Below are 60,948 nucleotides of genomic sequence, written 5' to 3' on the forward strand. Positions count from 1 at the left end.
TGATGGTGGTAAAGCAGGAATTGGCAAGCTGAAAGTTGTGAGGAAGACTTTGGGCATGGTTTTTTTTTTGGTCCATCTTCTGTTGAGAATTGATGCATTTTTAGATGTTGAGGTGATGTTACAGAGATTAAAAGAAAGATGATCCCTTCTCTAAAGTGTGTAATACCTGTCTTTGGGAGAAAGAAGTCTGTGGATGGTAGGAATACATTTAAACCAGCACAGAACCCTCGAGTTAGAAATCTTCAATGTCAAGTTCTACGTAAGAGCTGTGATGAAGTGGGGCTACGTTGTGGCAACTGTCGCAGTCCATGTAAATACACTTTTGTTGGCGGGGAAAGGACAGGAAGAGTGTTGAAAACATTAAAAAGTTAGAGGCTTCATGTTTCATATTTCAGTGTTTGGCAGGTATTAATTTAGCCTCAAGAAAGTCTCTTTTCTCTCTGTGCCTTTTTTGTTACCATAATGCATCCTTTCCGTTTCGTCGCTTCTTCCCAAACTTCCTTCCCTCATGCCCGTTCTCTGTTCAGTACGCTTGCACTTGGGAAATATTGTAAATTTTCCTTCTGTAAATGTGCAAGGGTATACAAGGCTCAAACTGTTTGCCAGTTGTGACTGAAACCAAACAAACTCGAATTCAGAGCAAACCGAAATAGGACTTGAGCTATAACATCAAGGCTGTGAACACCTCAAGGTCTGAGACCTTTAGAGCTAGGTCATAGCTTGGGCGCACATCTGATGGTTAACAGCAATTCTGAAAGGATACATCTGAAAGGATTTCAGATAGGAATGGTTGAACCCAATGATACAAGAGGTCTTTTCCAACCTGGTGATTCTATGATTCTATGATCTGTCAATATTAAGTAGCTGACTTTGCTGTTCAGAAACTTCTCTCCTTTGGTGTCCCAGCCCCTCTTGGCATAATGAGAGCACAACAGGGTATTTTGATTCGCTCTCTAAGCATCTCATCCACAGCAGTGTTTCATCTGAAGCTTTCCTTGGAAGACCACACTGTTGTGGTACCAAGTGCGTTGCAGTTTCTGGAGAAGAGAATAATAAACAGCTTGTTGAGGTAAATGGAAAGGTTTCACTTGAGCTATGTGCGGTTTTGATCAGAGAAGGTTAATCAGGAAGGCATTCAGTCATACGCCTAAGGAATAGAAATTGGCTTTAAAAGGAAGTGCATACTATATTAGAATAAATTACAAGGTAATGTGATTTGGTAAAGTGAGGTTTCTAACAGTTGAAACTGGATTGGTCTTTTAATCTGTGATGCCTGTTCATTTATTTTAATAGCGAGTTTACAAAACCTACGATAAAGCAGACTATAAAAGATGTAACTTATTTAAATTATGCTTTAAAACCAAAGAATGTCTCTGTACCCAGTTTAAAAGGAAGCATGGCATTACGCTAAAATCATATGCCCTTACAGACTGTTCCTCAGGGTGGCAAATCTCAGTGATGTCGTTTTTCAGATGTGTTTGATTATAAGTCATGCTTGTACCTAGAATTATAGGAAATTGAGTGTTCAGCTTTATGCTTGTAAGAGATCTTTGAATTTTAATTCGACTTACAACATGTGTAATATTTTCTTTAGTCCTAACACGTCGTTGTCAACTCTGCAGAGTATATTTCAGTACAATTTTGAAACATTTCTTTGCTAGTAAGCATTTCTGTCTTGGCAACACCCGAAGTGCTTTTCCATATCAGCAACAGTGCATGAATGCTGAAAACTCACTAGAGAATTGTGCTGTGCGTTGAGAGATTCTAACTCAAAAAATCAAATGCATAACTGGTAACTGCATTTAGAAAGTTACTGTAGCAAAAATTAAGAATTAGTCATCTTTGATACAGAATCTTACACACAGAAATTTTCACATCCAAAAATTTCTGAATAGAAGGACATACGAGAAGAAATCATTACAGAATACAGCCCTTCCATGACACTTGGGAGCATTCCTGGAACCTTTGAATCCATTTCTGTTTCTACAACCTGTAGTCAGGAAGTTAGTAGGGAAGAATTTGCCAGTTTTAAAATGTGATTTCTGAAATGGCTTAAATAAATAATAGAAATGTAGGTATATGTGGCAGCATACAGTGGGCTATCTGTAGCCAAAAGCACCGTTGCACTGAGGGCATCGAGTGACTGCAAAAGTTCAAGAACTGCTAGAGGGGTCAGAGAGGAGTATTTGCCTGGAAACCACACAAATTCTCTTCCATTTCTAGGAGTGGATTTACATTTCTGTGGTGTTCTTATACTAACGTCTTTGCAATGTGTCTGAGACTAGAGTTCCTGCTTCTACAGACCCCAAGAGTGGTGAACACAGGCTGCCCAGGCAAGTGGTGGAGTCTCCATCCCTGGAGTGGTTCAGAAGGCACATAGACGTGGTATTTTGGAACAGGGTTTAGCCCGCACAGTGGTGTTGGGTTGATGATTGGACTGGATGAGCTTAGAGGTCTTTTCCAACCTTAACGATTGTATCATTTTTCACCAATGTGCGAGTGAGTGGTTGAAAGCTGATGTGTTTTTTCCCTAGACTGTTGGAGATGTGCCAGCGTAGCTGCTGTAGGATGTAAACACAGTCACAAACTGGAGTGACATTTTATTATCTTTATCAGAAAAACTTCTACTCTGGAAAGCCAAGGCTGTTTTTTATGTTGATAGTCATCATTTAGCATTTAGCAGCTGTAATAAAGTTTTGGGAAGCAACCAATGTTCTCTCTGAAGCGTTAGTGCAAATCTCCCTGGAACCTTAGTGCCACGATGGTTAAATCTGTGGGAGGAGGTGGGCAAAAACCTCTGGGAGGGCTGCATTGAATACTGTATTTAACAGGAGAGGGTGAAAAAAACCCAACCTGGTAAAGTTTTTAGTAATCTTGGCTTGAAGGGTAATTTTCTTGTCAACTATATAATTAATGCACCATACATTACAGTAGCCCATTGTTATTCTAGAATGCCAGGATACATTTCAAACTGAATAGCTGTTTAACAAAACACTTGGCAGATTTATTACCCTTAGGTGATTCTGTCAGTCAGCATTTTCACATGTTTAGCCTCAAGTAGGCAGAATCAATTTTGGTATCTATTTTGTGAAGTGCCGAGCTGTTGAAATTAAAGCACGTGCACATGTGCACATCCCCCTAGAAAATCAGGACCTGTATTTGATCTTCATCTATTAGCAGTGAAACAAGAATTACCCTTGCAAGCTCATTGTTTTTTCTCTCCGCAGTCAAGGCATCGGCTGCCACTTCCAATATCTACGAAGAGGTGTTTTGTGGTCGTTTTCAGATAATGTCTTCAACGTTACGTTTATCTTTCCGTTACTTTACAGAACACTTACTAGGCAGCTTTCTAAACCAATGTTCAGCAATAACTGTGTATGTAATGGAAATCCTTAAACAAGGAGACATCATGTGGAATTTGCTGTTGCCAGGTCTGCATCCAAGGTGCAGTTGAATATTGGAGGGAAGTGAATTTAATAATGCCTCTTATCAAAGAACTGTAGAATGGTTTGGGTTAGAAGAGAACTTAAAGCCCATCCCTCCCACTGGATCAGGGGCTCCAAGCCCCATCCAGCCTGACCTTGAACACTCTCAGGGATGGGGCAGCCACCACTGCTCTGGGCAACCTGGGCCAGGGCCTCCCCACCCTCACAGAAAAACATATTTTTTCCCAAGATTTCATCCCATTTGCCCCTCTTTCAGCTGAAAATGGTTCCCCCTTGTCCTGACCCCGCAGCCCCAGATCCAGGGCCCCTCCCCAGCTTTCCTGGAGCCCCTTTCAGCCCTGGAAGCTGCTCTAGGGTCTCCCTGGAGCCTTCTCTTCTCCAGGCTGAACAACCCCAGCTCTCAGCCTGCCCTTGTCTGATAGGCTTAGAAATTTTTCCACAAAGAGATTGGTTTAAGTTTCTTGTTACAAATTATTAGGATTTCAAGGATGGAAATGTATTCTGTTTTTTACTCAGATGGAGGAGGTACAGGATGCAAGTAGGAGCGGTGTGTAGCCCTGGTATGGAGATGCAGATAAGCGGTAGTAGGTGGAAATAAAAAATGTATGTTGCAAGACTGAAGCAGCAAAATATCACCTAATCATATTCTCACATTTTTGTTGTTGAGACAGTGTAGTTTTCCACCTATTTTAAATACTCTGTGAAATATTATTGGATTTTTTTTTACTTAAAATGAATAAGGAATACATTCCCTATCTCCAGTTTTTTCTCACTGCTGCTTTTCTATTATGTTTCTTCTTTTGCTACTATGCTTTCTGATTTATTTTTTTTAGTTTTGAAGTTTATGAACTGCCAGAGCTGTAATTTCTTTCCCATTTCACAATAGGTATCTTAGCTAGAGGCTGAAAAGTCAGCAAAGAGTAAAGGCAAGAAGGCTCAGTTCCCACACCTGACAATAAAAATATATAAAACCTATTAATAGTGATCTGCTATTAATAGGTTTAAAGGGAGGCAATTATAATAAAAAATATTAACGTGTATTTCCACCACCAAACATTGAAATAGTTGCTTGTTTTTCACTTATAACTTCAAGAAGAAAAGCGAAAAGGCATGTTGTTGCATGGCATAGCCTTGCAAGGAGGAACAGCATCTGAAAGAAAAAGATTGTAGATGAGAAACTGCAGTGAGCTTAAAGAAAAAAATCCCCACCAGTTGGGCACCTGGGTACTGCACCTGCTGAACTGCCTGTAAGATCAAATTTACTTGTCGGAGAGACGAAGGTGCATTAAGTAAGCCAGGTTTGTCATGGGGAGATTGTTCTGATGTCAATCACTGTCACCTCTAACCCCAGCCGGTGGCAATCCATCTGCGCTTGTCAGCCTGGATGTGGCTATATTCACTCGTGCATTAAGCTGGCACACGAGTCCACCATGAATCTGACAGTACGGACCTTCCCACGGGGAGAGGCTTCTCAAATATGCCTAATTTAGATAGCTTTAATTAAAGACCAGCACATACATTTGCATATGAAGCACTAGCTGCTGGACAGCTTCCTTGGGAGTTGGTGAGAGGGTAGCAGGGAGGGGCCAGGGGCTTGATCTTCCCCCTCTCCCCTAACATGGGGCTCACCCTTGGGTAAGTCCCCCTGTTTTAGCTCCAGGCTGCATCTTCCCCGGGGCCACGTGCTGGGCTCATGGGGGTTTGTGACACAGCGAGCCAGATAACATCAGCTGGTTTACAGCAATAGGAGATAGGGAGGTGTGGGGATCAGCAAGACCTCCAAGTGTTATCTTTTTCTAATTGATGTCAGACTTTGCCATGCTGACGTTAACAAAGGTTCCCTGGGAAATAATTATAATAACTCCCCAGAAAACACTGGCTGACTCTCAAGTTACACTGAGCACTGTGTTATCCTTTTTAACTTGTAGAAAGGCAAGACAACCAGCAGTGCTGCCTGTGAAGTGGTTGGGCTGATCTTTTCATAGAATCATAGAATCATTTTGTTACATGCAGTGTACTCCAAGTCTACTTAGGCATGTCAGCTGCACCTCTCATCTCAGGGTCATCTGCAAATGTGCTGAGGGTACCCTCAATTCCACTGTCAATGTCATTGATAAAGCTATTAAACATCACTGGTCCCCATACAGATCCTGAGGGACACCACGTGTCACTGAACTCCATTGAGACATTAACCATTGGCCACTGCCCTCTGGATGTGACCATCCAACCAATTCCTCATCCACCAAATCCATAGCTCTCCAGTTTAGAGAGAAGGCTGTTGTAGAGGATCACGTCGAAAGTCCAGACAGACAACATCCATAGCCTGTCCCTTGTCCACTGATGCAGCTGCTCCATCACAGGAGAAACATGAAGTTGGTCAGGCAATACTTGCCCTTGGTGAAGCCACCCTGGCTGTCTGGAATCACCTCCCAGTCCTCTCTATGCCTTAGTGTAGCTTCTAGGAGAACGTGTTCTGTGATCCACCTAGGCACAGGGATGAGGCTGACAGGTGGAAGTTCCCAGAGGCCTTTTTACCCTTTCTAAAAATGAGTGCAACGCTTCCTTTTTTTTAGTCACCTTGAACTTCTGACTGCCATGACTTTTCAGATATCACCAGCAAATTCAGGGAATTGTTGCATCACCTGTACGATTTAAAAATCTCTTAATTGTGGTTTTTTTAAAAGATCCTGAAGGAGGCAATGGGAAGTTTATTCTCTTCAGCCATTTGATTGTTTGTATGCACTGTGTTTACTCCCCAGCCTTCTGCCAGCAGTTGACTCTAGCTGCATGCTGGGCACATGTAAAAATGCTCTGCAGTCCATAACTGTAATGCTGACAGCTCGGCTAGTATGTCATAAATTGGTTTTATTTCGTGAATTTTTAAGAAAGCAGCCATTTTCACTGACTTTGAATAATTCAAATTTTTTTTTTTTTTTTTAGTTCTGCTGATATTTGATAAAACCAAATCATCTTGGGAAAATACAGTGCTCACACTTTATTTGACCTTTTTATGGAGTCCATTTCAATTTCTGGTAGAAATAGGAATAAACAGAAGGTATAGAATTCCTACCCTGATAGTTCAAGACCTTTTCCTGCCTCATCTAACTTTGAGAGAGGGATAATAGATCTCTCTTGATACTCTGCTTTTAAAAAAACCTTTTAAAGAATTCTCCTTCTCCTTATTCTCCTTCTCCTTCTTCTCCTTCTCCTTCTCCTTCTCCTTCTCCTTCTCCTTCTCCTTCTCCTTCTCCTTCTCCTTCTCCTTCTCCTTCTCCTTCTCCTTCTCCTTCTCCTTCCTTTAACAAGTGGTTTCCAGAGACTCCACTGCTTTTCTGGCTGAGTTGTGTTAGCAGCCCTGTGCACCATAGGTTGCATCCAATAGAACGGAGTCACACTTTACAACGATCAGATAAATTAATTGAGTGCTGGCTTAAAATTCTTGCAGATGGAGATGATTTCATGGGAGCAGTCCCTCCCTGGAGTAGAACTGACTTGATTGGAGTCACTTTCAAAATGACTTGACCTGCGGTGCTGACACTGCAGAAAATGTGTGCAAGCACCAGCTGAGAGTCAGAAGGGAGTGAGCCTTCCCCACAAACACCCCTGCAGCTCCCAGCAAGGAGAGGAGTGTGGCTTTCCTGAGCCAGAAGCTGCATCTGCACTGTTCTGTGTTACAGCGATTTATTCTCCATGATGTGTGTCCAATCCCTCTTTGACTCTATTTTTCCACACCCACAGCATCTTGTGGCAGTGAGTTCCAAAATTTGAGCTGTTCTGACAGAAAATGTCACTGATGTCCCAGAGCTGTTGTAGGAGGGAATAGACTTTTCTTCCTTATTCACTTTTTTTGTGTCATTCATCATTTCATAGGCTTCTCGTGTGGCAGATTCTCTTTGCAGTCCTCTTGGCAAAACAAGCCGAAGTAGGGCAAACCTGTAAATGTTCCTACATAATCCACAACAAAATATAGCTCAAAGCATTCAGTGTGCAATGAATACACAGTTGACTCCAGCGTGCTGCATACTTACAGAAAGGTTTTTGAAGTCTTAGGCCTAATTTGTCTTCCAAGGGAGAGAGACGTCCAGCTCTCCTTTGAAAACTTCCCTCTTCCACCCCTTGTCCATCAATATTTCCTATGTTTGATTTGACACTCGCCTACAAATGATTGTTGCCAACCACACTGCCACCCTGCCTTGTCCAAGAGTTTTCCTGATCTCTCAACGCTGATTGTGCTTTGGCGTATTCTTAGTAAGACGTATGGTCCTAAAGATGTCACAGATGGAATTCCAACCATACCCTTCAGGTACCTTGCTCTGGTGGTTGATTATCCCCAAACTGCATGCCTTATTTTCCATTTAACTGTGCTTAGTTTCAGCTGCCAGGCTTTGAGTCATATTAGACTTTTACCCTCTCACTAAAACATACTATACCGTAAAGGTCTCTCCGTACTTGGTGTCTTCTCACCATTGATGAATTGACCTCTTGAAGCTCTTTTTGACAAGCTAAGTAGATTGAGCTTCCTTCAGGGTGTTCCACACTTCAGTGCAGTGCCAGTACAGACACCTTGGGCAGGATGGATGCGGGTGCTCAGCAGAAGGAGGGGTTTATTGTGTGTTTGGTGACTGCTTCTGTCCCTTCCTCTGTTACCCCTTCCTTAACAGGAGGCTGTGTTCCTAGGAGAGGTAGCAGAAGAAAATGTGTGCTTCATCCATTATAGTTTCTGCTTTGAGTAAGAGTTAAGCCCTGATGCCAGACTGTGAAGGAACAGCTGTGTGTTACCTTCTGCCATCTCTCTTCAGGGAGCGGGGAATCTCAGGGCTGGCTAACCCCATGCAGGCAGATTTTCCAGAACTCTAAGTATCCTTTGAGGAGTCCCACACTAAAGCAGCTGTAGTGATCGTATAAGCTTTAGTGTCACATAATACTTGTGAAGCAGTGTCGACCTGTCTGTAAAAGTATCGTGAGGTAGAGGTTTTCTAGACTTTCATAATTCTTGTAGCCTTGTTCACATGTTCTGGTGTGTCAGAAGCCTTTTCTAGGTGTGGAAATAAGTACTGGGTGAAGTACTCCAGCACCGTGTGTACTGACAATACTACCCAACAGCACAAGGCCAAGAGCAAACTGTTCCATGTTGTCTCTCTTTTGAGCAGGGGACTGGTCAAGAGACCTCCAGAGGTCCTTGTTACCTTGAAATTATCCTGTGACACCACTGATTTACAAGACTATAGATGGACAAAAGAGCCAGTCCAGTGTCCTGGCAATTTTTTCAGTGGAAAAAAAAAACAACCTGATATTTTGTATGTATTTTGGTTTATACCAAGATTTTCATTATTTGCTATGGTACTTATATAATGATAATCTGCACCTGTTCTGTTTCACTTTTTCCTTCACACAAAGGTTTCCTCAAGACTTCTCAGAAAGACAACAAAGGTATGGTTGTGTTTGCCAGTCTTCTTTTAAAAGGAATGTATGTATTGATCTGAATCTATTCAGCTTTACCCATGAGAAACGAACCCATTTTGTGTTACTCAGTTGACATTGCATACATGGCTGAGCATTATGCTTGTTTTCCAGATTGAAGGTAACTCACATAGAGAACTAAGGTGGCAAATGTATTTTTATGTTACCATGTAGGTGAATGTGAAGTAGAAAGAACTTCTATTGCTTTCAGTAAAGAGGATAAATCCTCAAGACATTCGTGAACCATCCTAAAGTATAAAATGATGTCTAGAAGTAAGGAAACAAATTATCAGGCCCGCATTTGCTCTATGATTATTCCTGTGCAGGTGTTGGAATTAAGTCTTCTTGGTTCCTTAAACATCTTTTTCTTATTCCACAAACTCTCTTTGCTGTGGCATTATCTGAGTTATTTTCATAATTCATAATTATCTTGGTTCTGAAAAAATTTAGACATACATTTAGAAGCATGATCCAATCTTGCCTGATTGCCACCACATTGTGTTTGAAGTAATTACCATTCATTTGGCTTTTGAGGCTGTTGAATGAATTTTCCACATGAGATTCCTTAATTTGTACATATTTTATTGCTATAAAATAGGTATTGGCAAGCTGCCTAAACTGTAGTGAAGGCCTTTAATTCTTATCCCTATGTGATGAAACAAATTAAGTGCGAACGGGGAAGCATAAGATAGACTCCTTAAAATGTATTTTGTTGACTTTTCAAAATTGTCCTTGCACAGATGCAAGTGTACAGGTAAAATTAAGGTGGCTCAGTTCTGCGCTGAAGAGCCGACATGGTTAGTTTGCATACTAGAAAGATAATATTCCTATATAGTATAAGAGCACTCTCTCTATATCCTTGAGCTATTATCCCCATGAGAAGATGTACTCTGCTTGAAGAGGTTATTAGTGCTTTTGTGTCCTGCATACTAAGGAAAACCTCCAAGGATATTGGTCCTTTCTGTCCCGTACATCTATTCTCTTAGGGCTGAACAAGCCTGCTCTGCTAGATTTTAGAAGCGTGGAGGTACCCAACTGTTTTAGAACAGCCATAATTAGGTGGAGGTGGAATAAGAAGGAGACATGTGCTCTGTTTCCTGCTCTCCCAGGGAGGGACTTGGGGGCTTCCTTGAGTATGAAGCTACTTTCTCCCACCATTAAATTGACACTGTGTTTTCTGAGTGTCTTTATAAAGAATCTACTGATAGACAGTGACCTTCCAATACCTGAAGGGGGCTACAAGAAGGCTGGGAAGGGATTGTTTACAAAGGCTTGGAGTCGTAGGACGAGGGGCAATGGTTATAAACTGGAGAGGGGCAGATTTAGACTAGGTGTAAGGAGGAATTTCTTCACAATGACAGTGATGAGGCCCTGGCACGAGTTTCTCAGGAAAGTTGTGGCTGCCCCATCCCTGGAGGGGTTCAAGGCAAGGTTGGAGGGGGCTTGAAGCCCCTGATCCAGTGGGAGGTGTCCCTGGCCATGGCAGGTGTTGGAACTGGACGGGCTTTAAGATCCCTTCCAACCCAAACTATTCTATGATTCTGTGATTCTATGATTTAAATATCTCAGAATGTTGTAAGTAGACAGCCAATTGTATAGCTGCTCTTAGAGACTGCCGGTTTCATACCTGTGTTTTGCTAAACAATATAACAAAATTTTAGGAGAAGATCTGATGTTAACAAAGAAAAAGGGGAGAAAATGTTGTTGTTTTTGTTATTATTTGCTTTAAGGAAATGTGGGAAAGCTGACAGTTTTCCCTGTTTCCCTATTGAGGCACTTCAGGTATGGCCTTTAAGGAAAAAAAAAAACCAAACAAAATAACAGTTCTTGGCATCTGCTCTTACATAGGCATAATTGGTAGAAAATTCTTCCCAGCCCAAACTAACGAAACCATCCCTAGTGATCTAGCATCTCATATTTATCGTAATCACAAGGCTCTCATAAATTAAACAACTAGACTGTGGAGGCTTTGGATCTGGCTAATGAGCACTTGTTGACGATCAGCTGTTCTGTGTGAAATCAAGGCTTGTTTCATGCTTCTAATGGGAAAGTACGGGAGTTCCCGGAATGCAGAGCTTGTTAAGAATCCTGGCTAATTGTACTCCTCTGAAGCAAAAGGTTTACAAATTGAGGAATGTGCTATGCAGGAACACCAGGGCTTCCACAGAGGCAATTTTAGGGATTGGTGTAAACATGGAGTGTTGTGGTGAGTGGTCAGAAAGTTGGCTTCAAACCCGTAGCTTACTCTGACTTCAGTGGGACCTCAGAGCAATAGAGTAAAGGCAGGTGCTCTTAGGCTTTGTTGAACTTTTCAACTTCAAACATAAGAAATACATACAGAATAAGAAATAGGGAACAGCACATCTTCCTTCCCTCCACCCTTATCTCTTCAGCATAACCCAGCTGCCAAAGAAACTTTTATTTTAGTCATAGAATCATAGAATGGTTTAGGTTGGAAGGGACCATCTAGTTAGAGGTCATCTGGTCCAGCCTCCCCTGCAGTGAGCAGGGACATCTTCAGCCAGATCAGGTTCCTCACAGCCCCAGCCTCACCCTGAGTGTTTCCAGGGATGGGGCATCTACCACTTCTCTGGGCAACTTGTGCCTGTGTTCCACCACTCTCATTGTAAAAAAAATCTTCCTTTTAATTCATCTAAATGTATTCTCTTTTAGTTTAAAGCCATTACCCCTTATCCTATTGCAACAGGCCTTGCTGAAATGTTTGTCCCCATCACTCTTAAGCACTGAAAGGCCACAATAATGTCTCTGCACAGCCTTCTCTTCTGCAGGCTGAATAACCCCAGCTCTCTCAGGCTTTCCTCACAAGAGAGCTGTTCCATCCCTCTAATCATTTTTGTGGCCTCTTCTGGACCTGCTGCACCAGGTCGATGTCTTTCCTGTGCTGAGGACTCCAGAGCTGGATGCAGGGCTCCAGGTGGGGTATCACCAGAGCCAAGCAGAGGGGCAGAATCACCTCCCTAAACCTTACAGTTTGAGTCATACTAATCCTTTCTTTATGTGCTTGAAAATCTCATGCCTTGTCCTTCTGAGCTCATTTTCACTGTGCTGAGTCTCTGCTGGCCTGGGATGAACGTTGTGGACACATTTGGCGTACTCTGGCTTGCTCAGTGCTGAATCGGTCTAACTGTTCATGGAGATATCTAAATTTAAGAGCAGCGCTTCATGGGCTGTTGCGCAGAGGAGACTCAAGGATGCGGTTTCTTTCAGGGTTGGAGTTTCAGTGCTAGCTATTTCTGTGTCAGTTCCAAGAAGCCTGCGGTGTTTCTGCTTGCAAACAGCAGATACCAGCACCCTGAAAACAACATGGGCTGCATCTCACCTATGATTTTGCTTTTTTTGTCTCTGTTAATGGCAGGCAGAGTTCAGAAATTGGTGCCTCTCTATCAGTTCTGGCCCCAGAGTGAGCTTCACAGAGGCTGGTTCCTCTGTTGCTTTGCTGTGTGCACAGTCGTGCACTGAGACATGAACCTTCTCGTACCCACACACCAGAGGAAATCAAAAGACAAGGTCATGCCGTGTAGAAGGAAACGCTGCCGTTGGATCGTCAAGCTAATCATCATACTCTTAGGGCCCTCGTTCTCTGTGATCTCCTCATCTGGGGATATTCACAGCCCCTTTGAAGATTCTTTACTGAGACGGAGAATCCCAGAGAGGACAAATGCTCTGTTTTATTATGGCAATACATAACTTAATTTTGAGGCAGATCACAGATTTCTGTCTGACATTTCTACCTTTCAGCTGTTGCAAGTTTTTCAGCAAACGGTGAGGGAAAGGGAAGAAGACAAAGCCCCCATGTTAAATGCTAATGTGCTTTTCTTCTCCCTCTGGAGGCAGATCTCAATAAACTGTATAACAGTTTTTAAATCTTGTTTCAATACATTTTTATGTGAAAATATATGAAGAATAGTCTGAAAGGACAAAAGAAAATTCTCGTTTGTCCTTTAGGCAAAGCTTTTTAAGTGTTCATACATAAAATATGATTGAGAATAGCAGTGGCATTTCAGCTAAAGACAAAGGAAAACAAGGTTAAAAATAGTCTGGATTATCCTGAAAGTGGAAGTTTCATTCCTAGATTCTTTGTGAAAACCTTATAAATGAAGTTGTGCAGGATCCAAGTGAACTGCTGAATTCAAACTTACTTAGTTGAAGAGAGAGTGGCTATGGACATGCATTTGTTTGTGGTGTCAGCGGGACCGTGTCCTGGCTTGTTGGTGGCCTTTGTCCTCTGGGGAGGGGTTCTTTCTCAGAGAGTGCAGGGATAGGAGGAGAAATGGTTTGAAGCTGAAAGAGGGGAGATTGAGATGCGATTGTAGGAAGAAATATTTTGCTTTGAGGGTGGGGAGGCCCTGGTTGCCCAGGGAAGTTGGGCTGCCCCATCTCTGGAGGTGTTCAAGGCCAGGTTGGATGGGACTTGGATCAACCTGATCCAGTGGGAAGTGTCCCTGCCCATGGCAGGGGGTTAGGACTTCATGATCTTTAAGGTCCTTTCCAGCCCAAACCATTTCATGATTTACAAATCAGGTGAGATTCCACCTTAACTGTAACCTTTGCAGTTTAATTTCATCACATAAAGAGTAAAGTAGCAGCCCTGGATTCAGGCTATAGTGAACCAAAATGTAAATGTATGACTTTCTGTCCTCTTGCTTGTAAAAATATTTCTAGAAGCAGCAACACTTCATTGGAGGGGGCTGTAGTTAAGAAAACAGTGTAGGTAAACTTTGGAACGTTCATTTACAAAGAGAAAAGTATTTGAGCTTCAGGTTCTTCCCAACTCTGTGGATGAGATTTTGTTCTGTGTGAGGAGCACCTCTTGGTGTTCCATTGCTGCTCTCTAGATGTGGCCAGTCACGAAATTGTGAAGTGCAGAAGTGAGTAATCCTTGATTTGTGCCTTTTCCTGGGTGGAGGAGGAAGAATGTGCTTGTGTCTCATCCTCTCTACATAAAGGGGCTTGCGTTCTGTCTCACACAATCTCTAACCTAGCTGCGGCTGCAGTGCTTCGAGTTGGCTGTAGCCTGCAGCAGAAGTCAAGGGAAAAGTTCAGACAGGTTGATTTATTGAGGAATCACAAAAAAAATGTTTCCTTCTATTTATCTGCTACGCTGCTTTCCTCTGATCGATCCAGCTGCACAAATGACTGAGCCCCTGAAGTTGCTAGCACAGGCAGGAGATGCATATGAGCAAAGGGGATGGGAATACCGGAATGTTTTCAGATAATGCAAAATATCTTGGCTTGGAGTCTCTGTCTTTTTTCTCTGCACACCTTCCTTTCACCTCATTGGGTGAAACTGTGCCAGCATGGGGCCGTGTTGGTTAGCAGTGTGTAGAAGTCTTGTGTGTGCACTCGTCAACACTGCTATTGGCACGATGCATTTGCAGTGAGCTTATTTCGTTTGAGAAACCAACATAATGACTTTGCAGGCATTAGAGGGGTTTGGAAGAGCACCTGTAGCTATCTAGGAAACCAGCTCTCTGGAAAGTGGGATTATAACATAGCAGTGCTGACTACAGTTTACTGACAGGTTGGATGAGATAATAATTTGCTGGGTAAAGAGCCCCTCTTTAAGAGTCCCCCCTGACTTTACATTTCAGTGTGGTTAACGCCATGTATGCCTGGGTTCCTTCCTTGATTTTTATTTTGAACTACTTTTTTTCCTCTTGTCATTGAGGTGTCATGGGCAACAAGGCTGGTGAAGGGTCTGGAGCACAAGTCTTATGAGGAGCACCTGAGCGACCTGGAGCTGCTTAGCTTGGAGAAGAGGTGGCTGAGGAGAGACCTTATTGCTCTCTAAAACTATCTAAAAGGAGGTTGTAGTATGGTGGGTGCTGGTCTCTTCAACCAAGTAACAAGTGATAGGGTGAGATTAAATGGCCTCAAGTTGCGCCGGGGGGGGTTAGATTGGGTATTAGGAAAAACTTAACGGGTAAAGTGGTGGAGCACTGTCACAGGCTTCCCAGGGTGTGGTGGTGTTCAAAAAATGTGTAGGTGTGATGCTTCAGGACGTGGGTTAGTAGGCACGGTGGGGTTGTGTTGATGGTTGGAGTTGATGATCGTAGAGGTTTTTCCTGACCTTAACAATTGTGTGATCATAATTTCTGCTGTGTAGCAGTTGCTGTGTATTTTGATGTTTGTTATCTTCTTTTCTATTTGCAATCCAAACTGACCTTTTGGCTACAGAACCGCTTGAAATATAGAAGTCCTACTTACCCAAGGAATGCCTCAAGAGAAGGGCAGTCCTGCATAATTTTCTATCCTCTCACAGAAACCTTCATATTGGAAAACTGGGGAATATTACTTTCTGGCCCTGCACACTCTCCTGGGTAGAAAGGTCCTGAAACACAATTTATTGTAAAACACACAGTGGTTACAGAGCTAGCACAGTCAATGATATTCCTTTTATTACCACTCAGATGAGAACACAAAATGACATTGGAAAGCAGTGAACTCACCAGAAGGGCAGAGAAAGCCATTAAATTCAACACGCATCATATTTCATAATCAGAATCCTGCAGTCAGAGCTGACACCACTGAATGAGTTTGTTGCAGTCATGATAATATAAAACCTGCTGCATCTGCTTCCCTTGGCACTTTTCTTTGTAGACCCTTGCAGTGTATGGGCTATTAATCATCAGTAGCCAGGGACACTGCAGACCAATGCACTTTGTATTGCATAAATTGAAAATGCATCACTATTAGAGAGAAAACTGCCTTCTGTACATCTCTATTTAGATAAGCAGTTTCCTAAAGGGCTGCCATGCTATTATGGCTAACCACTTAATTGGAGTTCTTTCCACAGCCTAGTAATTGGGGCTGGGGGAGGGTAATGCAGTCCTTTTTGTAGCGAGTATGAAAACAAGGCAGGGAGAGCATTCTTTTTCTTACCTTGGAAACCTGACAGTGCTGGAGCTGGAGGTGAGAAAATACAGTCAAACACACTGTATCATTTAACCTCACTAAATTCACTTCATAAATGAGACGGGTGAGCGTACCTGTGCGTGGGAGAGGGATGTGATGTAACCTGCGCATTCATGAATTTTCAGTGGCTATCTGGAGCAATGGATCACCAGAGGAGGGGTGTTGCCTTTCCTTCATTAGCTCTGCTCACTGAAGAGGGTAAGCCAATGTACAGGAAGATAAAAAAGTTTTAGTGGCAACCTGAGAAAAGGCAATTGCAAATTCCGTGCTCAAAATTGCTCTTTTTAAAGAGAACCCATTTTACTCTACCGTCATTTGCCCAAGTTTTATATGTAAAGAGGAGAGATCAGTGACTAATGAAAATGGGAGATCTAGAGTAATTTGACAATGAAAGTATAGCTTTTAAACTGTGCGTGTGTAACTGTAAATTGGTGCGTGGTTTAAGTGTCTCTTGAAGGGCTGCGGTCAGTCGTTGGAACTTTATTGATCTTTGGTTATAGCTGCCCAGGCTTAATTCACATTACATTTATTGTACCATACTCTGTGGGTCTTATTTCCTAGTGCGTGCAGCGAATGTGTCAGAAACATGTGAGTCTGATTGAGCTGAAATGATGGGAACTTGTGTTGAATCCCATGTCTTCTGATTCTTGCTGGCTCAAGCACAGGTATATCAGCTAAAGTGCTCAGGCCAGATCCAAATCAGAACTGAATGTAAATTAGGACCCATGCACATAGCTTGTTCAGAACTGTGATCATCAGCCTCTCCCAGCTGCCACAGAACTTGGATGTATTTATGTTTCAACTACATTTTTTCGTTTTATTTTTTTGGACAAAGTTCTCTAGAAAGTTTCAACCAAAATATTCCTGTCATGATTTATCCAAACAGCCAAGTTTGTCACTCAGGTACTCCTATATCCCAAAGTAATATGAACTGGGGAGGGGATTCTTGAGCATGTCTGTCAGTGAGGCTGTCTAGGTAGAACTGGAGGATCTGGAGAGAGATCTTGGATAAAGGATGCCAATACATTGACTGAGAGACGGAGAAGGGAGTGTGAGGCACAGACTCTTGTTTGACTCTTCATTACCAGCAGGGTATAGGAGTAATGCCCTGCATCTGAATCAAGCAGGGCTGGCTGATTTAGCTGATTGGCACTGACTTGCTTCTCAGTAAGGCACTAATTCCAAAGCCCTGACAAAGAAGGAATAGGGATATGAGACCCCCCCTTCATGCAGTAAGGAGAAAGGGGTATGTTAAAGTCATTCCCAGAATGCACAAAGTGTCATTGACTTTTAAGTCATACCAGTTTAGTGAGGTGCATGCTGGTCTCTTTTCCTAAGTAACAAGTGGTAGGATGAGAGGAAAGGGCCTCAGTTTGCACCAGGAAAGGTTCAGACTGGATATTAGGAAAAATGTCTTTACTGGAGGAGTGGTGAAGCCCTGGCAGAGACTTCCCAGGGCAGTAGGGGAGTCTCCATGCCTGGAGGGGTTCAAAAAGCATATGGACATGGCACTTCAGTAAATGGTTTAGTAGGCACTGTGGGGCTGGACTGGTGGTTGGACTGGATGAGTTTAGAGTCCTTTTCCAACCTTAATGATTCTGTGATTCTATTCCGTGACTCCAGGCTGCTGTTGTCCTGCCCTACCCTCCCAGATTGCCTCTGTGTGCTTTGGTTCTTCTCTGTGTGGCAGAAATTAAAGCCATTTTTGCTATATTCGGTTTCAGTGGAATTAGCTCTCAGAACTGGCTCAGGCAGTATTTGTGTGTGTGGTAGTGGTGCTCAAAAGGGAACCAGGAATAAGGGCTGGAATTTAATTTTAAACTCTAATCACTGGATCAGTAGCAGGTAACGGGGACAGAGAGGTCGCTTGGTACAGGAGTTATGAAGGAGGACAGTATCTTTACAAAGGAAAACAGTTTAGTCTTGTGAACAGAGCATTAAGGGCTGAGCTTTGAAGAAATCTGAAATTAGATCTGCTCAGTTAAAAAAAAAGCAGTCTGAAGTTGGCTAGTTGCCTTCATTTTGTAATTGAATGAGAATTTAATTTCATTTGAGGTAAACTGGTGGTGAGTTGTAACCAACTCTAGTTGTTGGCTATATGGTAAAGCACTCAACTCATTTAGGATGAGGAACCTAGTACCATCTTTAACTGGAGGTAACGAGGAGTGTGTTCTGTTTTAAAGTAATTTTGGAGGGGTTTGTGATGTAGACAGGGAAGGAGAAAAACTATATTCACCTGAGTTCAGGACTGGTGAGTGATTTGATTCTGGGACTGATGTCTGTGTCTAATACCTCAATGTTAATGCTATCTACAAAAAAAAAAAAAAAGTAGAAATGGATAGAGGGGAGTTTGAATGCCCTTTGCTGTCTTTCATGAAGGACTCTGAAGTCTTGGGAGCTACCAGATCAGATTTTAAAAGGTAAGCAATTACAATAACAACATTTAGGTTATGAAAAAGTACTTTTGAAAAACAAGCAACCCCCTCACCCTACTCAAAGTATTGAGGGCTTGGAACTGGATGATCTTTAAGGTTCCTTCCAACTCAAACCATTCTGTGAGTCTGTTATTACTGCTCCATATCGGTTTCTACAAAATTACCTATTAAAAAATACTGGAAGATTTTCCTCTAAAAAACCAAACAAACCAAATCCCCCAATCCACACACTCATATTCAAAGCTACCCGTGCTTAAATTTTAGCTTTGAACACAACTTGTTTTGCAAAAAAATAATAACATCAAGGCATGGAAGTATCTTGTTGAAAGAAATAAATTATGCAGGGGTTTCCTAAATAATTTAACAGATACAGTAAACAAAAATTATGACTTCTTACAAAAAACCCTCAACTTGCTAGCATTTTGTTCCTATGGTAACAGATACGGGTTCTGTGTTTTGAGGCTTTAATTTTAATCACAGCGGATCTGGTCCTTGGTCAGAGCAGCGTTGCAGATGCAGAGTGATGTCCCAAAAGTTCCGTCAAATGTCATGCTGGCATCCTCTCCATCTTCTTCTGTAAATGACAGTAGCTATATACTAATATAGTATTTTCTTTAAAATTATTACTATTATAAATTAAAATCTGGTATCAACCAGTCAACATAGTTTTGAAAACAAGTTCTCATTATATTTGCTAGTTAAAATTATTGATGTGGTGACCAGGAAAAATAAAAATCCCCCATGGAGTAGAAACCATCACTGATTTCTTGTCTATATCCTCATTTCTTTAGATTAATTTCTGTTAGCAATACCTTTTATTAATGCTTTGATTTCACATGGGATGTCCCAACCCCTGGTTTAATCTGCTGGTAGGTTTTTGTCAATATGATTTTACTTTTTAAGTGGCTTTGACATATTGCCCTTGCTATACATAAAGCTATATTTAATATCAATTTAGGCTTCTGTTTCAGTTGTAAGAGCTACTCATGAGAAGACAAATACAAGTCAAAACGAGATGCTTCTAAAACACAGAAAATTTTCATTCTTAATGTACATCATTAATTTTCTCTGTCCGTCTTGTTAATGGGAAATTCAGAGTCACACTTACACTCTATTGTAAGGCTTTGCAACAAGTGGAATAAGTTACTGCAGCAAAGTATTTTCCTTGCTTTTCTATCTTTATAGCATATTAATTTTTTTTTTTTCTTTCTTAAACGTGGAGAATAGCAGAATAAATGAGTCCATCTGCCTTGGAGAGCAGCAATAGAAGAGACTTGGGCTTATTCCCTGGTAAGAGGCAGCCCAGTCAGAGTGGATGCCCACGCCAGCCATGGCTACTCTGAGGATCAAGAAGGAAGAGAAGAGCTGTGACACCAAGGCAAATCTGGTATGTGCTGTGCTGAGAGGAGCACAGTTTATATAACATCTTTTGTCTGCCCAAAGCTGTGTTAGAGGGACACGTGCTGTGGATATGTGGTGAAACCACACGTGGATTCTACTTTATCTCTCTGTGTTGGAGTAAATTGAAGAACAAATTCAGAGAGCCACTGCTCTTCTCAAGAGGAGGGAGTTCACCCTGAACCTCACCTGCTCAACAGGGAGGGAGAGCAGCAGGAGCAACGTGTGCCATTAGTGCTTGGTGTGACACTGGTACTGGCCTGGGATTTTACACGCCAGAGGGATGTCGGTGTGGATTACACAGCAGAATCATCACCACTTGTCAGCCTCTAACAGGATGTGTTCAGGCTTGTGTTCTGAGAATCTTTCCTTCTAGTGCTACTGGGCCTTCTGATTTATCACAGTTCCCCACCTTACAGGGACACAAAGTAATTTCCTTGCTGACTTCAGTTGTGCATCCCACTGGCTTCACGAAGGCAGATGGGAATGACAGCTAGCTTATTTGGCAGTAGCCTGGTATTATCACTATGGGGAAAACACAGCTTTGAAATCATCTAGTTATTTTCGTGAAACAACATGTCCAAGATTGATTACTTGCTTCTGGAAGCTGTTGCAGCTGAAAGTGTAGCTGTTTAAAGACTTACAGGTGCAGCAAGTTGGGGTCATCCATGTAAATCACTGCCTGCTGTTGACAAGGAATCTAACAGTTTGGGTTAGTTGTTAGGAGAGCGTGCACAATTGGCTATGTTGAAAACTTAATGCTGCTTATTCTTACGATGTGATACAGCTAGTAAAAATACCCAAAACAATAAAAACCCCCTCACCACAAGCTTTAATTATTTTATGAAGTCAGCAGAAATGTCTCAAGACTTAACATCCTGAAAAAAGCTTCAGTTGATCTAACCCACATTCCTCCCTCTGTGTATGTGCAAGTGATTGATTTGCATTCATTTAATTTTTTCTCCTAGCTGTATTTGGAAAAATCATTATCACAAACTTTCCTGCTGGTAAAGGAGTTCAACAGAACAGAAGGAGTACAGGGGATCAGAGGAAACACTGCAGGGATATGAAATGAAGCAGGTGATACAGCAAGTTAAGGAAGATGCCTCCAGTGTAAAACACAAAGCAAAGTCTTCCTGGTTTCCTTGCTTTGCTCTTGGGCAGTTTTCTGTACTGCAGGCACATATCCTGGGCTGAATTAAAAGTGTGACCAGCAAGTTGAGGGAGGTGATTGTCCCCCTTTACTCTGCTCTGGTGAGACCTCACCTGGAGCCCTGCGTTCAGTTCTGGAGTCCTTAGCACAGGAAAGACGTGGAGCTGGTAGAACAAATCCAAGGAGGCCACAAAGATGATCTGAGGGCTGGAGCACCTCCCGTATGAGGTCAGGCTGAGCAAGTTGGGGTTGTTTAGCCTGGAGAAGAGAAGGCTCCAAGGAGATCTTAGAGCAGCTTTCCAGTACCTAAGGGGCTACAGAAAAGCTGGGGAGGGGCTCTTGATCAGGGAGTACAAGGATAGGAAGAGGGGGTATGGTTTTAAGCTGAAAGAAGGGAGATTGGGATGAGATCTTAGGAAGAAATGTTTTGCTGTGAGGGTGGGGAGGCCCTGGCCCAGGTTGCCCGGAGCAGTGGTGGCTGCCCCATCCCTGGAGGGGTTCAAGGCCAGGCTGGATGGGGTTTCTGAGATGAGTCTTGAGCCCTGGAGATTCTATTCAGTTTTGGGTTCAGCAGTGCAGTGGTGTAGATTACCAGATGGACTCATTCACAAGCTGTAAGCAAAATGTTGGCTGTTTTTTAAGACTTAATTTATTTTCATTTTCCATGCAGTTGCTGAATGCTTTCTTTGGCAAAACTGAAAACCAGCCCCTTAAGAAATAGCTGCCCTGTATGCTGAAGTTTAGGTTTTGTAACAAGATACTGAAATAGATTGTGCTGCCTCTCTCACCACAGAAACATGAAAATATGATTTACTATCTCTAAATATTGACCTTACCACTTGTATTTTTTATTTGCACGGTGCCAAAACCTGTTCACACTGAAGTCTGAAAGTTGAAATGGTATCTGTCAAAAAATAGAGAGCAATTAAGATGGGAAGGCAGAACTTGGGATTCTGTGATTTGTGGGCTGGGGAGGCATGGGAACAGACCATGAGTGCTCTTCATTAGACAATAACAATTGCAAGCAAATCTACTTGAAGTTTCTGTTTTAATTTTCTTAGCTCCAATAACTAACTTAATCTGAAAGCGTCTAATTCGGTAAGTAGTAACCTGAAATAAATCCAATCCCAAGTGTTTCCTACCAACTAATCAACAGATTACTACTTTAGCAGTACTACTACTAGGACATATTTTGGGCTAAAATCATTAATGCAGCCACTGAACATGCCTTGTGCAGACACCAAACTTTTTTCCCCCTGTGCCTCAATTTTTGTTTCTGTTGTGGAAGGCATTAGGGAAAGAACATTTATTACTAAAAATGCGGTGACTCCTTTGAGATATGAGACTTCTTTGACCAGTATGAGATAACCAGTGTCAGTGAAAGAGCTTTTTATTTGAAGTTCAGGTTGTGACTGAGTAGGGTCCCTTTTTCTGGCATTACCATTCATCTTCAGGCCCCAAGATAATAATGTTGTTGGATTGGTGAATTTGAACAACTTGTGGTTTTGCAAATAAAACTGCAACTCCATATACTGGTTTTAGTTAGGTTTATAATGTAAAATAAACCGGCACTTGAGGAGATTTCTCATGTAGAATTTCCAACTGTGGCTTTCCTAAATGCACCCCTTCATTCAGAGGCACAACATGCGTTTGCAAAGCAATACCAGAATTTTAAGAGAGGTTTTTGCTTCTCCGGCTTGTTGTAACACCTCAGAGAATAACACGAGTCTGATGTTGAACTGGCAGAGAAGGAAGAAATGGTCAAGGTTTTACACGAAACAACTTTGTATGAAGTGACACCCACAAAGCAGAACAAAGGATGTTGTTGAGCATGATCTTCGATCGGTGTTTTCTCTTAGCTGTTGGTAGCAATTTGAGGTAACGTAGCTCTGCTCATTAGAGAAAACCCCCAGCATTTGAGTGGTGGTGTATTTTGTATTCCTAATGCTGCTGTTTACGCTGTGTTTTGTCTGGGGCTTTGTCAGCTATTTCTCTGCTGGATTTTTCTTGAGCTTTAAAGATCCCTCTTCAAAGTAACATGGCTCTTAAAGTCATAGTAAACCAAAGACTTCATCTCACAGTTTAATATTAAATTAAACTACAGAATAATAATTTGCATTAATTGTAGCCTATTAGTTGCAAATGACAACATTTTGTTTTGTTGTACTTAAAGATTTTATTAGTAACAGACACTTTTAGTTAGTGTTTGTTGCCCCAAGAGCTTTAGAGGAACTGATTTTCTGTCAGAAAAGATTGGAATCAATTGCATTCCTCCCTTCCAGATAGTGCTAAAACATTTATTTAAAGGTTTATATGCTCACCCTGCCTTATCTGTATTCCAAGTCACTTGTCCAATGAAATAAAATTCATTCATGCCTTCCTTCACTGTGTTATTGACAAAGTGTAAGCTTTATGTGACTGGAAGCCAGAATTCTGTCTTTTGGGAATACCTCTCTCTAAACTTGTCTGAAAGAATTATTTTATTGCATTTTTCATGCCAGTTCAAGTCTCTTTGAATGGTAAATCCTAGAAGCTGGGCTGTCTGTGACCATATCAGCCTTTTGAATTAGCAGCATGCACAGCATGATAGAAATATTAGATTCTAAGGAAGGAGTATGTGTGCTACATGATTTTTTTACTAAATATATATTTTTTGCATATAATAAACCACATGCCGCTTGGCTCTGCAAATCAAAAACGAGGTCAAGTCAGTTTTCTAAATGCCCAGCATTATGCTGATGGAAAGTTTGCCATCGCTATCTGTTTCTTTAGCCCATTCTCTATGAAAGAGCAGCGCCTGGAGAGCAAGTGCTGAAAACTATTTATGCCCCGTTTCATTTGGGGAAGATTAGAGCATCAGCAGCTGCTTTGTTCATCCATGCAGCAAGGGCTGTGTGTGGGCCGATCAGCTGTCAGGGGCATAATACAAAAACGATGTTATGATCTCGGTGGTTTCTCTTTTACAAAAGGTAGAGTAGGTCATCGCTGAATTAAATACTTAGCAAAACAAAGCAACCTGCCCTTGCAACCACAATACTGATTGAGGAGTCCAGAAGCAAGGTATATACATGACCTAACTGTCATTTCTCCTCAGTTCTGTGTTGGGATAACTCTCGTAAAGCCAGGGAGAGGTAGAGGTAAAAGTAGAATTTAACAGTGCTGTGCTGATTTGAGACTAGAAAGTGGAAGGAGGAAGTAATAAGGTTACCCTTTCCTTTTGTCACTCAGCAGTGTCACAGAGCTGACCCTAGAGAGAGCAATGTGCATGCAGGCACTGGGGTATTACAGCACATAATTCCACTGCCTCAACCACAAACTAATTAAAAACCCTCTGATTCTCCCAAACCTCTTCCTCTCTATTTTCATTTCCTCTCCAAGCAGGACTTCAGTTTAAATTTGACATCCTTTAGGGAGTCTGCAATGAATAAGACTATTTGAGTAGTTCTAGAGTTTTCTTAAGCTTTCCTTAGAGAAATTATCCAAGTATTTAGCAATGTGCATGAACTAAGAACTAGAAGCTGAATATATTTGATTGTTTGAGTTCTCAGAACTGAGGGTGGAGAGAAGGCCTGGAAAGAGGAATTCAAATGTATTCTGTTTCTCATGCAGAAGCTCCTGTGCCTCTGATGATGCTACGGAGATGAGCCAGCTTGGAGCAGCCGTGCTGTTGGAGCAGGTCACTCAAGCAGCCTGCACCAGCCTGAGGTTACCCATGCAGCCCTTCAAAAAAGGGAGTGGAACCAGTACTACAGATACTGGGAACTCTCATTTGTGCAGGTGATGCAAGGAAAAGAGGTTTGTTTTCTACATGCTTTAACTTTTGGTCAGCCCTGAAGGGGTCAGGCACTTGGACTAGAGGATTATTGTAGGTCCCTTCCAACTGGAACTACACTGTTCTTTTCTATTCTAATTGCTTTTTGTACAGTAGTGCTGTTTTAGGAGTTTGTACTATTGAATTGTCAGTTATGCACACATCAATCTAACAAAAGCTCATGCGAGGACCTGAAGAAAAGAGAATTTGGCTTTGAGAAGACATGGATTTGGCATATTTGGGCCTGAAGATAAATGCTTATTTCTATGATAAAACTTTCTTACTGTGTTAATGGTGTTAATTAGGGTGCACATTAGGCTGTGGTGTCTAACCTAAAATTTTTGTGTGGGCACAGCTTATTTGCCTGTGGACAGATCTCATGGCCTGTGGCCACAAAGAGGAAGCTCTTGCAGTCGGTAGGAAACCTTCCATTTTAGGGCAACAATCCCTTTTTGTTTGCCAAACAACATGAATAGCATTGCAGGCCTTTGAGGTAGTCCTGAAAGCAACCCCATGAGAAACACCTGTGGATTTTGTGCTAATTCACTTGTTTTCATTCTGACATCATAAACAAAGTTGTGTTTGTGACCAACTTTACTTTCTTTGTTGTCAGATGAAATGACAATAAATGGTTCACAAATTTCAGCAGGCCTTGCTAAGCAGTGCTGAGCAACTCTTACCTTCCAGATTTTGGTTCTGGCGATTCAAGGAAGATTTCCAAATGTTATATTCATTACAGATTAGCCAATCTGCTACAGTCCTAAGTCATTCTGGGCTTAAAAATACCCCACACATTGAAACAACAGCCAATGTGCAGTATAAAGCCTCCTAGTTATTTAACTGTATGCCAAAAGCCACTGCTATAACACAGAAAGCAGGCATTTGAGGATACTTTGCCTTGTTTTCATCCTTTCAGAAAAAGCCCTGAGTTTTAGAAACAACTTTATTTAGTCATAGAAATCACCTGAGTGCTCGTGGGATCAATCACAAGTCTCAGCTCAAAGCTGGAGGATGTGCACGCTCCTCCCTTGGCCAGGCCAGTTTTACAACATAGCCTGATGGGAATTTGCCACCTTGAAAAAATTAGTTGGGAACTCGATCACATCCAACTCCTCCTTTCACTGGGAAGCTTTCCAGGTAAGCTTTCCAGACTTCAGAAAGACAAATGTGAAATCAAGGCTCAGCAGGCCCAGCTGGGAATGACCATCATGCTGAACCACAGGCAAACCCACCAATCCCCAGCTCCCAAACCAGGATTAGCACATGTCTGCAGAATTCTTTTCTTGGTTCCCATATTGGAAAGTTGCCCACTCCTCCTGGGGCTCAGAGAGCTGTAGCATAAATACTTAGCTAATAAATCAGCCTCTATCTCAATAAGCAATCTTTTTCTGTGGTGTCTGTAAGCTACCTAACATCACTGGGCATCCTTGGCCCAGCCTCAACAAAAATGATTAACATTAATAGCTATAAAAATACATTTCTCATGCCATGGGGGAGATGAAACATTTCACACAATCCTTTCCCTTGGAGTAGAGAACTGAAGCATGCGGTGCTGCAGAAGTGCTCCATGGTGTCAGTGTTACTAAGTGATATTAAGAGGACTCCCTCTCCTCCCTGCACACACACACAAACCCGGTGTACAATATCCCACAAGGTTAAGTGTTGTGCTGCTCAGGGCACAGCGTTATATCCTGGTTGCCTAGAGGCAGTTGTTGGCTCAGTGAACGCGATCTGTCTGAGGCAGGAAATATAATCTCAATGGGAGAAGGGGAGCTTCTAACAGAAGTCGTGAACTCATTCACAATCCAGACATGCCCCAGGAGCTGGTTTTCAAGTGACCTGGTTTGCCCTCTGTTGTTATACATTTGTCCCCACGGCACAATTTCACAGGCAAAGACAAAAAAAAAGACATTCAAATATGACTAATCGAAGGCAAAATGGTGCTTTCAGCTGCCAGTTGGCAGCTTTCACCCTTGTGGTGGGTAGCTGGTTAAAGAAGTAGAAAGCAAATATTTGGATTCTGAAAACACTCTTGCTGCACCTTTTTGTGCGTGTTTATGTTTAAATAAACTACCAGCCGAATGGATGATTAATTTTAGAGAGCTGGATACATATGAATATAAAAAAGGTCATTTGGTGTTCAAGCCAACTTGCTAATGCAAAACTGATACTCTACAGATTGGCAAAAGTGATTTTCCCTGTTTACACGGAAAGAATCAAACACCTTTATGTGGGGTGAGCTCTTGGCAGTGTTTTTTTTTTTAAAGGGAAATTAAGAAGAAAAGGTAAGCTCTCCAGTCAATTCTCAAATGTTTTTATAGCAAAATGAATTATATGACCATTCTCATCCTCGTTTTGTCATGCCTAAGAATTAACTGATAACAGAGGGAGGGGAAAAAAAGATTCTATCAAATAGGCAGAAACGTGCCCTGAATCAGGAGTTTGCTGCACATGCTCTGGTCTGTAGAGCCTTTGGACACAGAAGTGAGCGACCACGCTGGGAAATGCTCGGAGACTCTTACAGATGTGCTGTCCTGGTCCTCACCCAGGCTGCCACCTCCCCTTCATGCTGGAGGCAGTCTGACAGTCCAGCTCTTTCCACTGTGGCCAGAAATAAGCAAAGCTTTGTGAAAATCAGTATATGAAGGGTTTTTTTTTGTTATAAATGCTGATCTGCAGCCACTGTGTGAGCATGAGCTGTCAGGATGAGCTTCTCTTCTTAATCCTTAAATATTCAAACCCATGTACAGAAGACTGAAGTTGCTGTAAAGTATATAGAGTTGCAGCATGTCAAAACTGGGAATACTGAATGCTCAGTTTGCTCTTAAACCAGGCATGAAGTAGGGATGCTGAAAACTGGGATTCAGGTCTCAATTTTAAAAGCTCTCAAGTAAAAATGCAGTAAATCTGGGCATTGGACCGTACTTAAGAAGGACCATTTACTCACAATCATTACTGATTCTAAATAACATAGATATTTCCACATAGCAGGCAATGAGTAAAAGGTGAGGACTGAACAAAATTTGCCCTACTAATCTTGAAAAGGTGAAATTCAGCAGGAATCCTTGTAGATGAAGGGAAGGGAAATCTACATTAAGCTGGAACCAAATAAGAGGATTTCTTATAAGCCCTTGGGAATTCAGAAATCCTTTTTTTGACCCTGCTTTATCCTGTAGTTTAGAATACAGTGAAAAGTAATGGCAGGGAAAGTGCTCCAAAATTTCGGAATGTCAAGAGCCCTGGTCAGAGATGCAGGGTGATTGCTTAGCCTTCAAAGCTGTTCCTTCATTCTTGTACCAGCACAGAAGGAATCCCCCACATTCCCTGGTATTAAAGGAAGGGGGACTTCCCTGCTACTGCAGTTAAGACTGGCAAGATTGGATTTCTGTGGCCTCATCTACCCTCATCTACAAGACGAGAAATACAGAAATGTTTGCCACTATGAACGGTGAAATATATAAGAATGTATTCCCATCGAGTTTACCCAACAGCCGGTACTCAGACTTGCCCTTGTCTTAGAATCATAGAATCAAAGAATAACCAGGTTGGAAGAGACCCACCGGATCATCAAGTCCAACCATTCCCATCAATCACTAAACCATGTCCCCCAGCACCTCGTCCACCCGTCCCTTAAACCCCTCCAGGGAAGGTGACTCAACCCCCTCCCTGGGCAGCCTGTTCCAGGGCCCAATGACCCTTTCTGTGAAGAATTTTTTCCTAATGTTCAGCCTAAATCTCCCCTGGCGGAGCTTGAGGCCATTCCCTCTCGTCCTGTCCCCTGTCCCCTGGGAGAAGAGGCCAGCTCCCTCCTCTCTACAACCTCCTTTCAGGGAGTTGTAGAGAGCAATGAGGTCTCCCCTCAGCCTCCTCTTCTCCAGGCTAAACACCCCCAGCTCTCTCAGCCGCTCCTCCTAAGACCTGCTCTCCAGCCCCCTCACCAGCTTTGTTGCTCTTCTCTGGACTTGCTCCAGAGCCTCAACATCCTCCTTGTGGGGAGGGACCCAGAACTGACTCCAGGATTCGAGGAACGGTCTCACCAGTGCCGAGTACAGAGGGAGAAGAACCTCCCTGGACCTGCTGGTCACGCCGTTTCTGATCCAAGCCAAGATGCCATTGGCCTTCTTGGCCGCCTGGGCACGCTGCTGGCTCCTGTTCAGTCGCTGTCAACCAACACTCCCAGGTCCCTCTCCTCCAGGCAGCTTTCCAGCCAGACTTCTCCTAGTCTGTAGCACTGCATAGGGTTGTTGTGCCCCTACTGCAGGACCCAGCATTTGGCCTTGTTAAACCTCATGCCACTGGACTCTGCCCAGCGGTCCAGCCTGTTCAGATCCCTTTGGAGCCTCCCGACCCTCCAGCAGATCGACACTTCCACCCAGCTTAGTGTCGTCCGCAAACTTGCTAAGGGTGCACTCGATGCCTTCATCCAGGTCATTGATAAAGACATTGAACAGGGCTGGATCCAGCACTGAGCCCTGGGGAACCCCACTTGTCACTGGCCTCCAGCTGGAGTTAACTCCATTTCCCACCACTCTCTGGGCCCGGCCATCCAACCACTTGTCCACCCAGGAGAGTGTGCACCTGTCCAGGCCAGAGGTGACAGTTTCCGAAGCAGAATGCTGTGAGAAACTGTGTCAAAGGCTTTGCTGAAGTCCAGGAAGATCCATCCACAGCCTTTCCCTCATCCAGCAGCCGAGTCACTTTGTCATAGAAGGCGATCAGGTTAGTTTGGCAAGACCTGCCTTTTGTGAACCCGTGTTGACTGGGCCTGATCGCCCGGTTCTCTTGCATGTGCTTCATGATAGCACCCAAGATCATCTGCTCCATGACTTTCCCTGGCACTGAGGTCAGACTGACAGGCCTGTCTTGTCTTGAATTAACTCCTAACAGCAGACAACCTTTGACAAAATAGAAGGTGTGATTTGCAATTGAAAAACCACGTGAGTGGTTAACAGAAAAGGCCTAAACCCCAGCCAGGACAAGTCTTTTATTAGATGAAATTGCAACAGTACCAGTCAGTTGCTATCTACCTGACCTTTTGGCTTCAAATCCTACGTTACATGGGAGAAGCTCATATTTTGACATCATCTTCACTTAATGCAAGCATGCCAGGTGCTCACAGTAAATATAATTTCCGTGACCTCAGGCATGATAATGCCAGGCACATTTGAAGGACTGGAAGGGACTGAAAAACCAAACCCCTACAGACATGGTCTTTGGCACCCAGGGAGGATTCAGCTGCTTCTGCATTCCTGCAGACTCTCAGGGCGTCAGATGTGTGCAAAAATATCCTTCCCAGGAAATGCATAAGCCTCCCCAACTGTTTTATTTTTCCCTAATGTTTCATGGACATACCTAACTACCCAGTAGGGATGATCCTCTGTGCTCCAACTCTTTTACAATGTAATTTATTGAGGCCAAGCTTTTTTTTTTTATTTACAGACATAAAAATGCTTTCTTGTTGCAGTTCTTTTAGCGTAATGGTAGTTTTGTTTTCTGATATTTTGCTTGTGGTTGTTTTCAGCTAGGAGAAAAAGCACTTGGGAAGTCTGCTAAACCCAGGTAAAATTTACTGTTACAAGAAGACTACAAGCTTCAGTTTTCAAAGTATTGACAGGTTAGCTCAGCTTCAGACAGTTGGTGTGGCAAGAGACCGTGAGACTGAGCATAAAGGAAGTCCTTCCTTAGGTTATGAGGGACCCCCTTACCCTACTCCTTTAAAAAAAAAATACATCTCCTGTTCTTCATAGCGAAGACAAACATCCAAAAAAAAAATCCACTTTTAAGAACAAGATTTTCTGAAAACAGACTAAGTTAAATCCCAAAGAATTAGTGATATCTCAGTGAATCTCATCAGTAGTGCTGTTGAGCTTATATTAAGTCATTCTAACATAACAAATATTAAGTATGTAGTAGAGTAGATCTAAATCAGAACGTTTCTGAATTCAAGTTAGTTATTCATTTCTCTTCCCGATAAAACCAAAGCGGAGTATCTTTTCCAGATTGCTGATGATCGTAGGAAGGATTTCTGCAATGAGAAATAAGCAAGCTTCCCAGCCTCCTTCTTCTATAATGTTACTGTGAGAAGAGCTGTCCATAAACTGGATTGCCTGGATTTTCTGCTGTGATGGCTCCTCTAATATCCAGCTAAGACACAGATCTCAATTTGAAAGACCTGAATGCTCTTTGCTGTGAAAATGCTGAGCCGACCTTGTCTAGCAACCTTTGACATATAAAGAGGGCTGGTAATTGCCACTTTCATTTTGAACCGTTGTAAATGACATAGCACATTATTGCTTGATAGGATCCACTTTTAGACCTCATTGTAGAAGGCAGACAATTTCAGTGAATAAATCAGTTTTCTTCTCCCCTGTTTTGTGGTTTACACCCAATCTTCCCTGTCCCAGTCTCTAAATGCATTGGACAAATGTGTATAAACATGGGCCTTGCCCTCTATAATCCAGCTGCTACCTTACTTGTTTATACAGAGGTTAATAAGCTCAGTCTATTTACCGTACTACTTAAAGTAGTGCTTTTAATGCTCTGTGCAACTTCGTGGTCTTTTACCAGGAATAAAAAGGCATGGAATTAGGGAATGATCATCTTTGACGGGTCTGTGTTCAATAACAGAGACATTTAACTCACAAATCTACAAGCAGAAAGGCTAGTAAATACATTTGCAGAAATATTTGATTTGTTTTCCAGGAGCATTACTTTTCATTTTTAGCCTGTTTATCCTTCTGTGTAATAATTCCTCATTCGTGATTTGGAGAGGAGACTCGTATTATCATTCAGAATGCCACAAAATTCAATTAAGGGCTGGCTGCAGCATCCCTTCTTGGTTTGTGAATGATTTACCTCTGTGAGAAAACAGGATGGCTTTTTCCGTCACAAAGCATGGTTGCTAATTTTAATGGAGTAGCCAGCCTTAAGCTATGCAAGCCATTATTAAACAATAAAGAAACATTAATCAAATGACTCAAGGGGTGGTGTCCTTTAGCTAGACATAGAACTATCCCTTGAACACTTTAGGGATGTAACATAGTGTAGCATCTCAGACAATGTAATTCCACACCCACCAGTCTTCAAGCACCATTCGTTCTCCCAGCCAGATCCAGACTGGATGAAGTGTTGATTCTGGTCTTCTGATGTAATTATCATCATTTATATGTCATTTTATTTTTCAAGATGACCAAAGGTTTCCAAGACAAGCTTTCATTTCTCTATTTAGAAAACTTAAGATTTGAACGTGCTGGAAGATGCCCTGCTTCCCCCCTCCCAACCGTTTCTTCAGAATTTTCAGCATTGTGCATAGTCACATTTTTTCTTTCCTTCGCAACACCAGGGAGTGAGGCACGGATTAAGTGTTCTATTTAAAAAAGCTTTGACACATTCTGTTGAAGCCAAGACAATTCTGCTGAAGTATTATGATGATTTACTTGAGGTAAATAAGGCAATAACTCATGTTGCCCCATAGGGCCACTCAGCTGAGCGTGTGTTTTATATACACGGTGCCCTATAGCTTCAGCAATCGGCACATTTCCTTCAAGTGAATGTCAAGATTACACAATAAGACAGAGATATTTAGAGAGATGCTGCTGGTCGTGTCTGAGCCCCAAGGCTTTGTTCAGGCAGCTCCAATCTGAATGGATCACTTCCATACCAAAAGGAAAAAAAAAAAATCTCTGGAGTGCAATGCAAAGTGTTTTCTATTAATGGCAACACGAATGTTATTGCCGAGCTGTGTTGTGCCGGATGATTGTATGCAGCAGAAGGTAATTGAACTCACTAGAATTTTGCTTTGCTTCCCTCCCCCAGGTTAAAAGTCTGATCAGATGCCTGCTCGACACGTAAAATCATCAAGTGACTGCAGTGAACGGTGCTCATAACACAAAGCAGCAGCAGGCAGGCAGCAGCTAAAACAAGCCCCTGCCGCCAGGGGAAGCAAACAGCAGGGCTGGGCTCTCCCACTGATTTCCCCAGCCCTTAGTTGGTGGGGGGAGGATTATTAAACCTTCAGCTTTCCTCTGAAGTGCTATGAATATGAGCCAGCAGTGTGCCCAGGTGGCCAAGAAGGCCAATGGCATCTTGGCTTGTATCAGAAACGGCGTGACCAGCAGGTCCAGGGAGGTTATCCTCCCTCTGTACTCGGCACTGGTGAGACCGCTCCTCGAATCCTGTGTTCAGTTCTGGGCCCCTCACCACAAGAAGGATGTTGAGGCTCTGGAGAGAGTCCAGAGAAGAGCAACAAAGCTGGTGAAAGGGCTGGAGAACAGGCCTTATGAGGAACGGCTGAGAGAGCTGGGGGTGTTTAGCCTGGAGAAGAGGAGGCTGAGGGGTGACCTCATTGCTCTCTACAACTACCTGAAAGGAGGTTGTAGAGAGGAGGGTGCTGGCCTCTTCTCCCAAGTGACAGGGGACAGGACAAGAGGGAATGGCCTCAAGCTCCGCCAGGGGAGGTTTAGGCTAGACGTTAGGAAAAAATTCTTTACAGAAAGGGTCATTGGGCACTGGAACAGGCTGCCCAGGGAGGTGGTTGAGTCACCTTCCCTGGAGGTGTTTAAGGCACGGGTGGATGGGGTGCTGAGGGATATGGTTTAGTGTTTGGTAGGAATGGTTGGACTCGGTGATCCGGTGGGTCTCTTCCAACCTGGTTATTCTGTGATTCTGTGATTCTGTGAATAGATCAGTAAATGTAAATAATGAGGTGTATGCTGTTCCCTGCAGTATGTGCAGTAGATGACAGGCAGGTACCAAAACCCAGAAGGAGAAGCTGGAGGCTTCTGTAGCTGGAGGCTGTTGTGCCCACTGCGGAGCTGCCTCCTGAAGCATGTTGAGGTATGTACCTTGTACTTGTGTGCACACAGAATCATAGAATCACCAGGTTGGAAGAGACCCACCGGATCATCGAGTCCAACCATTCCTATCACACACTAACCCATGTCCCTCAGCACCTCGTCCACCCGTCCCTTAAACCCCTCCAGGGAAGGTGACTCAACCCCCTCCCTGGGCAGCCTCTGCCAGTGCCCAATGACCCTTTCTGTGAAGAATTTTTTCCTAATGTCCAGCCTGACCCTCCCCTGGTGGAGCTTGAGGCCATTCCCTCTTGTCCTGTCCCCTTTCACTTGGGAGAAGAGCCCAGCTCCCTCCTCTCCACAACCTCCTTTCAGGTAGTGATAGAGCAATGAGGTCTCCCCTCAGCCTCCTCTTCTCCAGGCTAAACATCCTGCAATTGTGACTGCCTCGTGGCATTAGTGAGGCTATGTGTTCCTGCCAGGATAGTCTTTCGACCCGTGCTCCCCAGTTACATGTCTCAGCAGCCACTCTGACCAGCTACAGGAAAGGGAGGTTGTATCCTGAGATCAGAGGAGCAACTCTCAAACTTTTCTTCTCCTACCCACACCCTGTCTTTCCCCATCTTCTGCCTTCTGCTCCTCTAAGGGTGTGGCAAGTACACTTGCACCAGGACCGCTCTCTCCATGATGGTCCTTATGGGTTGCCAAGTCCTGCTCACGAGGACAGTTGGCCACAATGAGCCTGAAAGAGGGTTCTACTAAGGGGCTCTGTTTCTTACGCCTGTCCCCCAAAATATCCTACCTGCTCTGATTTGAGATTGCCTATGTTAGACAGGGTTTGATTCAAAAGCTCCAAGACCTGCGTGTGATCACTAGCTGGACAGCAAATCTGAGCGCTGCCATCTTTCAAAGGGTGAGTGGACAGGGATTATATCAAGCCTGATGTTATTGCTCATGTCTTGGCCTACACCTGAGACAAAACATTGCTTTGCTCATCTACTGCAAACATTTAAATCCTTAAAACTGAGTTTCTGGAAATAAACTTCAGAAGGACGATGAGCACCCAGAGAAGAGATGAAATCTAGCTACCATCTTTAGAACTGATCCACTGATGCTTCATCCAGACTTGTAGTTGACTGGCCCGTGGTGAATACACTGCACAAAATCAACTACCCAGTAGAAAGCAGCATGTTTAAGAACACACATAGTGATTCATAAGCAAGGGATGGGTCTAAGCTGCTTGCCAGCTTGGTTACTTCCACAGAATGAAGGAGTAGGGGCCTTCTTTTCCTAACATAGGCACTGAGCTAGAAATTCATGGCTAATTTCACAAGTGGTCAAAGTCAGTCGTATTCCACATAGGAATAGATGAAGAAAAGGTGTTTTCACCTGTGTGCAGTTAAAGGTGAAGAGAGGGGCTTCAGCAACACATATACATTCACACTCTCTCCCTCTCTTGACCAGGACCCTCAGCTGAGAAGTCACAGGGCACTTTTCAAGTCTTTCCTCTCATGTGTGTACAAAGCAACAGTTTGTGAGTTTTTGGAGTGGATTAATCTCCTTCTGTTAAACCTGATTAAACTTTTCTGATAGAAAGCGTATTTGTCATTTAGACTCAACCCCCATTTGCATTATCAAAACTATTCTTGACTGCTCTTCCATGCTGCTCAAGTCTTTCAGTGAAATTCAGCTCATCTCATCAGTTACTGGCAACCGGTGATGCTGTTAACAGTAGTTCCCAAGGTCCTGACCAAAGCTAACATGATAGGTCATGATCTCAGCATACTCAATCATTTTTGAAGGGATCCCTGACATTTTCGAAAGAGGCTTCAGCCACTTGCCATCTCTCTGGGGTAATTCCTGGCTATGACCTGGCGTTCCCAGGCTGAGTACGTTTGCTCTGTCTAATGCTTCCTAAAATGACACATTTCAGGATGATTCTATGTTATCTGTTTGGATAACTGCCTCACAAGCTGTGTGTCTCTGAGAAATGATAACGAAAAGTGAATGATTTAAAAGAAAATGAGAAAAAAGAGAGGTTAATGGTACTGGACTGAAACATGAACACATCTTAGTGAAGACTTCAGTGTTTAGGGGCTCTGGTTTAGAAGTAGAGCTTATTGCCAAAGTTACTGGGTAACATAAATTCTCTTTCAATTTCTTTGCAATTTTGCAGCTAATACAACTCCAGTGAAAGTTCCTAATGTTATTTTTCCTCTTTAAACCTAATTAACAAACTGAAAATTTATGTAGTCCTAAATGGAATTACTTTCTCCTAAGCACTGCAGAGGGAGTTATTTCTCATGTACCTATTAAAGCAAGGGTATTGATGTTAATGCTCCACTCCAGCTGCAATACCTGAATTCTCTTCATGGGAATGTTACATCAAAATTGCCCTGTCTGGGGCCATGCTCCCTTATGGTGCAAACTGCTACTATGAACTCATGAGAGTGTCACCCTTCCTCCATTATTATTATTGTAATGATAATGCTCAATTGGAGATTTTCATTTTAACATTTTCAAGTGCTGAACATTTAGAAAGCCTGGGTATGGCTCAAAAATCTGTTGTATTTTTAAAGAACTAAAAAATGAACCCTCAAGCCCCTTGGTTTTCATTTCATAAAAGGCTTCAAGAACTCTTTTGATTAAATTATTTAAAAAAAAAATGAGAAAAAACTCTAACTACATTGCTCTAAGTTTCAGAGGAATAATTTTTTTCTTGAGTGTGATTTTTCAATGGTGAGTTTTTCAACAGAGTTGTATTAAAACAGGATTACTTGTTAACAAGAACCTGCCGTCACTTTTAGAGTGATGTTCTAGGGTATTAGCAGTACTGTGCTAATCATTTCACATGCAGTTGGTTTCTCAAAAACAGATTTAACACATTCCCAAACAGAAAATGTGTGTATTATTTTGTGGCTTAAACCTGTTTTATCGTGATACCACTTCCAAAATACTGAAGGCATAAAATGCTTTATGGTCCAAAAGATAAACTAGCACAAGGCACTGTGTTGGAATATAGGGAAGGATCAGAGAGAGTGCTAAAAGCATTATTACAGCTACAGAATGGACTCTTAAATCTTTTATGCAACTTGATTGGTTCCCACTGGAATCACTCTGCACTGTTTTCGTCAACACCCGAAGTTGCTGAGCACAGTGTTCCTGGGCTGTAACAAACCGCTGTTGTGCTCTAACAGGTTTTGTGTTAAATTGTAAACTACAAATGACCCCATGAAAAACTCTTTTTTTCCCCAGCATGCTGCTTGTGAACGGCGTGTCATCTTTCTTGGTGATCGACAAAGCAACCACAGTTGTACAGCACTAAATCACAGGCAGTTCCATCCTCCGTGGAAGTCCCGCAGCTCACAGCCTAGGAGGAGCAGCAGCAACGTCGTCCTCTTGGAGAGAAGAGGCTGACATCCTGAACTCGAATGTGCTCATGGCTGTGGGATTAAGGAGATGAGCCCTCTCCCACCTTGGTTTTTTCAACAGCAAAAAGTAGAGCATAACCATCCATTTTAATCTACTCGACATTAAAAGTCTCAGTATTTTGGACTGTCTTGTGCATGTAGAAAAGGTGTTGAGATCTCTGGCTTTTCCTCAATGTCACCAGACAAACCTGCCAAATTAATTTTACTTTGTCTGTTTTCAATAGAACAGTTTAACTTTACCCTAGACCATACTTTTCCAGCTCATTTTTGAAGTGGAGTGCTGTCCAAAAGATCAGACTGTGATGCAGATCTCCCATCCTGCATTGTCTGCAATGATTGTTGAAGCACAAACCTCTCCATCCTGCAGCTTCCAGCCCCCAAAGTGCCCTCCTCGCCACGACTTGGCACGCTTGCATTGCACTCACCCTCCTCCCCACCCAAGAAGTCTGGAGAAACATCTGTCAGAGGAAAGACAGCATGTCCAAACTATTCTAATGGTTTGATTGAAGCTCATACTACATGCTCTGAAGTAAAATATGATCCATTATTGTTAAACTCCAAGCGCCACCGATGGTTTGATAAAAATAAAGAGTGCAGATGAGTGTGAAGATGTACTCTGGAGAGCAGTGTGAAAAGAGAAAACACACAAAGGTGCTTTCAGAAATAAGGATGTTTGAAAGGAGTTTTTTGAACATCTGGAGAAGTCTAAGACACATGAAAAGCATCCAGACCATAAATATTGAAACAAAACATTCGGTGAGTGAACAAAGCCTTTTAAGTGCTTTACCAGAGAGAATGAAGACCTGTGCAGTATAATTATGTATTTTATAATTCTGAATTAGTTACAGAAAGGTAAAAAGGGAAAATTAGCGTAGTTATCTTTTAAGGGCATTGATGAGATTTGACCCAGCCAGCAATTTAGAGGCAGAATTAGATATTCTCTTACCGTTCTCCCATGAGTCAAAGTAAAATGCTGAACTGTGCTACAGGTAAAGGAAAAATATGTGTAGTTCACCGTTGCTTGGGAAGTATTTTAGTCCAGGGGACAGGACAATTGAGCCCATCATTATTTTTTTTTTCCAGAAGAGAAGTACGACTGTGTACTGTACGCAATACACAGATGGTGGTGCTGCAGAGAACAGGAGGTGAGCAAGTGGAAGGGTCAGCAATTTCAAATTAATCATCTGCATAAGCTATGAATGAGTCCAGCCTTCCTATCAGGGAGTGGCAATGATCTGGGCATTGTAGCAGCAAATAATGTTTCCCAGAATGGTTAAGTTTCTTAGCCTAAATCAGAAATAGAGTTTCAAAATCTCTGTTCTACACCCTGAAGTGCATCCAGGCTGTTCTCTTGGCCAGAGTGTGCAGAGAGCTTGGAGAGAGGGAGAGATGAAACAAACATCAGGGGTCTCGTGCGTGAGGATCAGCTAAGATTGAGATCCTGCTGTGTTAGGATCTAGACATCCGTGTAGTAACTACTGTTCTTCTCTGAGCCTCCTGCTGTGTAAATAGAAAGGATCATTATCTATGTCTGCTGAGCAATCATGAGATTTGCTTCAAGTCACAGATGAACTTGTTGCAGAGATAGAAACTCAATCTGAAGAGCTCAAAATTGAACTTCAATTGCCTGAAACCCAGAGGCATCCAGAACAGGCCAGTGGATGTAGCACAGGACTGGAAAAAGAGCTACGCTGACCTGAATCGGCAGCTGGAGAAGGGTCTAAAGTGCCATTTGTGCAGCTGAGTCCCAGCCTTGCATCTTGGCCTTTTCCCTCAACAGATGGGAGGCAAGGGGGAGATACTTTCAAAACTGACAAGTTACAGATACAATCTCTATTCCTGTAGGACTAATGCAATTGTTGTGTACCTTCATGGCAAAAATCTGTAGGAATTTAGACAGAAAACAGAGCTGATTTCTGTTGTGCTGTACTTTAGCCATCTCTGAGCGTGCAAGAGAGCAGACAGAAGAAATGAGCAGCAATTTAAAGCTGCTGTTAATGCTCACAAACTCTGCTTCATCCATGTAGCTACTGTTAAGCACACAGGGTAAAGTGGTCTTGAACAATAACATTGGACGTTTCCTTGCCCTTGCACACTGAAAAAAAAAAAAGTTCAAGAAGAGGTTTTTAATTATAAGCCACTCAAAAATGCATTGCTGCTGTCTCCTGACATAGTTACAAGGATACATTCATAAGGAAATTTAAGAGAAATAAAACTTGTTGCCCTACAGCCAAAAGGAGAAACCATACTGTTTCCTATGTGAGTGGAAAGTAAACACCAAGGTAATAAAAGTGGATATATCAGAACTTCCATTGCATGCATCTGTGCACATGGACAAGGCATAATTTAAAGAGCTGTGGTGTTGCTGAAGCTGGGGACACTTTTGGTGGTGTCTGTTGAGAATTGCTGTTGCATAACTCATACCCCAGCACAGAGAAATGTCAGAGAGCTCCAGAAAAAATATAACTTGGAAAGATTTGTCATTACAGATGGTCTAAATTATACTGCACAGCACAGGCTGTGTTTTCTCCTATGGCATTTTGCAGATTGTATATGTAAGAAATCCTATATTCCCTGCTACAGAAATGGGAAATGGATCCTGAAATAATTTCTTAGCGTGAAGTCAGCAGTTATAAAACTAATGAATGATCCTTGACTCAACGTGACTTTCTCTGGGTGCCAAACCAGACCTTAAAGCAGGAGATGCTGAGATCTACCAGTTCTGTTGTGACACTGCAGACATCACAGGAAACAAACTATAAGTGAAGGTAGAAGCGAAGGAGTGGATATTGGTCAGTGTTCGTCAGGGACAACTGACAACTTCTTATGTAGATGGATGTGCTGATTTAAGTTAGGTGCGTTTAGCTGTGGCTTTATTTCAAGAAAAATGGGCCACTGTGGCACCTGGAGGAAGTCTCAGCTAGCCTGCAAAGTCAAGGGGGTTCACCAGCTTTTCTTCTGGGAGACCACCCATATGGAAAAATACTTTACAAAATTTGTGCTACCTTTTGTGGCCTTCCGCAGACCTATTCTGTTTTTCTTGTGGACCCTTCTTCTGCTTTCCTACCACCTTCAGGTTTCACATTTAGCTCCTCTGTACTGAGTCTTACACCATGAAGAATGTGTAGCACTGCCTTCAATAGACTGTGTCTCTTACTTTCTTCAACTGACTCCTTTTATGTTCACAGTGACAACTTATGTCTGCGTTGATTGTCTACTGGTCAGAAGCAGTTTTGTCCATAACCCTGTGAATGTGACAGCTCCCAGTGGCTTTGAAGCGGATCTTAGAAGACAAGCAAAACTTACTAGCATCTTTTAATTGCCTCTAAGGTGATTTAAAAGTAATACAAAAATTTCTTTGCCTTTTGTTTGTGTAGCTCCTCCTGAAAAGTGTGGAACGTGAGAGAAAGGTAGAGCTGGTCCATAGTCTACTATAGAAATTAACTTTAATGGGAAGAATAACGTTGCTTACAAAACCAGGAAGATGCACTGCATAGGAAATAGAGCATGAAAAGGATTTGTGCTGTGATGTTGAGATTAGAGAGAACAAGCAACATGAATTAGCAAGTGGAATGCAAATATTGTACATTGAAGTGTAACTTCAGCGTAATTCCAGGGACATGGGTGCATAAAGATTTGGAGAGTCTCTAAAGCAATATTAAAAATGCTCCTCTCTGATGACTGGAGGCCACACACAGTGCTTAGGTGGCCCCTGCCTCCGCTGATGTGTATCTAGAGCTGATGCTTTCTCCTTACTCTTCTCTACTTGGTTTTATTACATGAAATTGGAAGTTTTGTTTATGCAGTTATTTTGCATTTAGTATGTAGATCTGGGAGGTCCCCTCAGTCGCTGTCTGGGTGCTTCATGATGGGCTGCAGAGCCCTGCTTTGTAGCTGAGCTCCACCAGTGACCTGCTCACAAGCACATGTGGAGATTGACACATCTTGGCTTCGGGCAGACAGCAGTAACTAGCCAAAGATAATGTGCAGGCCCTTTGAGAGCAGTGGGGGGAAGAAATGCAGATTGTGAGAAGGCAAGTGTGCTAGTAAGCATAAGCTAGGCTGCTTTGTTACCCAGGTGGATCAGTAACTAGAGGCTGCAGTTTCAGCCTTCTGCTCTTCTCATTGCAAGATGAAGGAATGGGGCAGCATTAGTAGTGATGAATTTTTCTATTGCACCATTATTTAATTTCAAGACCTTCTTGCCCTGAATGTGGAGCCTGAGAGTTGTATGTGTAATGCTGCACTTAAAATAAAGCAACTGCTTAAATGCTTTACTGTATCAGGGCCATGATATACTGAAAGCTTTCTGTAGTTGGAAGGGTTGAACTGGCAATGTCCTGAACGCAGACAAAAAAAATTAGTTTTCTTGTGTAGAAAATCTTTTTAGAGACTTTACGGGCTTGCAGGAATAAGTATTTAAAATATGAGCAAATATTAAGCAACATTCATTTAATTCTGCAAGAATGTAGCCTGTGTTTTAAAAAGAAAGGCTCTGGGTGTACGTTTGTGCCTATACAAGTCCATTGGTAAATTTAAGGTGGGTTGGATGATCATCCTTACCTCCTTATTACCGAGCTCTCTGCTTGTCTTGATCTGTGAGCTCTTCTTGAATAAAGAAATGGCAGGTTTAGGGCTCACATTCCTTCATAATCTCCCTTCATTTACAGGTTTAGTGCCATAGACATTGCCTTCTCTCACCCTGATTACCTGCCCTTCCTCCTGTAAATGGTACAGTTCTGTTACAGTGACTGCCCTTGACTCGACAGATACCTGCTCTGTGCATTGCTATTCCATACTTGACCCCAAAATCATCTCAGTACTTCATTTTTAGAGGCATTTCATTGCTTTTCCTTAAGGAAATTAATTCCTTCCTTGTGCAAGAAGCCGACTCCTGTTTTCCACTTGAATACTTTTTTAGGCAGAGAGGGGAGGAGGAATGAAGTGGGTAATTTGGGTTTTAAATCAATAAACTCCAACTCCCAAAATACAGTACTAGTGCAAAGGGGCAAGGATGTAATTTTATCAGTAGCAAATATAGCTTCATGTATCTAAACCCAAGACATTCACCAGCTCTTTTATAGGATAAGACAGGGCTCAGAAATGATTTTCTGTTTAAGTACAGAAGATCAAACATGTTTGTCATTTTAGCCTTCTCTTTATTCTATCTGATTTCAAGATCTTCAGACAGACTCTCTTTATATGTCATTGCTTCAAGCTTCTGCTTTTATCACATTAACCACTCTTCATGAGCTTTTACACATCAAAATGTCTTTAGATACATTGTCGAAGAGAGAGTACTTGTGAAGACTTTTTCAATAAAAAGTTAGAGAATCTGAGCCTGAAACTTTATACAAACACACTTGGAGAAAAAAAAACACTGAAAGGAAAATAAAACCCCAAACAAAAATCCACAATGCTGCATTCTCTTTTTTTTTTTTTCAAGAAGGAGAAAAAAGACATTTCTATTATGCTTGAATAGTGCTTTGTTAGTGTGCAAAAACCCAGAAGTGATGAGCCATTTCACACCCGTCTGTGTCATAAAGTTTTGGAGCTTAATACTTTTGCCTTTTTGAACTGTGCCCTCCCTGCTGTACTAAGCAGATGGTTAGAGTGATTAGAAAGATCTCCATCTCCTAATGGATTGCTTAGACTTTGACCGAGCCGCATCTCCAGGTATGTGTTAGTCCTGCTTCTGTTGAAGTTTTTGGCTATAGAGGATTCTTCCTAGCTAGCAGAAAGAGCTGAGCTTTGCTCTGACTGAGGACAGACCTAGCCTTTGGAAGACTATTTGGTGATTTCCTCACCTATTGCCATCCCTTGTGCTTCACCAATACCATGCAATTAACACTAATGAACGTAGGACGACAACAACAATGTATGCATAACATTAAACCCCTCTTATCCCTCACTGACAGGTTTGGACTCCTCTCTGGCTAGAGGGTGTATTTGTACGTGGAAAGAGTGTTTCCAGTGCACATCAGCAGCGTGGGATCACAAGATGAGCACGGGGCAGGATGTTTCCGTGGTGAATATTCCATACTGGCAGTTTTCTTAGCAGTTACACATTCACTTATTTCTGGAATAAGCTGCTATTTTTGACAAAACTGCTTGTAGTCAGACTAGAGTGTAAGGACCATTAGGAAGAAACTGCAAAAGCATTTTCAGGACATTTTTGTGTGGGTAGACAGATGGAGCTAAATAGCCAAATAGCCAGCAGGGCCGTGTTCATACGTGGTGGGGAGAATAGCACCAGGGTTTGCTAGAATATAATGAGTAGTTACCTTTCTTTCTTCAGCGGCCATGAGGTGCTGGAATCACACTGAAACCCACACTGTGACGTGTCAGCACGTTAAATAAGAAAAAGCCCAGCCACTGCACCTGCATTACTGAGTCTAAGAGCTTTCTGGATGTGTTCTCCTGCATCTCCCTCAGAATAACTGAAGGAGCAAACACTGGCGCTATGTTTGAAAAGATCGAGTTTAGTTCCTTGCATTATAAACAAAATAAATTCACACATGCACGGTCATCTCAAGTTCTGCGGTGAAGTTGTCACCCGGGGGAGGCCACTTGCAAGTCAGTGACTGGAATATGTGTGTATAAGCGTATGTGCTATGGTGGTGTGCAAGGTGTAAAGCCACAGCCTTACTATATCGATTGCTTATTTCTGGAGTAAGAAGCAATGCCTTGAGGAGCTTACAGTATGATTAGACAGCCAGAGTGGAAGCGTGTGTGTTCCAGTTACTAGAACGAAGCAGTACCTTGTTCATGCAGGCCTTCCTGGTTAGAAAAGAAACACTCTGCTTCTGCATCTTTAGCAAAGATTTTTCTCCCTGTTCTGCAGGTGGGTGAAGAGCACGCAAATGCCTCTCAGCTGAGTCTGGTTGCATAGCCCAGGCCTCCCACACACTATTTTCAGAGCATGTTGCCTGGGGGAAGTGTAGAGAAAAGGTGTTATTAATCACTACGAGCAGTTTTCCCTCAGCCATTTCCAATCTTCCAGTGCAGAATGTCCCATAATGTCTCAGCTTTTAGCAATCAAGTCCCAAAATTACCATATCAGAGTCCTAATCAGTTCTGAAAATAAACAACATCCCCCACACACAACATCCCATCCCTCAGAAGCAAGACTAGAACTGCTTCTTGCCAGTAGATCAACAAAGCCACCCCACTCCATACTCTCGAGCCTATCCAGCATGATGCTAATAGACAGTATTTGCTGCTAAATTTTCTAAAGAACACAATCGGCTCATCCGATGTGTAAATCATTGTTGGTGATCTGCTGATTTTTATTGTTGCTGTATTTATTTGGACATCAGGAGAGCACTGTTGTATGAATTAATCTAAAGAATGAAAGAAAGCAGAAGAAGCCTTGATTTATTGCATAATTATTGAATTTCTACCCATGCTGCTGTAGTTCCTGAAGCACACAACACTACTCTGTTTTTCAGAGTTTGATCATTGATGTCCCTTAAATATGTTTACATAGAAAAAAAAAAATCTTCTGTTTGAAATATTAGCATAAATGAGACCCAAAGGAAACGTGTTTTCTTAATGTAACTGCATGAAAGATTTGAACTGAGAAGACCTCAATGGTAAATCCAATTATGTTCCATTTTTGCGCTACTTAGAGACAACTCTGATCTCAGAATATCATGTTTTTTTCAATTCCTCTTCCCTGTTAATTTGGGAGGCTAATTATGTGACATACACGAAGCACCTAGGATTAATGATAAATAATTCAGTGTTTGAAATGGACTGTGTCAGCGTAGAATTAGGGATGGGATTGTAGTTAGAAACAAAAAGAAAGACTATTCAGTGGCTTCACAGATAAGGACATGAGATGTGCACTTGAAAGACACAAAAGAAAATCATTAATTTGAGGATTGTTTTCTAGCAAGTTTTCAGCCTTGATTTACCAGAAGCAGAAATGCTCACTCAAGGCTGTTACCTGTTTAACAGGGGAGTGGTTCCTGATAATCTGGTTCCTTGATTCCTGGAATGATAAAGGGATGTGTCTGGGGTGAAGGCTGGGAGGCAGAGGGACACTGCTGAAAAAGACCTGTGGCAAGGCAACTACAATAGAAGTGCAGGAAGGCCATTTGTTTTATTGTTTTTTTTGTTCTATATTTGTACCAATTTTGGTTTTTTGTTTGTTAACTAAAAGATTCTTTCTTTGATCTCTTCTGATAGCTGCAAGCACAAGAGTGTGACGGCAGAGGGTCATCACCTGAGAATGGGTGAGTAGTGCAGCAGTCATCACCATGTGGCTCTGCACCTACTGTTTGTCGCCAGTTCTCATGTTTATTTATAGCTGCAAACAAATATAGCGTCAAATTGCAAATATAACAAATATAGGTCAAATTGCACCTTGGAAAAACATAGAACAGATCCCTAGGAATTTAGATGGAAATAGCTGAAGCTATTCAGCTGAATAGCTGAAGCTGTATAGCCTCTCTACTCCTCTCTTGTGAGAGTATTGTGATCTGGAGTATTGTGCCCAGTTCTGGAATCCTCAACATAAGAAGGAAGTGGAACTGTTGGAACAGGTCCAGAGGAGGCTACAAGGATGATCAGAGGGCTGGAGCACCTCCCATATGAGGACAGGCTGAGAGAGTTGGGGTGGTTCAGCCTGGAGAAGTGAAGGCTCCGAGGTGACCTTATAGTGACTTTCCAGTACCTGAAGGGGCTACAAGAAAGCTGGTGAGGGACTGTTTACAAAGGCTTGTGGTGATAGGACGAGGGACAATGGGGATAAACTGGAAAGGGACAGATTTAGACTGGACATAAGGAGGAACTTATTCAGGATGAGAGTGGGGAGGCCCTGGCCCAGGTTTCCCAGGGAAGCTGTGGCTGCTCCATCCCTGGAGGTGTTCAAGGCAAGGTTGGATGAGGCTTGGAGCAACCTGATCTAGTGGGAGGTGTCCCTGCCCATGGCAGGGGGGTTGGAACTAGATGATCTTTAAGGTCCCTTCAAACCCAAACTGTTCTATGATTCTGTGATTCTATGAAAGACACACAGAAGTGATGAAGAAGCAGCATTATGGTGAGCATGCAATGGTAACACCAGTCAATCAGTCCTCTCAGTAGAGCAGCCCATGCTGTACTCCACTGGCTATAAGATCACTTACCATTTCTTGATTTGTTTTGTTCACATTTAAATGTTTTTAAACTCTGAATGGTCTGTCTCAGTGATCTGTACTCCCAGTTAGGTTTCAGAGCAAAAAATGATTTGCACACATATGTGTGCACCAACGGTTTTGTCTCTGCTGGCCCAGAAATTACATATTTGTGGTTTTCTCTGATTGCTTCTGACAGCAGTACCTCTCTTCTCCAGCTTGCCTCTCCTGCTGAGCACATGCAAGCTGAAGACCCAGACACGGAACAGTATAAAAAGTGATTAGCAGAGAAACTGCTTAACTACACCCACCTGGCTTTAGTGTATGCACACAACTTACTGAAATAGGATATAACCCACCCAAACGGTCCATAACAGGCAGGTTAGGTACACGAGGTGATCTGGACTGGTTGACGCGAAGACTGGTCTGATGAATCCAGGCACACAACAAGCACATCACACAATTTCCATCCAGTTCTCAGTTAGAACAGTTGGCCCCTGGGAATTACGTATGGAGTAAAGAAAGGCTAGGGTGGGTAGAAAGATCCGTGAGCTATCTAGGGGTAAAAAGCTTTTCAGAAGCAGGTAAATGGGTAAATGGCCTCAAGCTTCACCAGGGGAGGTTCAGGCTGAACATTAGGAAAAAATTTTCACAGAAAGGGTCATTGGGCACTGGCAGAGGCTGCCCAGGGAGGGGGTTGAGTCACCTTCCCTGGAGGGGTTTAAGGGATGGGTGGATGAGGCACTGAGGGACATGGTTTAGCCATTGATAGGAATGGTTGGACTCAATGATCCAGTGGATCTCTTCCAACCTGGTGATTCTATGATTCTATGATTTCTTAGTTAAATCCTACAGTGCTTGCTCATTTTTCATATATAAATCTATTCCTGCCTTGATTTCCATTCTGAAGTTGCCTTATATTTGTATCTTCTTTTGAGGAGTCATATGCCAGTTAAAAAGGGGGGAGGGGAGATAAAAATGGAAAGCAAATAACTTGCAATAACGTGAGATAAAATTGTTACCTTACAAAGGAAACGTGATACCCAGCACACCAAAAGGCATTACTTCCTTAAATAAGGCTGGGTTTGAATATCAGACACTGAATGTTGTAGAAGATTAAATGCTAATAATCAGATCAAAAGTGGATATATGAGATGGGAGATGAGGCTGGGAAATTGCTTGCCAGGCTGAACAAAGAGGAGGACAGGAGTAAAGTTATTAGCTCAATTAAGGAGAAAGATGGCTTGATGAAAACCTACACTTGCAGAAATAAATCAAGTATTTGGAATATTGAAAAAAAAGAGAGAATTATATCTATGGGCAGCTTTTCTTTGACACCCTCTATGCCAATGTAATCTAGAGGCTTCTCTGATTACAGAGGGGTATTACATGAAGTTATCTGCAAGAAATAAACATAACGACACTTAGCCACCTTTCAGTATTTTACAAGGCGTACCTCAGATGGGTCTCACAGATGGGAAACTGCTGTTATCCCTGTGTTTTACGGACAGAAAGGGAGAACACTTGTAGTTGCAGCTTTCCCCATTCCTACTCTCGTCCCTCAGGCTCAGGGTAGTACATGGCTCTCCTGGTGCTTGTCCCGTTGTGGGCCAGCTGCGAGGCCGTGAACTCTGCGTTCGAGGCTGATTTGAATGATGAAGCATTAAAGAAGCATTTCAGGTACCAGTGATCCCCAGAGCAAGATATTGGTGGTTGCTTATGAAGCATTTCCTTATATCCCAGTCTGTTAACTTTTCATTAATTCAGGGATAGTTCTAGAAATATAAACCATGTAACAATGCGTTGCCTATACTATGACTAAAAATAAAAATAAAATAACTATCTTAAACCCCAAAGGCCCACACTAATTGACCTGACATGCTAATTAAGCAGTTTTGATCAGAAATAATTAACATAATCCAGCTAGACCAATTAAAGCACGGGGTGGGGGGAAGAAATTAGAACATTTTAGGAGCTTTTATTTTAAGAGTATCATTTGCAAAATGAAATACCAGCTGATTCAGCAGAGCAAGCAGGAGTTCTGACTTTAGGAAACAAGTTAAAACTTACTACACAAGGAAACAGTGGATAAACTGAAAAGCCATGACAAGACATTTTCTTTGTGGCAGTGAGAAGACAAGCAGAAAAGCCTTTAAAACTTATTATCACCTCTCGAAGAGGCAGGCAGAAGATGACAGGGGAGTCTAGCTGTTGCAGCAGCACTGAGAATGATCTGAGTGCTGGTCCCACACCACAGCCACTGTGGATAGGTGAGAAACACACAGCCTGTGGGAAGCCCACATTTGAAATATACCCTCGAGAGACACTGTTAGCAATTATTATTTGCTATTTCCACCACATAAGGCTGGAAACCTCAAATCTCACTGTCCTACAAGCAAAGGAAGAGAAAAGATAACTGCTAATGGACCAAACAGTGAATGATGTGATTGCAAATACAGTGAGACAGCTGTGTGTGGAGATGGTATAGTTACTTCAGTTGTTTTTAGTAAAAAATGTACTGAGACTGGAACCCACAGAGAGGATCAGTGTTTCCATTAACAGTATGTAAGTGAGACAGACTGGAGGAGTTTGACTTGTAACAGCCAGACACAGAGTAGAGAGGGGCTGGGAAGAATGCAGTACTCCTCTAGATCACACCAAGGGTTGTTTCTAAGGCATCCTTCTCTCTTGCAGCCAGGAGCCAAGCACTATGCTTGCCTAACTAATGAGGGGAGCTCCCTCCATGCTTTAATTAAGTAATTGCAGTACTGGCTATTTTTCATCCCTGTTTTCAGCTGCAAGATGCGGCATCCTGTCCCAGGCATGCCATCCCCAGGTTCTTTTTCATAGAATTGTAGAATGGTTTGAGTTGGGAGAGACCTTAAAGTCCACCTAGATCTAACCCCTGCCATGGGCAGGGACACCTCCCACTGGATCAGGGGCTCCAAGCCCCATCCAACCTGGCCTTGAACACCTCCAGGGATGAAAACCTGTGTGAATGGAAGCTCCGTTCCTGGGGACATTATGTTTGTAAATGCCTGTTTAGGTATTTAACTGATGTTGAGAGTGTTGGGGGTTTTGTGCATTTGTTTGTTTTTTATAACACCCACTCATACCTGTTTTCACAAAGCACACTGCCTGTGTCTAACACAGGAAGATGCCAGATCCTGTAGGAAACAAGCTGCAAATCTCAGCCTCTCAAGGTCTTATCTTGGAACTTAATTTTCTCTTAGTGACCATAAGAAAAAGAATTCCTTATGGGTAAAACGAACAGCCTGCAATCCCCAAATTGATGTGAGCTTTGGATCCTTTGCACAAAGCATTTAAGGAAGTTTTTCCTCCTGAACCTTGAGACACACTTTACTTCCTTGCACATCCCCAAAATTCCTGTCATGTCAGGAAAAGTGGTTTTCAAGGCTCAGATTCAGTTGGACTGACTAATTACTTGTGTTGTAATGATCAACCTGCTTAATTTATCACTTCTTTGAACATTTAATTAGCCAACAGGGCAAGACAATTAGGTTCTGAATTAGGATAAATTAAAATGCTAGCTTTGCAGCTTTAAGGATGTGCAAGCCACCACCAATTGCTGCTGTGAAAATATTCAGCAAAGCGGATAAGGATGCAAAGATCTCAGCCAGGTTAATGATTCTAAAGTAATACAACCTTTGAAAAGCTAACTGTGAAATGCATATGTTTCATCACACGTCAATCTGTCTGTGCTGAAAGATAAAAACAAGGAGCTGAAAATGGCAGTTTCCTCCTCCTCTGGGCTCGATCCCAGCTTCCTCTGGTGAGTGAGGCTCATCAACCACCCACGCGCCCACTCGCGCCCCTGGTTAACAGGTCCCAGCACAGTCCCGGTAAGCATCCATTCAGGGCAAGGTCACGTTTTTGCTTTCCTACAAGCAAAGCACTAATTCATATTTCTGAGTACTCTAAAATGGCTTTGGGACTCTCAGAGTATCAGGCAGTTAAATGTTCTTGAACAGATACAGAATAATAAATGAGAATATAGAGCTTTAATAGGACAAATGAGCGGTGGAGATGGTCTAAGATTAGTAGTCAATGGAGATGGTTTTGTACAACTAGCAGAAATGCTTTCATTATGTATGCTGTCATTTGGTTTCCATGACTAAGCCATTATAGTAAACTGAAAGGGACCACAGATAATACTTTATAAAAGTGCTAAAGAATCACAAGCCCAATTCTTGCCACTTTTCCAAGGAAGTCTCTTACTCAGTCTTGCACCTGCAGCACATGTTTAGGTACCTTATTCATGTTGTTTCAGGATTACTCGGGAAAGGATGAGACGATTGATATCTTCATGTATCTCAGTACCTGGGTCAAAGCCGTGATAGAAAGAATCGATTGTCTAAATCCTTGGGCTGTTTTGACCACTGAGAGTCTTTGTTCTTGAGGTATTTATTCAAATAGTGTTCACATGTACTTGTAGTCCAGAAATGTGGAATAATGGATGGATTTCTTTCTTATGTAATGAACATAAATCTACAGATTCAACCCTGAGTAGATGCAAATGCATCCAGAATCTTCTGAAATGTCCCAGGAGATGTGAGCCTACAAGCAAGCTGGAGAGGAATAAAGCCTGTGGTGATAGGACCAGGGAGAATGTATATAAGCTGGAGAAGTGCAGATTTAGACTATGCATTAGGAAGAATTTCTTCACCATGAGAGTGGTGAGACACTGGAACAGGTTGCCTAGGGAAGTTGTGGCTGCCCCACCCCTGGAGGTGTTCAAGGCCAGGTTGGATGGGGCCTTGGGTAACCTGATCTAGTGGGGTGTCCGTGCTCGTGGCAGGGGGGTTGGAACTAGATGGTCTTAAAGGTGCCTTCCAGCCCTAACTATTCTATGATTCTGCGTGCACATACAACAATATCCAGCACCTACTGATATAGAAAACCAGGGTTGCAGTAACAATATCATGTTAGTTCCAAATAATTCTGACTACATTATTTAATGGTATATTTATTAGTAATTAGTCCATTTTGAACTGTTTGCCCAAACAACGCAATAATATCACTTCATTAAAATGCTTCAATTAAAGAAGAGAGAAAAAAGTTCCCATCGGAAAGCTATCTGCAGACATTATACAAGCATTCTCAAGTTAGAGAAGAAATTATGGCTTTCCTGTTACCATGAGAACAGCAACATTTCTTACAGCCTGTTAAAATTATTAAGTCAAGGAGCATATATCTTTTTAAACTTCATTATTATTTATCTAGGGTTGGATAAGCTTTGGCTGTGCCCATACTAACTGCTATTAATCGCGCATCAAGTGAACCACTGCCAGCATGGAGAGAGACTCCACCATTTTTTGCCAATGGCTATAATTAGCTTTTATCCTTCTGTTGTCTTTTTTTTTTTGTACTACCAATGTTGTGGACATTATTCTCGAAAATGGTATAACAAAAAAAACCAGAAAAGCTTATGTCTCCAGGATTCTTGCAGTTGCCTGTGCTCCACAGCAGCTGGTGAGTTCAGTGGTGGTCTGAGTTCAGTGGTGTGGGGAAAAGCCATAGTGACGAGGACCTCCAGATGCTTTCCTCATAGCCAGTGCAACCCACAGGTTTCACTGATGGTATCATCACCCAAGAGCTTGAGGTTGCCATAGCAATGCGCATAAGGCCAACTGTGCTCAAATAGGACAAGGGCTGCATGTTTTCCCTTCTTCCAGAGACTGGATCCTCTGATGCACAGGCTGCCCTGTCCTCTCCTCCTCACCTCAGCAGCAATCGGAACAGTTTGTTTTCAACAGAGAGAGGGTGAGGAAAAGCCACTGCGAGCGTTTGGCTCAGTGCTGGAAAGATTAACGGCAGGAGTGAGGATCTGAGCTGGAGAGCCTGCTGTCAGCCTGTGGTGTCAGCAGAGCCGGCCTGATTCATGCCGTACTTCATGTGCTCCAAGGAGATGGAGGGGACGTTTTGAAAACGAAGGGTTTCAGCTGCTTGTTACCTGCTGACACTGGAGTCGCAGTGGCTGACTGGGCAATCCATCACTGCTCTGGCTCCCACCTAGCTGCCAGCTTTCAGGTTATTTCAGGAGAAGCCAACTCATTTGGCTGGGTGTCAAAAGGAAACACAAGGTGAATTCCGGGCTGAGAGGCAACAGCTCGAAGGTGTTTCAGTCTGTCTTCCTGACGCGCTTACTCCTAGACTCCTGCTGCCATCCCAGGAAGGGACAGATAAAACTGTTAGAATTTCAGAAGTCAAACTCACAGAATTCCTTGACAATTCTAATTCTCCCCTGTCATTAAACTGCTACTGAGACACAGGTGACAGCCTCCAGTGCCTTAGGTTTAACTGTGTCATCTCCTTCTGTTGCCAGCCTGGACCATTAGACCAGCTCAAGTATGAGCAGCAGCAGAAGCCCCTCAGGGAGTGATGGTCGCACCTTGTGACAAGTCAAGCAGTTTCTCTGTACTGCAGCGTGTGGGCCAGCCCTTGCAGTGGTCCCACTGGCCACCAACAGAGCTAAGAGCAGTGGGACCAGATAGATGTTCAAGGACTGCCCCACACACTGCAGTCGTCTCGCACTCTGCAAGTGCAGGACGAGGTAAAAGTCATTCTGGATTCCTGTTCATTCGTTCTTTCTTGTTTCTCTGGGGATGAAAATAATCACGGTAAAGAGTCCCTACTCTCCCATTGCCATTTTTTTGGAGTACTGGTGGCTTTATGCCTCACCTCTGTGCACAGAGCCCTTTACCAGGAGCTAAGCTGTAGGCCACACTCACCTTTCATAGAATCATGGAATGGTTTGGGTTGGAAGGGACCTCAAAGCCCATCCAGTTCCACCCCCCCTGACATGGGCAGGGACACCTCCCACTGCATCAGGTTGCTCAAAGCCCTGCCCAGCCTGCTCTTTCCTGCTCTCAGAACATTCCTTGTGCTTGTAAATCACAGATGTTAATGCAGGGCAGCTCCAGGATGCTTTCCCAATAAATCTTTGCAACTGCACCATTTTAATTTCATTTTGGTCCTTACAAGGTCCAAAATATTTTTAGGAGGAAAAGCATCTTATGAACAAAGAGCAACCATTTAAACCTCAGTGAAACTCATGTTTAAGTGTGTTCAGGCATGAGGCAGTGCAGTCAGACTGGTTCCAGTGCAGGCAGATTCTACTTCACCTGTCCTTGAACCGTATAACATTTGATGTACACCCTTGACCTGCATTTTGCTAATGTGAACGAGGCCTCTGCTTGGTATATTATCTACAGCATTTAGAATATTGCAAATGAAGCTGATGCTTCCCAAAACTACCTTGCCATCTGTCAGATTTTTGGTTACTTGTAAATCCAGAATTTCTCCTTTAGACTCTAGGCTAGTGCTTCCGGTAGTTTTGCTGCTTCATTTTCTTAAAGATCCTAAAGCTTTTGTGGTCAATAGCCATTTATTGTTTACAAAAAGAGAAGTGGGATGATAAAGTTATGTTTGTACTAACCGTGAGGGTGAAGATAAGATAAAGGAGGAATATCTCAATAGATGAAAATAGTTTTGAAGATAAGGAATGCCCATGAATTCTGGGGAAAATAATAAGATTCCAGAGATAAAGTAAACCATAACAATCTTTATGGTAATGGGAGAAGAGCGCATTAAGAATTTTATTAGCAAGAACTACAAAAATTAGCTTTCTCCGTTTTCATTTTAGAATCAGTGAACATTTTGTTTCCATAATAAAAACAGCAATGAAAAGAAAATTGGACACAGGGCATTACGCTTCTTCCCCTGCAGGCGAAGATGATTTCTTCTCTCTCGGAGGACTGATATGGACAATCAAGGCTTTAACTCTGAGGGGCATGGTACATGTCATCAATGTGCCCTCTAACCCACAGCTCCCTCTGCTTCAGCGCTCAGACTGCGTGTGATGAGCGTGACCTTGGGAGAGTCAGACCTTCTCAGCTACTCACACCGGGAAGGAGAATTGTCAGTATTCTGATGGATGAAATTATTCCCTTATTTCTTTGCATGTGTTGGCTACAAATGAACCCAGGGCAGGAGTCTGTGTCCATGTGGTGCTACCTGCAGGACCTCCTGGCAGATGCTGACACTGCCTGGCCTGAGCTGGCAAAGCAGCACTGTGTAATCATAGCAATAGTACACTGAGCTTAGGAAGAAAAAAATATCTGTGCCATTCTGAAAGCAGAATGTGAGGCTTTTTATAGTCTCCCCCCGCCTGCTTTAATAATCAGATAAGGACTTTGGGATTGCAGAGAACCTGCTAGTGGCAGAAAGACTCCCTGGATGAAGCTCAAGAGAGTAGCAAATCCTTACAGACAGAGCCACTGGTAGACCTGCAGGGAGCAGAAATCAGCTGGGAACGGCTTCAGATGTATTCCTGAAGCGGAATGAAGGAGCTTGGCACAGCTTGACTGAATAATAGTTCCAGTCTAAAGAACCAGCATCTTTGGCACTTCAGGTTGTGGCTCAGTTACTAGAGCCATTTTATTAATCTGTGGCAGCAAAATGTAAATAGCACAGTGTTTGGTGCATGACAGCTTCTTCAGTCAGCAGAAACTGTGAGAGAATTTAGAAGCTGACTGTCAAGCCAACAGTAATTTGAATTCAGACTCCTGAGATTTTGCAGCATAACAGTCACCAGCACTGTAGCTGTGACATGCTTCAGGCTTGGTGATTTCTGCATCTTTAGCTTTTCTAAAACACTTTTCACCAACCCACCTCAGCTGCCTCATCCTTTCTTAGCACCATCCTAGAGATATGAAACTTCCAGTTCATGAACAACTCATTACCAAAGCCCAGATTTGGTTCGGGTTAGCTACCAAAACCTCACTCTCTGGGATCTTTACTCCCATCTCAATAAAACGTGCATAGCAGTTCAAGAACAAAATACAACCCCATCTTGTAATGATCCTTACGCTACGTTTTGAAGCCCATTTCTCACTCTCAGGAGCCATTTCTAATACAACTTTGCACGCTCAATCACTGTAAAAAAAATAGCTGTTTCCAACATTCCATCCTGAAAGAGTAGATTGTGTTCAGTCATTGCTCCAATTGCATTGCCAATGACTCAAAACAGTTTTTGCTAGGGCCATTAAGCAGACTAGGGGAACATTCTTGTATGTTTAATACTCAGGAAATCAGTACAATTGAATTCCAAGGATCAGAGAGGAAATAAGTAAAGTTAGAAAAGTCAACGGAATGAGCAAGGGAAAATGCACGTGCTTTGCTAGAGAACCTCAGCTTGAAAAACCTGGCTTTGGGGTTTTTTTCATGTTTGAGCTGTAGGAGTCTTTTCCTAGATCAGCTTGGCCACTCACTTGATTTAGTGTAAGCACTAAGCTCTAAACCAGGTCACTGCATCACAGGGCCATCACAACTCCTGCAAGGGTGGATCAACCAATCCAACATATTTCAAAAATCATGTTAACTTCATTCCTGCATTCACAGCTCCGAAGAGTTAACTGAACACATTACATTTTCACACTGTGAAAGCCAAGTCAGTGCTCAGGTTCAGACAGGATTTAGTTTATTCGTTTAGATGAAGAAGCTGCTTGCTGTTGTTGTAAGGCTGCCCAGGGAGGTGGTTGAGTCACCTTCCCTGGAGGGGTTTAAAAGATGGGTGGATGAGGTGCTGAGGGACATGGTTTAGTGGTTGATAGGAATGGTTGGACTCGATGAACCAGTGGGTCTTTTCCAACCTAGTGATTCTGTAAGTACTCTGAGCTGGTATTGGACTGGGACAGGTGATAAAGACTGCTTCAGGTCCAAAGGTGGATGGAGAGTTCTGTGCATTTCTGCAGTGAGGATGAGACAGACTGATTGACTTCTAGGCTATTACAGGACCATCTCGCCAATACCCCTTCCCTTTCATTGCTCGTCTTCCTTTCCAAACATGGAGGAAGACCTAATATCCTTTTTTTTAACTGACAGCAGCTGTAGCAACTTTTCCCAGGGAGGGATGTCTTCCTTTAAGTATTCCTGCTAACATGTCATGCTGCTTCAGCACCATGTGTTGGATAAAAGCCAATGAATTTCTTTTCGGGCCACTCTATGTTGTCTTGGCTCGCTGCTGTGCTTCCAAGCCCAACCTCAACCCGCAGCACTGAACCAGGAAGCCTTACATCTCCTCTCCTCTTTTTGGGATCTTCTTCATTTGAAAGAAGTGGCAGGGTTGACATACATGCCTTTGAACCATTAAACTGCTATGGATCTAGTTTATTGCCCTTGATTATGAGTCCTCTCTCTTCACCGAGCTGTAAATAAAGGCTTTTGACTTTAAACACAGCTCAGATATGTCGTGATTGAAAACAGCCTGCTGCTCTCTCAACATGTTTATCTAATGTCTGCAGGAGTAAGAACAAGGAGCAGGAGAGCAGATGGTGCAACTATCTCAGTGCAGAGAGTATGGTCTATGTATGCAATATGTAGGCATCCAGTATTTTCTAATGCAACACTGTAATTATGGTGGAGAGGATTTTATTTTTAAACAGCAGCTTAAATAAAATGATTGCTTCAGACCACACAGGCTCAAGTGCAGCTGGAACAATAGCAAGCCTTTTCTCCAGACAAGAGGGAGAATCCCAAATATACTGGCTAAGATGCACAGGAATGTGGGACAGAGCAGCAGAGCAATAAGCTTCTGAAGGGAAAAGGAATTTTCAGTACAACCTGTGACTGAACAGTCCCCTCAACAAAATTATTCCTCCTCCTCTTTAGAAACATATTGGAGTGGTGGGAAGGGGGCTGGTGTGCTTTGAGAAGAATATCCGTTGAAACTGCTCAAAACAGGATAGAAGTGTAAAGGGAAACTGCAAAACTAATGAGGAAAACAACTCAAAACAAGATCAGGGTCTTTCTAGGGGAAGGGAACTGGTGCAAGTCAAGGTCAGCACTTACTCTGACCAGATGGTGAGCAACTAGTAACCAGCTATTCTTCCATCATCCAAACACTCACCTCTTTCCCCTCGTGTCTCATGCATTATTCAGTAGGAGCAGAGTTACAAAGACCTAATTAATCCTTTCAATTAAGTTAACATTTTCAGCACTTAATTCTAAGTAAAATGCAGTATTTTGGAATGGTTCAATAAATAGCCTGTGTCACTTATCTCCCTCTCTTGCACAGAATCTCTGGAAAACTAAGTAGAGCATTGAAATTGGTTTAATGAAAAGGTTTCCCTCAGAAGTTATCTCAGTTAGTAAGGCAGTAGCACAAGGAGGTGTGTATCCCTGTGAAATGGGACTAGGCATTATTAGTTATTTTGGTCCAGAAGAGACAGGAATGGGGAACAGGTTTGGGGGGAGGTTGGGCCACTTTTGAATTCTCTCAGTTTAGAGCAGAGAGAGCGAAGGTGGTGGCTGAGGAGTGTGGGTGGGACTGTGCTTGGTGCTGTACAGGGAAATAAAATGGTCTGGCCTTGTTTGAGAAGCCATCCCACATAGTCAGGGGCCCCTAGACAGGCAGTGCCGCACAGCACCCGATGTATGGGCTGGAGAACAGGCCTTATGAGGAACAGCTGAGAGAGCTGGGGGTGTTTAGCCTGGGGAAGAGGAGGCTGAGGGGAGACCTCATTGCTCTCTACATCTACCTGAAAGGAGGTTGTGGAGAGGAGGGAGCTGGGCTCTTCTCCCAAGTGACAGGGGACAGGACGAGAGGGAATGGCCTCAAGCTCCACCAGGGGAGGTTTAGGTTGGACATCAGGAAAAAATTTTCATAGAAAGGATCATTGGGCACTGGAACAGGGAGGTGATTGAGTCCCCATCCCTGGAGGGGTTTAAGGGATGGGTGGATGAGGTGCTGGGGGACGTGGTTTAGTGATTGATGGGAATGGTTGGACTCGATGATCCTGTGAGTCTTTTCCAACCTGGTGATTCTATGATTCTGTAGGGGGTCTATGGGGGCTTAATAGGGGTCTTATAGGGACTATAGGTACCCTGTAGGGTCTCTGTGGGCTCTATAGGGGTCCTATAGAGACTATAGGTACCCTGTAGGGGGTCTGTGGGGGCTCTATGTGTCCTCTAGGGCTATAGGGGTCTATAGGAACCCTATAGTAGGTTGTGGGAGAGGGTGGGAGCAGGGGCAGCGGTCCTATAATGTTCCTATGCATCCTATAGGGGTCCTGTATGTCTTATGGGGGGGCTGTAGGGGGTCCTATAGGGGGTCTGTAGAGGCTGTATGTGTCATAAAGGGGGTTTAGGAGAGCTCTATGGGTCCTATAGGAACCCTATGGGAGATTGGGTGGGGTCCTATGGAGTTTCTATGGGTCCTGTGGTGGGTATCTTTAGGGGTCTTACAGGGGGCCTGTAGGGCTCCTACAGGGACTATAAGAGCCCTATTTGGGGGTCTGTTGGGTGTCTGTAGGGGCTGTGTGGGTCGTATAGGGGTTCTAGGGCCCCTATGGGACATCTGTATGGATCCTATAGGGACTATGTGGTCTCTGTAGGGGCTCTGTGGGTTGCATAGGGGTCCTAGGAGCCCTATGGGATTTCTGTATGGATCCTATAGGGGCTATATGGGCCCTGTAGGGCGTCTCTAGGGGTTCTGGGGGTTGTATAGGGGTTCTAGGGACGCTATGGGGGGCCTGTAGGGGTCCCATAGGAACTATATGGGTCCTATAGGGAGTCCGGGGGTCCCTATAGGGGTCTGCAGGCCCATGGGATTTGGGGACCCTTTGGGCTCCTCCAGCTTCTGGCGGGCACAAAAATGAGGCTAAAAATGCCGGTTTTGGGGCTTTTCCAGATGGGGTCGGAAGGGAAAATTGCAGGAATTGCCCCAAATCATCTACTTTTTTTCCCCTATTTCTCCTCAGATTTCCTCTTCAAATTCATTATGATAAGGAGTGCGGGCAACGGGAAATCCAGCCTGCTGTACCAGTTCATCCGCAACAAATGTAAATGGGGCATTTTGTGGCATTTTGTTGTTTTGGGGGGCATTTTGGGGGGCACTTTTGTGGTTATTTGTGGGATTTTGGGGAACTTTTGGTGTCTGAGGGAATTTTACGGTGTTTTGAGAGTATTTTTGGGTGTTTGATGGCAATTTGTGGTGGTTTGAGGGTATTTTTTGACCATTTTGGGGAATTTTTGAGGCACTTTTGGGGTGTTTGAGGCCATTTTGGGGTGTTTGAAGGAAATTTGGGGTTTTGCAATCCTTTCTTCCTCCATCTCATTTTTTCTGCTGTCAAATATGATTGCGGCCACAAGACCAGGATGGGATTTTGCTCTAAGTTGGTCAGTGTTGGTGAAAAGATGGTGGAGCTCCAGATCTGGGACACACTTGGGGAAGAGCAATACAGGTAGGGGAAAACCAAATCCTTCCCGGCAGTGTCCAGTGGCTTTTGGGCTTCTCTTATTGTTCAAAATGGAACCTATGGGAACCTGGAATGGTTTGGTTGGAAAAGAGCCTGGAGATGATCGAGTCCAACCATCCCTGTCCACCTCTAAACCATCTCTGAGCATCTCGTCTCCCCGGCTTTTGAACCCCTCCATGAATGGAGACTCCATCACCTCCCTGGGCAGCCTCTTCCCCAGTTTCACCACCCTTTCCACAAAGGAGCTCCCTCAGCTGCTCCTCCTAGAATTGGGTCTCCAGACCCTCCCCACCTTCTCCAACCATGCTTGGCATCTCCATAGAATAATTTGGTTGGAAGAAACCTTTGAGATCATTGAGTAAAACCACCCCTGTCCACCACTAAACCATCTTTGAGCACCTCATCTCCCTGGCTTTTAAACCCCTCTGCCAGGGCTTCACCAGCCTTGCCATGAAGGAATCATTCCCAACATCCCAATCCAGAGCCTCTGAGTCCCCAAACCTCCAAGCACCAAAATGGAGCCTCCAGGTGGTCTTCTACCTGTTCCTTCCTCCTCCTTTTCCTCCTCAGGTCGGTGACCAAGAGCTACTACTGGTGCGCAGCTGGCGTGTTGCTGCTCTACATCACCAGGTGGGTCCATAAATCCCAAAAATCCTTTGGAATTGGGAAAAATCGGGGCTCAACCCCTCCTTTTTTCCCCAGTTCCAGCCAGGAGACGTACAATGCATTGACCGACTGGTTGACGGACGTCCCTACACTCACCAGCCCCAATGTCGTCATCATCCTCTGAGGGAACAAGAAGGATTTAAATGCCCGTCGGGAAGTGACCTTCTCGGAAGCTGCACGCTTTGCATGGGAGAACAGTGAGATGGAAGGGAGAAATGTTGGCTTTAATTAAGGATGAATGATGGTGGGAATTAATGAGGTGGTTGTGCTTCCCAGGGCTTTTGTTCTTGGAAACCAGTGCCATGACGGGGCAGAACATGGAAGAGGCCTTCCGCATATGTGCCCAGACCATTCTGGACAAGACTGGGTCAGGTACAGCGACACCAGATTGGTTTTGTTGGGATGAGGGAGAGGGGTTGGAGCCTGAGGATGGGGAGGTGGAGATCCTGGAGAAGGTTTTGGATCTCCGGGCTGGAGATTTTGGATCTTCTGGGGTGGTTATTTGGATCCTGAGGATGGAAGGTTCCGTTTTCTCCCCGCAGGCGAGCTCGACGTGGACAACATGGCCGGGGGGGTCCAGTACAAGGTCGGCTTGCTGCAGCAGGTCCACCAACCGCAGGATGCCCCAAGCTCCCGCTGCCAACGCTGCTCCTGCTGAACCCAGTCCACCCAAGACGCCTGACCCTTCTTCCAAAGCCCATAAACATTTCTCTTCTTCTCGATATCTCTCAAGATCTCTCTGTTCAACCAAACTGGTTTTTTCCCCCGCCGGGTTTTTTCCCGGAACATGGGGATGGCTTTCTCCTGAGCTGCTAGGATTTCCTTTTTGAAGAGCTCCCAGCCCTCATGGGCTCCCTTGCCCTTGAGTACTGTCTCCCATGGGACTTTGCCAACCAGCCTTCTGAACAGTTCAAAGTCTGCCCTCTGGAAATTTAGTGCTACTAACCTGCTAACCAACCTCTTCACTTCACCCAGAACAGAAAATCCTATCATCTCGTGATCACTTTGTCCTAGGCGTCCT

The 60,948-nt window shown here is 43.2% G+C and overlaps 1 pseudogene; it reads left to right on the top strand.

Annotated features, from left to right (window-relative positions):
• The first annotated feature begins 47,560 nt into the window (after positions 1-47,560).
• LOC138729798 (ras-related protein Rab-4B-like) lies at positions 47,561-60,585 on the top strand (annotated as a pseudogene).
• Positions 60,586-60,948: the final 363 nt, after the last annotated feature.

The sequence above is a fragment of the Phaenicophaeus curvirostris genome, chromosome 21 (assembly GCF_032191515.1).
Source record: "Phaenicophaeus curvirostris isolate KB17595 chromosome 21, BPBGC_Pcur_1.0, whole genome shotgun sequence".
NCBI classification, from domain to species: domain Eukaryota; kingdom Metazoa; phylum Chordata; class Aves; order Cuculiformes; family Cuculidae; genus Phaenicophaeus; species Phaenicophaeus curvirostris.